The sequence below is a fragment of the Leptonychotes weddellii genome, chromosome 14 (genome assembly GCF_054177405.1).
Source record: "Leptonychotes weddellii isolate Sample4059 chromosome 14, ASM5417740v2, whole genome shotgun sequence".
Taxonomy (NCBI): domain Eukaryota; kingdom Metazoa; phylum Chordata; class Mammalia; order Carnivora; family Phocidae; genus Leptonychotes; species Leptonychotes weddellii.
The window spans coordinates 25,460,021-25,512,680 of NC_138382.1; the positions used below are offsets into that span (position 1 = coordinate 25,460,021).

At 41.9% G+C, this 52,660-nt stretch overlaps 1 protein-coding gene and 1 non-coding gene across 8 annotated transcripts; both read right to left on the bottom strand.

Moving 5' to 3' along the window:
• Positions 1-2,895: 2,895 nt before the first annotated feature.
• Positions 2,896-44,558, bottom strand: HSD17B3 (hydroxysteroid 17-beta dehydrogenase 3). Of its 7 annotated transcripts, XR_004073131.2 has the most exons (12): positions 44,332-44,558; positions 40,757-40,803; positions 18,275-18,350; positions 16,267-16,374; positions 15,066-15,133; positions 13,745-13,780; positions 10,670-10,704; positions 9,282-9,363; positions 8,561-8,626; positions 7,019-7,168; positions 4,034-4,173; positions 3,251-3,336 (listed from the first exon to the last, which is right to left on the bottom strand). XR_004073131.2 is itself a non-coding variant. In XM_006749703.3 (11 exons), exons 1-11 carry the CDS (start codon positions 44,483-44,485, stop codon positions 3,238-3,240), a joined length of 921 nt encoding a protein of 306 aa, XP_006749766.1. In that variant the 5' UTR covers positions 44,486-44,557; the 3' UTR covers positions 2,896-3,237. The 7 variants fall into 7 exon arrangements, 1 of the variants encoding a protein (XP_006749766.1); XM_006749703.3 differs by lacking the exon at positions 4,034-4,173 and having other exon boundaries at positions 2,896-3,336; positions 44,332-44,557; XR_014139972.1 differs by lacking the exons at positions 3,251-3,336; positions 4,034-4,173; positions 7,019-7,168; positions 9,282-9,363 and adding an exon at positions 8,721-9,224 and having other exon boundaries at positions 8,555-8,626.
• On the bottom strand, positions 19,444-19,549 carry LOC115937924 (U6 spliceosomal RNA). Its single transcript, XR_004073136.1, has one exon. It is a non-coding gene; the product is annotated as a U6 spliceosomal RNA (small nuclear RNA).
• Positions 44,559-52,660: the final 8,102 nt, after the last annotated feature.

Below are 52,660 nucleotides of genomic sequence, written 5' to 3' on the forward strand. Positions count from 1 at the left end.
AAAAGACGCAGCAGCAGCTAGCAGGAGGGGAAGAATGAAGGGGGGGAATCGGAGGGGGAGACGAACCATGAGAGACGATGGACTCTGAAAAACAAACTGAGGGTTCTAGAGGGGAGGGGGGCGGGAGGATGGGTTAGCCTGGTGATGGGTATTAAAGAGGGCACGTTCTGCATGGAGCACTGGGTGTTATGCACAAACAATGAATCATGGAACACTACATCAAAAACTAATGATGTAATGTGTGGTGATTAACATAACAATAAAAAATTAAAAAAAAAAAGAAAGTCCCTTCGACCCCTCCCCAGGTTCAATCATTTGCTGGAACGGCTCACAGAACCGAGGACAACAGTTTACTCACTAGATTACCAATTTATCATAAAGGAATACAACTCAAGAACAGCTAGATGTAAGGTGTGCATGGGGCAAGGTATAGGGGAAGAGGTGTGGAGCTTCCATGCCCTCTCCAGGCACACCACCTTCTTAGCATCTCCACATGTTCACCAATCTGGAAGCTCTCCAAACTCCATAGTTTATAGAGCCTTAATGACATAGGCATGATTGATCAAATTATTGGTCATTGGTGAATGAACTCAACCTCCATCCTCTCTACCCTCCGCAAAGGTTGAGGAATAAAGACTGAAAGTTCCAACCTTCTAATCACATGGTCAGTTCCCCTGGCATCCAGCTCCCATCCTTAGGGGCTTTCCAAAAGTCGCCTCATTAACATAAATTGTGGTTGAAAGGGTCTTGTTATGAATAACAAATGTCACACTTATTGTTCTTTTTTTTTTTAAAGATTTTATTTATTTGACAGAGAGAGAGACAGCGAGAGCAGGAACACAAGCAGGGGGTGTGGGAGAGGGAGAAGCAGGCTTCCTGCTGAGCAGGGAGCCCAATGTGCGACTCAATCCTGGGACCCTGGGATCATGACCTGAGCTGAAGGCAGACGCTTAACAACTGAGCCACCCAGGCACCCGTCACACTTATTGCTCTTATCACCTGGGAAGTTCCAAGGAATGGGGATGAAGATGACCTACATATTTCTTACTATAAATCACAATATCACAATTCCTCTCTCCCTATCTATGGTGTGGCCAAAGTCTGGCAGCATCTCTCAGCTAGAGGTCAAGCTCCTCTGCGGCAGTGTTCCTTACACTGTTCTTTCTCGGTCCCTCTTCTTCTTCCTCTCCCTCCCCCCAACCACCACCTCCCTTGCTCTGTCTCTCTCACTGGGTCTATAAATGCTCCCTTCCCAGCCCCTTAAGGTTTTGTGGTAACGAAAGCACCACTCTCCTAGCTCTGATGACTTCCCTACACCCTCCCCACATATTTGCAAATAATTCCCCCAATTGCTCAATCATGCCTTCTGTTTCCTCTGGAGACCCTGACTGATAAAGAGTTTCTGATTCTTCGTTGTCAAAAAAAAGTCCACCCATCCAGCCTAATCCCAGATCAGGCAAGATAATCAACTGAGCGCAGTCTCAGTCAGGACCAGTGACAAAAAGAGAAAGCACACTGAGCATTTCAAAGAGAAGGGATTTGGTAGAAGGAATTGGTGACACCACAGCAGAAGGCTGAAAGAGCAAAAAGAGGATACTTAGTAACTCAGTTATCAGTAACTGCAGGGCTGGTAGAACCAGCAGAGGAGGTGGTGTTTCTAGGAACCAGGTGTTCCAAGGGGGAGCCTCTGCATGGTTAATGCTCAATTCCCTAAAGGGGGCACTGTGGGACTGGTGCTAACATCCGGCTTCCTGGTTGGTGCGGAGTCTGGCTAATGCTGTCCCCTCCGCAGAGGGATGGTAACAAGAATGCAAACAGGAAGGAGTTTCCCTCAGGCCTCACCTTCTTTTACTCTGCCAAATTTGCCCCCCATGGGCAGAATCTAACACAAAGCCTGCTGGCATAAGCGTCTTAAGACCTGAGCCTGAAATTTCCCAGCCCAACCCATCAACAATCAGAGTATGAAATGTGGAGCTTAGGACAGAAGACAACAGGTAAATAACCAATACCTATGGGTACCATAAAAACATTCTGTACTGTAGTTATTATTGTTACCCATAACTGAGAAAATTTAAATAGATAGCCATGCCTCAGAATGAATTTTTCCCAGTTCTTTTCCCCAGAGCAGGTTTAATAAAAGCTATGATATTTCAGGCCATGATTTCCAAGTTTACCAAGGTTTTAAATGTTCTATCTACCCTGTGCTTCCCCCAAAACATCAAAATGCCCCATAAATTACAACCAGATCTCCCAGACTCCTTTTATAACTAGAGCAGCAGTACCTAAATTCTTTTCTCACACCATAAATGCCAATGACGGTCTCAGAAAAGATGAGTGCCACCAAGCCTCCGCAGTGCCTAGAGCATGGTGATGTCTTGGGGGAAGCACAGGGTAGATTGACCAAGGCCAGCCAAAACATGGTCACCAGCTGGTATGCTCACCCTCCGACTCCCTCAAGAGCTGACGGCCAGGAGTTCTCCCAACACTCCACCCCCTACGTGTTGACAAGTAAAGCCCTCGGCCCAGCATCCCCAAAGCTGGAGACCTATAAAAATCTCATTTCTGCAGGTATCAACTCCTACATTAGTGCAATGGTTTTTCAGCTATTTTTATCAATGTATGCCTTTCTGTTTTATTTCTACGAACACACTCTGACATAGAACCCCAAATATAAATAAAATAGATACAGCTGATTCTGCATTCGTTGAAATGGGAGGCCCCAGAAACAGGCCTGTTGTAGCTGTTGCCCCCACACCTTACCCTAGAGTTTCCTGGGTCTCTGAGGAGCCCCGTTTGAGTGCTCGAGAACCATAGCAGTCTTGGCAAAGTTTAGTAACGTTTGACATTCTTTAACGTAGCTATAAAAGTAGCTTATATGTATAAATGTTCTCAATATTCACAGTATCAGAGGCTTTATTCTCACCACATTTATACTATAATCTCACATAGAAATTCTTCCAGTTTCCCCTAAGACACTCTCATCTTGTCACACACAAAACCCTAAAACCCCACTGCACCACACATGTGTTGACATCACAGTTTTCCCAAAGATCTCCAGACTCAAGTAAAATGGCAAAAAAAAAAAAAAAAAAAAAATTTGTATTTGTGGACCGTATTTGTGACACAGCCTCTCCAGCTTCAGGGGAGTTCAGGGGCTGTTCTGCTCCTTAGTTTTCTGCAGCCAACAGGGAACATGGTGAAGAGAACAATGCTGGATGGCACGTCAGCCCACTTGGACTATATGGTGTTGGTATTCTGCTTGAGGTAGTCCATGTATTTCTTCTGGAATGTGCTGCTGTACAAAACCCATGATGGGATCAGGCTCAGGAAGCTCCGCTTAAATAGACAAAAACATGAGTATTTGGGGAAGAAAGAAGAGCAAGCAAGTTAGAAGGAAACAGCTCAGTGTATATTCATCATCTTTAAAAATATTTTTCTGACTGCTGAACTTAAGTCTCAAAATCTTTTAAGTGCATGCTAAAATTTAAAGGTCTTATGACCTTTCTCAGCAAACAAGGTTTTCTCAGAAACCAAAACAGTCACTTGTAGAATCAGCCCCAAGGAAGTTTAAATTAAGAGAACTGTGCCCCGAGTAACACCCTACCCCCCTTTCTCCTTCTCTTAGCAAGTACTTCGTCTTCCTACTGTTCAATCTCCCAGTGTCTTCATGTTCTTTTTACCAAGGTTCTACTAAAATGAGATTCCAGAGAACAACCAGAAATGCTTTTACCACCTGGCACAATGCCTGAGGCAGAGTAGGCACTAAGCAAATACACAAATGCATCAATGAGTTCATGAACAAAAGTCAGACACAGCAAAGTATAAATCACCAACATTGAACATTTGCTTGGAAAGGTGGAGGGGGGCATCGTGGGGGGCATGAATGCTTAGTTGGATGCACATCAGGCAGTAGGCACAGGCGTTGGAAGACCTTTTGCCCTCAAATCATACCCATGTCCTGTAAGGTCCAGGACCCAGAAGCAGTCATTCTGTCCACAGTGTAATCCTGTGCATCCAACATTCCTCAACCTACCTACTCCCCACTGAACAACAGGATTTCAACCAGAGGAAAATATGAGCTTTTCAGGGAGTGTTCCTATTCTTCAGACAGCTCAGATTCTCAAACTCTTGCACTCATTGAGATACTTCAAAGCAGGGGGCCAAAGATGGCTTCCGGGGAAACAAAATAGAACCCTTCATCCACTAGCCGAGTCAATTAGTGAATGCAAATTTTTCCTTAGGAACTTCATTTTTCTCCCCTTTAGACCTTTTTAATGTCACAGCAAAATCAAGCCCTTTCATTAGCTTTGCCTTAAACTAAATGTTTTGGCTTAGTGAAGTCAGCCAAATTAAAGTTCCAGGTCCCTAGAAAATGTTCTAAAAGTCCCTTCTTCTGCCTCCATTGTTGTCTACCTCCTCCCAACCTAGAAGGACGGTTTAGAAGAAACCAGGGAAAGCACGGCATTGGGCAAAGGTGGACTTAAACCCTAGCTTCACCATTACCAGCCAAGTGGACTTTGGCATCTGATCTAGCTCTGAATTTCAGTTTCCTCAACTGTAAAACAGGAATCAAATGATCTGTCTTACAAGATGATTAGGAGAATTAAGTGAAGTAACCCCCCGTACCACATGGACTCTACATTAGAGGCTCTATTCCAGCCCTAGTTCCTGCCCTAAAACTCCTTGGGAGTGAAGAGCATGCGGTCTTTGCCTTGCCTTTTTCTAACAGAAGGTTTGCTTATTTACCAGTCGATTCTACTTGATTGCTCAAACTTTAGAGTCAATGATTTTTCTAAATTCCAGCAAATGCCAAATTGGCCTTAAGCGCTTTAATGATTTGTATGTTCTCCTTTGTCTTCTCTTTTGCTTCAACAGGCACAAAGACTCTTTTGCCTAGTCTGTTCTTGGCATCTATTTGCCAGAAGAGATTTGATTTGTTACACAAGAAATCAAAAGAGAAAAGCCAAAAAAAATTTGTTTCAACTTTTGACACCTAGAATTGCACTGTGTAGCAAGATGATAACCTTGCAAGCCAGGCTATGGTCTCAAGACTGATGCTGATGGGTTCCATATAAGACATCAATATCCCAAAGGATGTGTGTCCTTCTATATGTGGACCTAGGCTGGGTGGAGGGCTGGGGGACCAGGGGATTCAGGTGAAGAATATGAACATGTGATAAATAAGTAAGGGGGGCACTGAGGGCAAAAGAGGAGATATTGCCCCCATCCTTCGGGAGTGCAACCATAGAACATTATCTCAGCATGGCAAGAGAGGTGCTGACATTTGGCTTTCCAGCATTGGTCAAGTCCATGTTGATGCTGATACAGAAGTGAGAGCCAAAGGGCCTTTATGAACCAAAGATCCAGATGAACCATAGGCCCATGGCTGCATGGGGGAAGTAGCAGAGATTCAGGGCTCTGCAGTCCTCAGTAGGTGGGAGTTTACCGGCCAAGCCGAAAGGGTCATTGCTCCCCAGAGCCATAAATCAGCAAGGTGCACAACCACCAGGTAGATATGGGACAAAGCCACACACACTTTAGGACCAGCAGGAGATCATGAAGATTCTTCTCCCTGATACCATCTTAGTGAAAGAGGCAGGAGAAAGAGATGGTCCCAGAAAGACTGAACACTTTAAATAATTAACAGAAAGCACATTTCCTAAATATCCAGTTTAGGTTACTAGATCAAACTAAATTTAAACTCATTGGACATTCCATTAATTTGTTCTCCTGCCATGCAGCAAGTAGTAATCTGGAGAAAGACCAGATTAGCAATAGACAAAATCAAGATCTTATATTCTTTCTGTATGTCCACTTTGTAGAGTGTGTTAAATTGGTGATTCTGCACATTGTTGAGGCTCTACAGTGAAAGTTGCAAGTGATCCTCTAAGACAATTCAGTATCTCTTCTAGAGTCTCCAGAAGTCCCAGTGGGTAACGGAATGCTTGGGAAGATACAGTGTATTCCTTCTAGCACCTGAGAGAAAAAGAGAGTAGGGAGAAACCTAATTCCCATGACAGAAAAGCACATGAGGCAGAGGAGAAATTTGACATATGAAGGGAAAGTAAAGATCTGTCTAGGGCGCCTGGGTGGCTCAGTCGTTAAGCGTCTGCCTTCGGCTCAGGTCATGATCCCAGGGTCCTGGGATCGAGTCCCACATCGGGCTCCCTGCTCCGCAGGAAGCCTGCTTCTCCCTCTCCCACTCCCCCTGCTTGTGTTCCTGTTCTCGCTGTCTCTCTCTGTCATATAAATAAATAAAATCTTTAAAAAAAAAAAAAGATCTGTCTAAAATTTTTGGTGACACTGGAAACAGAACCACCCTGGCACTCTGTGTTCAGTATCAGCGTGCAAGTTAACTCTACCTTTGTTTCACGTTTGTGGTTGCTTCTAAAAGCAGCCCAGGGATGGTAAGAACTCCTCATACTACATGCCACTGACTGAATCTTACTTCCGGATTCAACGGAGTCCATGTTGTGCTAGAACCAGCTTGAACTTGATCTCAAGAGCCAATTATACACGTTCCTAAATTCGGGGGCAGTGACAACACAATGGGAGCTTAAAATCAGCCGGGGGGGCGGCATTATTTAAACCATGGAAATCAGCAAACCCTACAAACCAAAGTGTTTGGGGTTTTTTCCTGGAGAGCCAGATATTAAAACATTTCTTAACACAGGGAGCCAGAGAAGAGAGCAGCACCCAGCCCCACCCAGGGATGGTCCCTGTGTCTTGGTCTGCCCTTCCCGAGAGCTCAGGAAGCCACCTTACTTTCTGAGGAAAGAGGTGAGGGTATTTGCCAATGTGGGGGTTATCTCTGGGCTGAGTCCCCAGGCCCCCAGCCTCCCCACTTTGCCACATATGCTCTTTCACATGGCTGTGTGACAGCTTAGCAGCATGGGCTCTGGCAACACGATCCTTGCCGTGAGAGGACAGGGTTGGTTGCTCCAATAGCAAAGAAGAACTCTGCTGGGACTGCCCGCACACCTGCCTCCAGAACTTTGAGAAAGAAGTTGTCAGTTACCAAGAGTTCGTGGGTGAGGCAACCACAGGTTTCATCTCCAATTGTGACGTAATTCAGTGATTCCTTAACAAAGTCATTGGCGGTCTTGGTTACCATGTTGGTGTGTAGATACTTCGTCATTGGGGTGGAAACAGCATATGGGGTCAGCACCTACAATGGGCAATAAAGGCCATAACACGGGAGCAATCTGCCCACCCCTGAGAAGTGAACCCCTATTCTAGCCCTCCCTTCGTTTGCCAACTCCGTTCTTCTGTAAGAAGCCTCAGGATCTCCCCTGATGATGGAGCACTGGAAAGGCATAGAGCCGGCACAGAACTGTGACTCAGAAAAACTGGTTTCTTGTTTAACTTTATCACTAACTCAAGCTGAGGCCTTAGCCACACAACGTCAGCTGGTTCAAATGTACACAAGGTGACTGAGGACATGAATTATCTCTTAGAACATGGTGGCCGGACCAACAATAAAAACACAGGACAGTTAAATTTCAAAGCCAGACAAACAAGGAAAAAAAATTTCAGTATAATATGTCCCAAGTATTGCATGGGGTATACTTATACTAAAAAAAATAAAAGTTATTATCTGAAATTCAAATTGAACTGGATGTCCTGTATTTTATGTGGCACCCTAATGCAAGAGGCTTATTTCTAACACATACAGCCAAAGTTGGAGCAATTGAAAGCTCTTTGGATTCCCACTTTCACACTTCAGTTACAAGCCAGGAGTGACACATGCCTGATCATCTTTCCTGTTGTGATAAGAAAAATAAACAACCACACACTGTGGCCCTCAAAGCCGACACCATCAGTATGTACAGCAATCATTTTAAAGATTTAACTGTGAGGGTGCCTTTTTCATTTCTAATAGTAGGTCATAAAACTTCTTCCCAAACAATAACAAAAATGTCTGCAAATTGTTTATTCCAGGTTCCAGAAAGCACTTAGCTCTAACTAACTATGTTGCTGAACCAAGCCCATGCCTGTCCCTGACACCTCAAGACTACAGATGGCTGTGACAACCCAGTTCTGTTGACAGCTGGGACAGGGTCATCTCCTCGATGGTTCTGCCATGGCCGGTGAAAGAGGAAGCCAAGGGCCTCTTCCTCAACTGCTCAAGAACCACAGCGTGGGGATCTTTGTGGCCCATCACAGATGAACAGCTCCCAAAGTACCCCCAGCCCCCTGCCTCATTCCAACGTGGATCGATTGCTCAGTTTTCTTTTGTTTCTTCTCCACAATTCCTCCCACCTAAGCCTGTCTCCTGTACCTGGGTCAGGGAGTCAAGGGTGGTTAGACCAGACCCTAGTTTCTGTCCTGATGCAGTGCTCACTCACGGCACCGCCTCCTACAGGGCATGTGTGAGGGAGCAGCAGGCCGAACCAGAGTGGCTCAGTTGCCACTGTGATGGTCACAGGAACTCCCATGGTGCCATGCAGACCCTCCCCCCTGGCTGTGCATGCACAGCCGGTCCTGCAGGGGGTAGTGGCCCCAGCTCCATGGGGTACCACAGTTCCTCATCCCAAGGACCCAGAGCTGTTGACCTCACCTGGATAATGATTCCTTTCCTTCTATATTCGGCTTGCAGTGCCTTGGAAAATGTGCACACAAAAGCCTGGAGCAAGAAGGAGAAAACACCTATGGGGAGAGCTTGCTTTGTCATCGGAGGCCACTTTTTCAGATTTCAAAGGGGACTGCAGGGAGCCTACCTGCTTGCCCTTAAAATGCAGTAGTGTGTCTGATGGGAGTTAGGACTTTGTTTCTTGGCCTGGAAGAAGCTCCCTCAATGAGCAAGAACATCCATTTTGGGATAAATACATGCCGAGGGCCACTGCACATAGAGGACCCTACCCAGGGAGAGCTCTCCCTTGTCTCCCTGCCTGGGAACACCCCCACCCCCAAGGGTTTGTTTTTAGGACTAGGGCATGGGGACACCTGGCCAGGCCCCCAGGACAGAAGAAAGTTCCAGTGCTGCTTGCTGGCAGCAAGAGAACAGGGCTCCAGGCAAGGAGGTGAGTGGGGCCCAGAGTCCCACGGGGGCTGCGCCTATCCCGCTGCAGGGCTCCATCAGCCCCAGGGCCATGGCTTTTTCTAATTTGTACCCAGACATCTGCTGGCAGGCCCTGTACATAGAAGCCCCCTGGACACTTGTCCTCCAGACCAATATGTCCATCAGCTTGCCAGATGATCTGAAGTCCAGAGGAAAATGCCAACTGGGAGAAACAAGAGGAAGAAGGAGAAGGAAGCTTGGGCTCCATGCTGTCACTCACCTTGGAGGCCGAATACATGGAGTAGAGAGGCCAGGGAAAGAGGGCCACCCCAGAAGAAATGTTCAAGATAAGGCCTTTCTGCCTAAAACACAAAGAAGTAGAGTTCTGAATAGTTTGCTGCCTGATGAGCCACACCCTGAGAGGAAAGAAAGCGAAGGGGCTCCTGTGACTTTCGCCAGGAAAGTCCATCCTCTCTAGACTTCCATGTGCACGGCGAGTTCTGCTCCCCAGAACCATGAGTGGTGCGTCCCCACGGCCTGGATCACGACACCAAACAGTGGTGCCACTCAGCAGTCAGTTGACATCAAGGGCTGGTGAGTGGAAACAGGGGTTCTGCTACAACAAAGATCCCCCAGCAAAATGCCGAGGACCAACTCAGCTCAGCCAGTCTTATTAAGGGGGAAGGAACCCTTCTTTCTCAAATGTGACCCCATGAGCTCAAGGTCCCTTTTAACACCTAAAGAGGACCCACACCAGGACAGATGTCAAATGCAGAATCCTGTCTTGAGTGGAATTTGACAGTCCGTCATCTGCTCACACAGGAACCCACACACGAGTCTCCAGGGTCCTTACTTAATCTTTTTGAAATTGGGTAATTTTAATCCTTCTCAAATAGATGGGTTCAATCCAGAAAAACCAAGGAACTGCAAATTAGACTACAAGGCCAAGCCCCTCTTCCTCTAGGGAAGATAAAACTATCAACCATTTGCATTTAATGAATACCATGTGAGAAAAGCCAGTTCTCTAAGGGCTGTTGTAATAGGATAATAAAACCATGGACTAAATAGAAACACCGAGAGGTGGTGATTTTTACCACTAAATTTGGGTAATAGCAAGAGATGGCCTTGATCTCAGGCCAACCTCTGAAGTTTCTTTTATGTTCAACATGAGTTAATATTTTTAATATAATGTGATGAAATAGCTGTTCTCTTCCTCCAGTAGATGCTACACTTGACTTTCAAATATGCTTATCTGTTGGCAAGGCTGGCCTGGTCCAGAATGTTACATTTTCTCCTGCAATCTCCATGTCCTTCATCACAGTTTTACCATTGGTTAAAGCTGCAGCCAGATGAACCCTATCTGCCCACCACCTTCACCCCGTCCCAAGTCCCCAGGTCAGCTAACTGCCAGGCCAGAGAGGCCATGCCGTACTGTGCTTTTTCAAAAAAAAAAAAAAAAGACCTTGGGGCGCCTGGATGGCTCAATCGTTAAGTGTCTGCCTTCGGCTCAGGTCATGATCCCGGGGTCCTGGGATCGAGCCCCGCATCGGGCTCCCTGCTTCTCCCTCTCCCACTCCCCCTGCTTGTGCTCCCTCTCTCACTGTGTCTGTCTCTGTCAAATAAATAAATAAATAAAATCTTTAAAAACAAAAACAAAAAAGACCTTACCTTGATTCCATCTGTTTCAGAATTAGCTGTGTCATCTATAAGAGAAGGGGTAGAGTTAAGCCCTCTTGACAAAGGAGCAGAGTACCGAGGGTGTGGGGGCTTAGGGAAGCAGGTGCTGGAAGAAGCCAGAAAATGAGCTTAATCTCTCAGGTGGCCTTGAAAATCTGCTGACACTTGTCGGAGGTAATTCTGGCAACACTAGAGTCTGACTAAGACCCACAGAAGGCAACCTAGACGAACAGCAAATGGTTAGAGGCCTCTGATTTCTTCCCCATAAAGCTAAAGTCTTCCTGGAAAATGCAGGCAGTGAAAAACTATGGAAATTGGCTTGTAGCCATGAGATCAACACTGAGGTTCCCCAGATACTCTTCATTCTGGCATAAGTAGGTTGGCCATCATAAACCTCACCCATGAGTTAGAAGTGGGGGGACCTCAGGAAACCTAACCAGTGTCCATGAACAATCCACATATGAGGCACAAGCTAGAGGACATCTCAATCCAACAGCAGCCCCATAAGCAGCTTGCAGGTGGTCTCTGAAATAGCTCCATAGATGGACCATGTCTGTCTGTCCACTGGAATTACAGCAGTGTTGAGAAGTCCTTTCCCTGTCCCAACTTGCTGGCCCTGGAAGAGGTCTTCCCGACTATTCTGGAACTTAAATAGCCCATTAAAAGAGTTTTCACTTCATAATTACGAGGCACCCCTTCTAAGAATTAAGGAAGAGGCAAACCCACAGGCTGAAATGTTCTCAAAAGTACAATTGCGTGGCATCAGGCCTTGTCTCGGGAGCAGGTTTGAGGAGAAAGGATCCAAACACATGGAGAAGGGCAGAGAAATAAAGGAGACTGAAGACCAGAAGACAAATTTTGCCTATTTTTCCCTGTTGTCAGGGGCCCTGCAGGAGCTTCTTAGTAGGCTCTGTCCCCACCATAGGGCAGGCCCTTGAGCCCAACCCTGGGGACGTCCAGATTATGTTTCCACTGTCCTGGGGCAGCGGTGGGGGGATGCAGTGGCATCGACTACCTCCAGAAATACTGGGTTTGGAGGGAGGTGGGAGAAGCACAAGGACTAGATCATGCCGTTAGCTTCCCCTTGGCTCTGCCCACCTCACGAAGGGCACCACGGGAGCGCTGCTGGACAGCACCAGCATTTCCTCAAAGCCTCCCCACTGAATCCCCTATTCTTACTGGTCGAATGATCCCAACAGAGAGACAACATTGGACTTTGTGGGTCTCTCTGTCTCAAAGCTCCCGAAATTTAGTCTCTTACCCGAACTTCCCTTTGCCCACAAACTCATTCCTGCATCTCTGCCCTTGACAGAGAACTCTACTATTTCCAGATGGCTCCTTTGGGGTAACTAAGTGATGCTAGTCATGCTTCCAACCAGTGTGGCCAACTGAGGCATGGTGTACTTAGAAAGCTAACCTTCAATTCGTTTTCTTCCCTATTTAAGCAATTAATGTCTATCAATATACATAAAAAAATTTTTTTTAGCAAACCAAAGCAATTCTCTGCTAAAGGAGTCAGAGGGTTGTCAAATACATTCAGGAAACCCTGTGACCAAATGGACCAAGCCTGAAAGATCAATGTGTAAAATAACATGAAAGATTTTAGTGGTAAGGCAGCAGACAACAGTTGGACATATAAAACTTACAATTACATCAGCTGGGGTTTGAAAAAACTATTGATTGCTCAGCATAAAAAGAATGTATGTACCAATAAAAACTGAGCAGGAAACTATAAAATACCAGTATGCTTACAGAAGAACGACTGACGATCAACTCAGCTTATCCACCTAAAAATAATTTTACATGGTTTGTTCAGCATCCATCTCCCTCCTTATGTTAATAGCATCCTGTTTTCCTTTGGGAAACCAGCCCTCCTCTGCCAGGCCATGCTGTAAAGATGAGACCTGCTGCTCCCTAACTGGGATCCCTCCTCCATGAAACTACGGATCATACCTGATTCACTGCTGTGAATCAGAGTGGTCACAAGGACTGCCATGCACAGTTGTGAATTTTGTATACTGAGCAAGGTGTCCAGCTGTGGGGGTGACTGTAAGCCAAAAGCCCAGGGTTCACTCACAGGCAGTTAGAACGGCTCTCCCCATTCAAAGGAAAGGGAAACATTGCGTTCACCCAAAAGCATCATCTATCCACTCTTAAGCAGCACCTTTTTCCAAATTGTCTGCCCAGAGGGGGTGCCATTTTCTTATTCATTCAAAGGCACAATATAGGACCACTTTGTGATAATCATGCCTATAAATGCTGATACAGTTGACTCTAATCAAAGAACCTGAGTGCCAAATGGCACCTGACACATCCCTTAATCCAACACTCTTTCAATAGCAGATGAAGAATCTGAAGGTCAAGGGAGTTAAACAACAACACTGCCCAACTAACTAGTACTTGAGATGAGATCAGAACACATACAAACTTGAGTTTCACTTCAACAAATATTTATTGAACATCAAAAGTCCAGAAAATCCAAGCCAGGCCTTCTGTCATTTTTCCAAACCGACTGAACTTTCCACCATTAACAAAAACTAAAACTAGAGGAAGGTATTATTTTTTTTAAGTCACCCTAGAATCCTGAATAAGTTTCCATGTCATCAGACCTAATATGTTCTGACATGTGACAAAACTGGATGCAAAAATAAGATTCAGATACTCTGGAGAACACATTCATCACTGTATTTTCTTGATGAAAACAGAATAAGACAATTAAAAGACCACTACATGGCTTCTCAATCAAGTGCAGTTCAATGTCAAAGACTTCAGCAGGGAAGAAAGCAATTCTCCCGAATTGCCAGATTTCAACAGCTACTACATTTTTTTTTTAAGATTTTATTTATTTATTTGACAGAGAGAGAATGAGAGAGAGAGCACATGAGAGGGGGGAGGGTCAGAGGGAGAAGCAGGCTCCCCGCCGAGCAGGGAGCCCGATGCGGGACTCGATCCCGGGACTCCAGGATCATGACCTGAGCCGAAGGCAGTCACTTAACCAACTGAGCCACCCAGGCGCCCAACAGTTACTACATTTTAACGCATTTAGCACATATATTGACTACATACCTTCACTACTGAGGTGATGTTACAGTGGATGAGACTCTGTAATAAATAATCACAACCACAAATTAGCTGGAGGATTTGAGACATTCTCTTGAGAAGTAGTCAGTGCTAGAGAACCATAAAGTGGGCAACATTGTGGTCTGAGCGGTGCTCCTCGTTTGCACAGCCTGGAAATTAGGCTCCTAATTGATGGCCACCAAGCATGCACTGCAACTGGTAAACGTCTGAGAGCCGCGATGATTCTATAAGAATGTGATCTTGAATGGAAGCTAATTAAGAATTTCCTTCAAAATTTAGGGATTTTCCTTCACAACACGGTATTTCAAAGGGAGATGGTTAATTTCCATCTGGAGGAAGCGAGGTTGGCATATGTGGGCCTAGAGACAATAACATAGAGAATAGAAAGGTGAATGGTAATATTAGGTAGAGGTTCTGGGCTACAAGATGCCAGACAGAGAAACTACTGGAACCACCCAAGACAGAAAGGAAAAGAGGGACAAATAGAAGCAAGCACTAATGCAGACATAAATAGGGAAAGAAAAACAAGAACAGAGCCTGCTTAATGGAGAGACACAGACTTGTGCCAGAACCAGGGAGTTAGATGGGGCTAGAGGTGTGGCGAGGAGGGGGATTTTGCAAGGTCGTGCATCAGTGCCCAAGTCGGGCGGCATTATTTGCCTATGCAGTCGACTTGGGGCTTAAATAGGACCACGGGAACAGCAGGACAGCCTGTTTAGAATGGGAATAACTCCATGATTTTGTAAGTCAGGGCCTGAAGAAGAGTCAGCCAACAGTGCTTTCAAGGACTGTTAAATGCATAACAACTGCACTCATGCCCCACCGTGGCATCCACGGGTCCATCGAGCTCACTGTGCTTGCAACACCCCCTCACACAGAGTTTCTATCACAGACATTCCTCACGCTGAAAGCTGAAGGAAATCTCATGACTTGGGAAGACAGAGAGAGCCAAAGAACTGGCCTTCTCCCACTTATAACCACAGATGTAAATTTGTGAGCTGACACAAAGCCCCAAAAGATTAAAGCAGAACGCGGAACCCCAAACGAATGGGACAGCGGACATGTAAGTTCTGATGTGCAGAGAAGAAGGAAGATGTCTCTATCCCAGAGATGGTCATGAAAAGTGGTGCCCTCGCCTGTCTATCAAGTACTAAGGTAAAGAGAGAGGCCACACACATCCATGCGGAATACAGAATTTCAGCCTGACCGTCTCCCAGGTACCCCTTCCCAGGCCCTAGTGACTACCCAGCCAGGGGGCCCAGTCCGCAGTGAGAGGAGATCATCCACAGAAAGAGCCCAGACCTACCTGGATTTCATCTGGTGTATCAAGGAAGTGGCTCGGGAGAAGGTTTGGAAGCATTCCGACATTGTTGACTGACAGAAGCAAAATAAAAAGATGTCAGAAGAGCCGGTAGCAAATCTTTATTAAAAGCCTAAACATGTTTATATTCAACCCCAGAAGTTCCTTTTCTTGGGAAGTTTTCCTAAGGAAACACGTACAGAAAAAATTTATAGACAAGGCTGTTCTTCGCAACATGATTTGGTAACAGTGAGGAAATTGGAAGGGAAAACAGTCGTCCTATCATAGGGAGCACATCAGGTGGACCGCGGGGCAGCCATACGGTGGAATGCGGCACACTTGCTCAACGCTCTTGCCGCTTAGCGTTTAAAGACGCCGGGAGACATTTGGGTGTACCGTCTTTTTAAAAAATGTTACAAAACAGTATGTAAATTTCATCCCAGTTTTGAACATTTGTGTGTATGTGTCTGGAAGGATATACACCAAAATGTTATCTGAGGCTGTTGGGATTTTAAGAAATTTGTAAATGTTTTATGTGCTCATGTATTCTTTTTGGTTTTTCTGCAACAATGTGGTTTACATCTTTATTAGTAAAAAATACAATTATTTTTAAAATTCAACAGGAAGTTTAGAAATCAAATCTTCCTTCCAAGTACAATACAGATGCTGTGCTCTGTATGAGGTTATAAAATATCTTATCACAGAAAAAATATTAAATATTATTATTATTATCTTGTTTCCTGAATACCAGAGTCAATTCTCAAAGAACCATGCTGACTCACTATTTCATGAATCACTCACAGCAATGTTTGTTTGCTAAACTAACTCATTAGGATGGTGTTTCTGAGACTCCTCCTGTCTAATGTCAGTATCAGTAGGAAAAAATCCATTTTCACATTATAAATATGGTTGGGAAGGTTGAAATATCTTAGTTTCATGCATTCCAAAGCCATAAATAAATTTGAGACATGTGACATGTGAAATGTGACAAAACTGGATGCAAAAATAAGATTCAGATACTCTGGAGAATACATTCATGTATTCAATATGCCTCTTGAAGAACTGAGCTGTAATATTCTGCTGAATGCTACAGCTTAAAAGACAGTCCAGACTTAAGTTCAAGTTTACCACAGAAAAATCACGTGTCACTAAGATAATTACTTCACTGATGTCTTACAATCAGCTTTGCATTTTGCAATTTACTTACCTAAAATTCCAATTTCTAAGCCTTTAAGTCTTTCTCTAATATACTCATAGATGTTGTCTTTGGTAAAATCTGCTTGTATAATCTTCACATTACTCCCCGTAGTGCGCTCTGCATCGGAGACAACAGTTACTCTTGAATGAACAGGAATCCAAATCCCTCCCTTGCTCATGGACTTCTCCAATGCTCCTGTAATGTGCTAAAAGATTTGTGAGTGATGGTTTCTGGTGTTTCTAAGAGTTACGATGGTGACAAGTGTATGCACCAAAATAAATTTAATGCAGTGGTTCTCCAAGTGGGGTCCACAGACCACAGCATCAGCATCACTGGGAACTTGTTAGAAACACAAATTCTCAGGCTCCACCCCAGACCTACTGAGCCAGAAACCCTGAGACTAGGGCCCAGCAATCTGTTATTGCACACACTCCCAGTGACCCTGCTCCATGCTCAAGTCTGAGACCCCCGGTCTACAGGCTGTAAGAGCATAATGTGATGTTGCCTCTGCTCAGTGTCAGGTCCCCTGGGCTTACACAGAGCAATCCTTTGTGTTTGTCTAACACTGTAGCAATCACAAAGCATTTACATACACAATATCTTATTTTAATCCTCTCTACAACCTTGTAAAGTAGATATTACACCCATTTTCAAGAGGAGAAAACTGAGGCTCAGAGAGGCTAACTTGCCCAGACACCCACACTCTGTTCCCTCCACATCCATGCCGCTCCGCTGTTCCATGTGGACTTGGCCTTGTGCAGGAGGTTTCGGCAGATATAAAAGCAACAACTAGATTTCACCAACTGCTGCCTGCTCAGATAAGGGGTTAAACCCAATATTTCTGGGACAAGTGATCTTGAGGCTTAGTTTGGGGAGTGGGAGTTGCTTTCAGTCCAAAGAGACTTCTTGCTTTTCAAGAGGACAATAAAAAGCACATCTTAACATTATGAGGGAAACACTGAAGAATGTTCTAGTCCTTGTCAGAGTACTTTTGATATCCAGACACGGAACAAAAGCAGAATTCATTAGTTGAAGGGCACTGAGCCTCCACTGGGCCTCCAGCCCCACACCTCCTACATCCGTCTCCTATCCCAAATCTCCCCTAGGGACACAGCACCATTCCCTGGCAGCCTGTCCCAGTCCTCACAAGTCTTCATAACTGAAGACTCATTCCTTTGAGTTAAGGAGATGACAAATTACTAAATTAAAAATTAATTATTAAAATAAATTGGGGCGCCTGGGTGGCTCAGTCGTTAAGTGTCTATCTTCGGCTCAGGTCATGATCCTGGGGTCCTGGGATGGAGCCCCACATCGGGCTCTCTGCTCAGCAGGGGAGCTTGCTTCTCTCTCCCACTCCCCCTGCTTGTGTTCCCTCTCTCACTGTGTCTCTCTCTGTCAAATAAATAAATAAAATCTTTAAAAAAAAATTATTAAAATAAATTACCCAGAAAGGGATATGATTATTATTAACTAAGAACACTTCACAGTGAGTCATAATACTAAAACATTGTAATATAAATGGTGCCTCATAGAATTGTATGGTGTACAACCTTCACAACCATACGTGGCAGGCCTGGATCAAATCTTTTTTTAAAAAAAATCTGACAACCACCAGTAAGCATCATCCCTCAGCTTCCTGCAAGGAACAGGGCGTAGGGAAACGAAGTCCTAAACAGATCCTATTTTTGAAGGGAGTAGCAGAAGCAACAAGGCAGCTGGGCCCTCTGGGTGAGCAGAGCTAATTCTGGAGATGAAGACACTGGGCCAAATGAGATAGTGGACCTATGTGTACATGAGTCTGTTCCTACTTCACCTAGCCCAAGGAATCCCTGCCGAACTAAAGCTGCTTATGGCCTGCACTTAACTTTGTCCAGTGAGCACCCCACAGAAGGGCCAGCGCCCCAGGCTCCAAGGACAGCCAGCCTTAGGCATGGTGATGGAGCCTCTGCACGCGGGACAGAGCGCACTTGGTCGGTGGGCTCCACAAACATCTCCCTGATCTCTCGGGGTCACTCACCAATCTCTGCGGCAGCGGCCTGTAGTTTTTTAAGTGTCCGGCTGATAAGCACAACATTGAGTCCTTGTCTTGCTAGCTGGGAGCCAGGGTGGGAAAACCAAAAAAGAGAAAGATGATAAGCAGACCGGGAAGGCTCATTTTAAAGGTGAATTGGAGCATCACCCACTTGGTCACAGTGCGGTGTGCATGCTTCTCCTGGCTTTAAATGCGACAAAGGTTCTGGATTATGAGCGAAACAGCCACACTGGGCGAGGCTACAGGTGACACGACAGTGGTGCTGACTTTCGTGCTCATCGTGTGCTGAGAACTATTCTAAGCGGCTTTTGTCTACAGGCCCACGATCCGAATGCCCTCTCATCAGAAATGTCGGGGGTCAAATGGTGTTGGAATTCAACATTTGGAGGGTTTTACAGCACAGTTTAGATGGCAAGTCTAGGGCAGCTCCCCCTGGTACAAAGAGGTATTTCTGCAGGAACGTTTGAGCTGCTTCCTACAAGGACCCTCTTGTCCTTGCTTGTCATGGCTCCCTCCCCTCGGGCATGGTCATGAGCCTGCGTCCTCTCTGTTCTCTGGCTCCCAGCGGGACAAAAAGTAGAATAGGGAGGGCGCCTGGGTGGCTCAGTCGGTTAAGCGACTGCCTTCGGCTCAGGTCATGATCCTGGAGTCCCGGGATCGAGTCCCGCATCGGGCTCCCTGCTCAGCAGGGGGGCTGCTTCTCCCTCTGCCCTCTTCCCTCTCGTGCTCTCTGTCTCTCATTCTCGCTCTCAAATAAATAAATAAAATCTTTAAAAAAAAAAATAGAATAAGGAACCGGGGGGTAAACCGAGGCTTCCCTGAGACCAGGAAGGAGCTCTTCTTCAGAGTGGGTTGTGCCTCGAAGCGGGGGGCTGAGCAGCAGTGTGCGCATTAACATGGCACAGACGACAGGTAAACTCGCTGTGCCCAAGACTCCTCACACCGAAAACTGCCACCAGGAGAAAAGCTAGAGCTTTCCCTGAAGACAGAAGGAAAAACCAGCATTCGTTTAAACAGAGACTGATGACATTTGAGTTAGTGACCAAGGGGCCCGTTAAGTGAAATCTTTCTCTGTGGTTTTAATTCAGTGATTTATACTTGTATTTTTTTTAATTGTGATAAAATACATAGAGCATAAAATCTGCCATCTTAACAAATATATGGACTGTTTCATGACTCTAGATGTCATCCTTGTGCAGAGCCCTGCTAATCTTCTCTGTATCATTCCAGATTTAGCATATGGGCTGCAGAAGCAAGCACTGTGCCATTATTTTAATACGGAATTATATATTACAGAAAACACATAAAGAGCTGAATCAAAGACCACAATATGTGATCTCCAATAGCCAACAACTCAGTCTTCAAGCCAGTGGTTTCCAAATCACCCAGGGAGATGTCAAATTCCCACCCAAACCATTCAAATAAAAATGTCTGGGTTTGAAGCATCAGCATTTACATCTTTTTCTATTTTAATTTATTAAACGATATTATGAAATATGCAAGTAACGCCCATTGTAAAAGATGTCCCGGAGGCCCCCCAGGCCTACTTCCCTTCCCGCCCCCAGGCTCCTGCGGCCTTCAGTTCGGTGTTGACCCTTTTGCCTTTTTCTCTGCATCTACGTGCATACAGAAGTACATACAGAAATAAACATTCGTTTTGTGGGGTTTCTTTTTCCTTTCACACTTCATAAATGGCATTGTAAATACTGTGTTTTTACCTTAATGGTGTGTCTTATCTCTAAATATCATATCTATCTCTGAATCAGTACGGCTTGAGCCACTTGATCCTTTTTTATTGCCTCATAGTGTCCCGTAGCTCACTTTTGGGTGGGCACTTAAGTTATTTTCAAGTTTTCCTATTACCAATATTGCTACAATAAACCCCTTTCTGTATAGCTCTTTGTGTATACAAGCAAATTAATTGCTAGAGTAGATAGGCAAGAAGTGGAGTTGTTGTATCAAAGGGTGCCTGTTTTTTAAATTTTAACAGTGTTGCCAAAATGCCCTCCCTTAAAAAGTACCACCAAAAATACAACCATAGTTATTTCTTCACACTCTGGCCAGTAGTTTTTATTAGCAACCTTTTCAACTTTTCCCAACCTAGTGGTCAAGAAATTATATCCCTATATTGTTTTAACTTGTATTTCTCCAATTATCAGTGGGCCTGAGCACTTTTTTGTATGTTTCTGTGAGTTACCAGTGTACACACTTTGCCCTTTCTTCTACTGGCTTGTCATTTTCTTATAAATTTGTAGGTGTCTTGTGGTTTTTTTAATATATTCTGGGTATTCATTAGTTGCCTATTATATATTTAGCAAGTGTTTTCTCTCTTATTTTTGGCACCTTGACCCTACATTATATATTAATTTTCATGTTATCAAGTTTGTAGATATTTACTATGGCTTCTTAAAAATTTCGTTTATGAACTTCCCTAACTCTAAGGATATAAATATATAAATATATTTTCCTATAACCCTTTACAGCGTTTTTATCTTTTTTAGAATAATGTGAGCGTGAAATCACCCAGCATTATTTTTTTCAAAATGGGTGGCAATTTTCTTGACAACATTTTTCTATTTTTCCATTCCTTCTTGATTTAAAATGGTAACTTAGTCATATGCCACATTCTTTTTTTTTTTTTTAATGAGAAACAGAGAGCACTAGAGGGAAGAGGGTCAGAGGGAGAAGCAGACCCCTCGCCGAGCAGGAAGCCCGATGCGGGACTCGATCCCGGGACCCCAGGATCATGACCTGAGCAGAAGGCAGTCGCTTAACCAACTGAGCCACCCAGGCGCCCCATATGCCACATTCTTATATGTACGTGGGTCTGTTTCTGATCTACCTGGTCTGTTTCACTGACTTACTAGCCAATTTCTGTGCGAGTGCCACTTGTGATTTAATCACAATCTTATAAGAGGCTTTGATATTTGATATGTGGAACTGGAAGTTCCTACCAGTTATTACTCTCTTTCAAAATGTGTTTATCTTCTGAGTTTAACTTTCCAAATAAATGATAAAATTGTCTAGTCAAGTAGTATAGAGAAATTAGAGATATGTAAGGGAAATAATATTTTACAATCTTATGATTTTTGCAGTAATCAGTTGTCTCATCCATAAATTTGGTATCCATTTATCCCAATCTCATGTGTTCTTCTAAAAACTTTTAGAAGCTTCTTCATATAAATCTTGGACATTTCTTGTTAGTTTACATTAGTTAGCATAACATTAGTTCACATCGCAAAGAAGTCCAAAACTTCAGTGGTTTCACACAATGAATTTGTAAACTCTATTTCACATAGTCATTCAGGTCCCATGGCTGAGAAAGTCTTTGTCATCTTCAACACTGGGTTTCTAAAACTGTTTTAGGTGTTCACAGCCAGCCAGTGCAAAGATTAAAAGAGGGTACATCCCCTCCTTTAACCACCTTGACCAAGAAGTGACACACACCATTTCTGCTTGATTTCATCGGCCAGTGTAGTCACATGGCCCCACATAGCTGGAAAGGAGTCTGGGAAATGCCCCAGCTGGCCACCACTTCCAGCTACAACTCTCCACCGTGGAAAAAAGAGTAGGGATCTGGGAGGACATTTAGCTGTTCCTGCCACCAGTACCGTACATTTATTTGTTGTCATCATGAATTAAGTAATTATGGAAAGCAGAAGAAACTCTAGGATGAAATAACTAGGTTCAATTCCTGTTTCCATCACTTAAACCTGTATGCACAAGTTACTCAAACCAGATGTTCCTCGTTGGCAAATTGAGGACACCAATAGACATACTTCATTAAATTGTTCTGAGAATCAAATGAAAAAACGCACTAGAAGTGCATGGTGCAGAGCCTGTCACACAGCAAGCACCCAAGAGTGTCAGTTATTTGTTCTATATATCCTACTCCATTACTCTTCGTGATTGTTCTATATATCCTACTCCGTTACTCTTCGTGACTGTTCTATATATCCTACTCCGTTACTCTTCGTGACTGTCCTATATATCCTACTCCATTACTCTTTGTGACTGTTTTATATATCCTACTCCGTTACTCTTTGTGATTAGGAACTCTGCCGAGCCACCAAGGCAAACGAATTCTTTTATTCATTGTAATAGTTTCTTCCTCAATGCTTGGCTTTCCATCTTAGACAATGATATTCTCTACAAGGTACAGTTTTGTCCCTTCCTCTCCAATATTTGCATACTTTTGGCCTCTTTATCTTGGCTAATATCTCCTGCACTCTGTTAAGCTAATATATGGTCTGTTCTCTACCATACTGAGAACACTTAGAATGTTTCTCAATACAAAGTATGAGGTTTCCTGTTATTTCTGGAAATTATTTTTTCATCAACTTGAGAACATTTTCATCTATTCCTTTTTGCCAAATCACTTCTTTTTTAAATGGCTGTATGCTAATACTTAACTTGGATCCCAATTCTCTTATGCTACCTTTGTCCCATTTTGATATCAGAATCATGCTAATCTGTCTACAGAATTCCTGAAACATGTAGGGTCACCTACTTGTCCCAGCATTTTCCCAGTTTTAAAACTCAAAGTTCCACATCCCAGGATCTGCCCCAGTCCCAGGCAAATCAAACTGGTTGGTCATCCTAGAAATGTTTTGGGTTTTTTTTTTTTTCTTACTCCTTGAAGATTTAATAATATTTACTTGTAAAAAATATCTGGGTTTCTTATTTAGGTATAGCTATTCATAACTGCCTCTTCCATCTCAGGCATGACTTGAGCCAACTTTGATCATTTTTGTTTCCATAGAAAATCATGTCTTTCATCTAGATTTTTAATTAACACAAAGATTTAAATAGTCTTTCTTTTTTCTTCTTCCTCTACTTTTTTTTTTTAATCTCCTTGTCTGTAGCTAGGATCCTAATGTTCCTTTTCTTTCTTTTTTTCTTTTTCTTGAGTTTTTGAAAGATTTCATCCCTTTTCTATTATTTTTTTTAACAGTTTTGAATGATCAGTTCATTTCTGTGTTGCCTCTGTCACCCACTTTTGTTCTTCTCTTTATTAATTTCCTCCTTCTGTCTCTTTTGGATTTATTTTGTTGTTCCCTTTCTCAGATTTCTTGAAAACTAAGACTACTTAGAGTCTTCCTTATTTTCTAAAAGAGTCATTTAAAGCCAAAAATCTTCATCGGCATAGCACGTAGACCATAAATCAGAGGAGTGTTCATTTTTATTTTTTCTTTAATATTGGAGCAACACCGAAGTATAACTTTTTAATATAGATGAGAGGGTGGATATCATTTTCTAAGATCACTTTTAATTTTATTGCAAAGTAGTCAGTAAACACATGGTATGTTTTTTTGCTATTTGTAACTTATCACAGTTTTTTTTTTAGCCCAATAAGTGGACTTTTATGAACGTTCCATGTGTATCCTTAAGGAATGTGTATTTGCTCTTTGTTGGCTAGGTTTTATATATTTTTGTCTCTTAAATTAAAGTTGAGGTTTACCAAATAGCTTACCAAGTACTGGTTAATCCGGTATGAGAGGGTATTCAAATTCCTTAGAACCTTGATTATTTTTATTTATGTAATAAGATGTTAAATTACAAGTTTCAACAGAAATACAAAGACCCAATAGAAATCAGATCACAAAGTGATTTCAGAGAGAGAACCAAGAAAAAAATATGCAAAATAAACCTAAAAACCGATGATGTGGTCCTTGAGCCCATCCCCAGGGCACCCCACACTCATATAAAAAAAAATATGACAAGATAAAGAGCGTGACAATTAAGAGAGTTTCATGAAGAGGATTTCTTTGGTTCTGTCTGCTGTCAAGCTGTGACTCCTGTCCCCAAGGTCAGGGTGAGAGAGGAGCATTACCTACCTCTTGCCTCAAGTCAAGGGAGTGGGATACCATCCATCTCATTTCATATTTTATATGCATTGTACCTTCTTGTTTATCACTCCCCACCTTTGTTTTTGCCTGAATCAGTTAATCAGCAATGCTGTGGTCACAAGTTAACCCCGAAATCTCAGCAGTTTAACATAACAAAGGTTTATCTCTTACTCATTATGCTCAAACTGTAGACCCATTTGACCAATGCTCCCCCAAATCTATAGAGCAAGAACCACGGCTTCTCAGTGCTCTGTCTGGCATTGGAGCTTTCTGCTGCCGTGGGCTAGGCCACCATTCAGACTCGGTTGAGTTTTTTTCCTGGACCAGATATGGGAGAGAACCTGTGTGCGGTGAGATTCTATGCAAAATGTCCACCGCAAGGCAAACAGACCTCAGCAAAAGCAGAGGTGGGGAGGAATTCAGGGCTGGGAGGTCAGAGTGCAAGATGAGAGCCCATTCACGAGAGCCATGTGAGAAGAGCTCGCTGTGCTGGAGAACCCAGGAATGTGCCCCATAGGGAGCGTGAGCGTCAAACTGTTACCAGGCCCAGACAGCCAGTCTCCCTCTCATAATGATACCAGGCATTTCCTTCCTTCCCTCTGCTCACCCTCTCTAAACTCCTGCTCCCTGCCCCTGGCAGGCTCAGATACCTCAGTGCGCAACCAGGAAAGAGAAACAGCCCATAGCACTCTGTCACGTCCCATGAGCATGGTCTCCAAAGCAGGTCCCAGCTGCAGGAAGGGAGAAGATTTAACTGTAGTTCATGTTTAGCATCTTGATTATTGCCGGTGATTGGACACTGGGACTGTGGAATCGAAATCTGTTCACATCTGGAAGTGACCAGAAGACTTTGTTTTACCTAAGAGGGATCAGTGAAGTAACAGGACCAGAGGCAGAGAAAGAACCAGAGCTGTGGGACAGGTTCAAAGAGACAAAGGGAAACTGTGACCATGAGTGTGCCCTGTGAGTCCTGCCAAGACCACTTATCTAAAAAACTGGTCACACTGTATTATTTCTGTTTCTGAAAAAGTCATGGAAATCTCCCACAGTGGTTGCAAATTCATCAAATCCTTCTATTTCAATCAGTTTCTACTTTCAGTATTTCAAAGTTGTATCATCAGAAATAGAATAGGCTCAATATGAATAATAGGAAGTTTATCAATATGAACATTTTTCTTTTATTATCTTGAATTTTATTTTGTCTAATACTGATATTGCTCCCACTCTTTTCCCTTCTTTTTGCATTTTCCTAGGATGTATTTTTCAATCCCTTTACCTTCAACCTTCCCGTATGTAACATTGGATTTTATTTTTTAGCTCCTTCTGAATATTTGTTATTTATTAGGAAATATAACCAAGTCACATTTATTGAGATTGCAAATTTACTACAATGGCTCTGGCTATCTTGTTTTAGTTTTTCTATTCACTGTGTTTCCTTTGTTATTGTTCTCACTGTGTAGTAAGCAAGACAGGATAGGCAAAGCTGGAGTGACAAAATAGCCCCAAATCTCAGTGGCATAATACAAGAGAGGTTTGTTTATCCTCACACCATGTCTTCAGCAGAGAACCCGACAGTCCAGGCCACCCCCCATCATGTGATCACTCAGGGATCTAGGTTTTTTCCCAGGGCTCAAACTGAGATGAGGGAAGCAAAGGACCTAGGTGCAAAATTTAAGGAGGGCCTCACTCTCAGGTACATGGTCACCACCCATGCCTCACCTCAGCCCCAGCCGTAACTTTTCTATCCATTGGCTCCACTGTCTCAACACCAGGCCTCCACGGCTTTGCCTAATATTGGGCAGTTGAGAACTGAACTTGGTTATACTATAGCAAAGACAAATTCGTATCTTTTTGGAAAATAAGTTACAAAAACAAGAAAGCCTTTTTTTTTCCAAACTAAATACAGAAAGACCAATTCTATATCTGGATTAGTAAAACATTTCCATAAATGAAAAAATATTCACAAAACAGTAAACATTTCATAAAAGTACTTACAAGCAAAAGAATATACACCAAACATATTAGCAAGGTTGCATGTGGGAGGAAGAGAAATGGGAAATGGGAATGAAAGAAAAGAAATTGAGAGAGGGACCTTGTATGGATTGATGATAGCAATTCAATCTCCTGTGTCTCAGACTAACAAACAAGAAAGAGGGTATTTCTGGGTTTTGTTTGTTTGTTTTGTTATTTAGATTCCACATATAAGTAAAATCATATGGCATCTAGGTTTTTTTTCTGTCTGGCTTATTTCACTTAGCATAAAACCCTCTAGGTCCATCCATGTTGTTGAGAATGGCAAGATTTCATTCTTTTTTATGACTGAGTAACATTCCATTGTGTATACATACCATGCCTTCTTTATCCATTCATCCCTCAGTGGACACTTACATCGTTTCCATATCTTAGCTACCATAAGTAATGCATAGGAGATGGGTGAAACAGGTGAAGGAGATTAAGAGGTATACACACTTCCAGTTATAAAATAAGTAAGTCACAGGGATGGAAAGTACAGCATAGAGAATATGGTCAATAATATTGTAATAACTTCTTATGGTGACAGAGGGCAACAATACTTATTGTGGTGAGCACTGGGTAATGTATAAAATTGTCTAATCATTGCGTCATATACTAACATAATGTTTATGTCAACTACATGTCAATTAAAAATGTATATATATATATTAAATTATACTGGAAAAAAAATAAGAAAGAGAAGGAAGAAGAATAAAAAGAGAGTGAGGTGAGGAACAGGGAAGGAAGGAAAATAGAAAACACTAGGGCACACCTGCCTGGGTAGACCTATATTTTCATGGAAATAAGTGTGGTGTAGATGTGTCATCTCCCTACCATCTGTTCCTTATTAATTATACCAATTCTAAGTTTTACAATAACCATGCTACCAAAGTTAATTTTCTTGTTTGTAAAAGCTTATTTTACAGCTGCCTTTAGCCATTCTAGTTTATTTTTTAGCTAAGTTTACCCCTAACCTTATCAATGAATAAGCCCATTTGCATACTTTCTGACAAAGAATTTTATATTTCCATGTTAAATTGTGAAAGAAAACTTCATCCCAAACTTAAATACAGGCAAAATGATGATTGCTTGATTTTTTTTTTTTTAAGATCACCCTAGAATGTTTTCTAAGAAGCCTTGACCTCAACTGAGACTTTGGGTCATGTAACTGTGCTGTTAACAGAATTTTAACAGTCCTTAGCCAAAGAAAGAACAGACAGCTCACAGCCAGCAAAGTTAGGGACAGAGGACTTGTCAGGACTTCATAGTCTGGCAGAAAAACTAACCCAGAGGTGGCATAGTTATTACCCTGTAGAAAGTTGGCCCATCTAGTACCTAACTTGGCAATATTATTGCGCATTCCTTTCCAACTGACTATTTAAATCCTTATTTCTCAAACACTCTGAAGTCAGCAGTTTGGGTTCCTACTGGATCCTTCCTTACTAAGTTGAATAAAACTTTAACAAGTGCTACCACATATCTTTGTTTGAGAATTGTGTTTGTACAACACTGAAGATAAAATATTGGTCAATCCTTTAAGTTATTTGGCTAAAGGGCCACAACAGTTAGACTATAACCCTAATATCTACAAGATTTCAGAAATGACTGGACTACCATGTTCTAGTAAAGACAAGGAATATCAGAGCGGAGTTTTTAAATCTCACTTTATGATATTTTCAAGAAATACACCTAAAACGTAAGGTCACAGAAAGGTTGAAACTAAAAGGAGAAAACAATTTTATACATAAGGTGAATACCAACCAAAAAGAAAAAAGGCATAGCTTTATTAATGTCAATCAAAACGGCTACTAAAGCATGTAAGTGTTACTAGAAATAAAGACTAGTAAAAAGTTCAGGTCATCAAAAAGATATAGAAATTCTAATCCTGGATCACCTAATAGAATAACCTAAGGAAAGTTGAAAAATACACCATCAGAACAGGAGATTTTAATTTCCCTTTTTGGTAGTTGTTGGGTGATACACACAAACATTTGGTAAGGATACAGGGTATTGAATTCACATAAATAATACACTTGATCTAATAGGCATGTATATACACTAAACAACTGCAGGTAACATTCTTTCAAAAGTTGAGTCTTTCCAAAAAAATGGATGAAACTGGCAAATCTCCAGGAAAATTAATCAAAAAGAGAGAAGGCACAAGTAAACCGTAAGCAATATTAGGAATGAAAAGGTGGGCATAATTAGAGATCCAGCTGAGATTTAAAATACAGAAAGGGGGTTAAGAGAGGGAACTGAACACAATAGTTAATTTTGCTACCTCCTGAAATCCCATTAAATGGGAAACAACTTCTTTCAAGAAAAACATAAATCCACAGGGAGTAAAAAGAGACAAGAGCAACCCCAAATTTTTGGTTCCTAGAAAGTAGACTGACAGAATCCCAAATCTTACAACAGAAATGGGAAAATTGATACCACTAATATCCTCAAAAGTCCCAGGCACTGCCGGCACCAAAGCTGGGGCAAAGGGGGAGCTAAATGGGGGGGGGGGAATTGGGTAAGAGCTGTTGGAGAAGCCATTAGAGCCCTAGATGCCCACCTCCGTGCCACATGTTGAACACAGGGGTCCTCTCTGAGAGCAAGGGGATGCCCAAACTATGCCCCTACCAGTTCCAACTCCAGAAAGATGGCAGCCAGGGCTTTGCTATTCAGGCAGGAGGTTAGCTCTTCTTTGGGGAATCTCACCCACATCAAGACACTGGCTGGGGGCTCCCCAGCACGCAGCATGAGCCACTCACACTCAGCTCCGAGCCTCCCCTGCGCCCCCCTGCGCGCTCAGACAGTCCAGCCAGAGTTCTCATCCCCCTCAGCCAGCTCTCAAACCCGGACAGACCAAGGGTTATCTATGGAAAGCTGCTAACGTGAAAGATAGAGAGCCAAACAGGGAAAAAAAAAAAGGCAACTTGGAAGGAGAAAAACAGTTTTTTGAAAGCAGAAAAAAAAAAAGAAAAAATATATATATATCTATCCCAGAGGGATAAGAGAAGCTGTTACTCTCTTCAAAGAACAGGCTGCTCCACAAAGGCGCAAACAAAACACAAATGAGCTCTCAGAAATGGAAACAATTTCTCATTTCTTAAAAAATTTTCATTCTTAAATTTTTAGAAATTTGAAATTTCAAAAGCAAATGGCAAAAAGTGAAAAGTTCAATAAAACAGGATAAAATGAATGCAATCCTTTTGCAGAAAGGAAAGCAGAGACAAAATGGAAATTGTGAGGGGAAAAAAGAGACAAGTAGAGGATGATTTCAGGATCTGAATAATAGGAGTTCCAGGAAAAAAAAAAAAAAACGGCATCTGAGTAATTGGAATTCCGGAAAGTAGAGAGAAAGCGGGGAGAGTGTAGTGGGGAGAGAGTAAACGCCCTGGTGCAACTTGCTTTATGGGGTGACCCGGCTGTGTCCCCCACTGCCTAACCTCTCGATACTTCTGCTCACTTTCTGAACATTCTCAGGTATTTTGTGAACCAAATGACAACCTTGGACTAAATTCCTTTCCTGCTTTCACTTTTTGAACATAGGAAGAGAATGCTACAAAAAAATTATGCCAATAAATTTTAAAACTTAGGTGAAATAAATATATTTTGAGAAAAACATAAATTTCCAAAACTTATACAAGAAAAAATTAAAAATTCAAATAGTTCTATAACCACTAAAAATAACAATAATAATAAGGTGATACTGACAATGGTATAAATGAGTAGTTTAAATTGTCCCACAAAGAAAACTCCACTGACAGATGGTTTTACAGATAAGTTCTATCAAATATCCAAAAAAAAAAAAAAGGATCATGCCTAAATTGTGCAATCTTTTTCAACTATGAAAAAAAGGTAAAATTTCCCCATTCAGTTTATGAGGTCAATATAACTTTGACACCAAAACTTTGGAAGCTAGTTGGCATTATCTGGATATGTTGACAATGCATAACCTACAGGCCAGCAATTCTGCCCCGGGGCATGTTCTCAACTCTTGCACAAGACCTTCAGGAGGCATGGACAAAGTGTTTGTACCAGCAAAAATGTCTATCAACAAAACAAAGTATAATAAATTGGGATATATGTATGTCACAGAATATTATACAATACTGAAAATGAATGAACTGTGTTCTACACACATCCATATGGATGAACCTCAAAAGCATAATAATGACCAATAAGAAACAGATTACAGAAGACAAATGAATCAATTCACATTAGGTTCAAAACAAACACTGCAACCAATATGTTGTTTAGGGATACGTGCATGTGTAATATAACTTTTATTTTTAAGTCAGAAAATTGTTAACATGATGTTCATGATCATGCTTCTATTTGTGGGGGTAACAGAGGGGGGACACAAAGACATGACATATGTGACCGGACGGCAGGCTTCAAGGATGCTGGGGATGTTCTCATTCTTAAGCTGAGTGATAAGGGACACATTTCTCATTTTATGACTTTTTGTAATCACGTCTATGGATTATATACACTCCTGTCTGATCCATCTCTGTCTCTCTCTCTGTCTCGCACACATGCACACTCCAGTAACATGGGATAGTCAAAGCCTGGGTCAGAAATTATAGGGTTGAGGTCAAGCCGCTCAGTAACAAGGCAATGAGTCCAGGGGAACATAAAACTAATTAAAAGCTGCTATTTTCACTTAAGGCAAGAGAATATTCTCTTAAGGAAAGAGAATAATGTGAGAGCGCAACAGGAGTACTTTAGAGGAGAGGCATTTAGACATTAGGAAGAAGAATTTCCTTGCCGAAAAGACCATAATTGCCAAATAAATGTGTGAGGACACTCAAAAATAGAGCAAAGCAGCTCTTTTTCTTGGGTTGGTCTGAGGCAGAGCTGGCCAAGTGATTTTAATCCAAGGGCCAGCTCCATGCCAGTACCTTGGCTGCCGGGAACACGGACGGCAGAAGCACTATGCCCCTGTCGGCCACACTGGGGCTGGGAGCCCCGCCTGCAGTGGCAGCCGTCCCAGATGTTGGGGAGCACCACTGGAACTGCCCAGAGGTGGAGGAATGAAACCACATAATTTTTAGTCATGCGTTTTGCTTCCAGTATTCTCTGGGCAGTAATAAAGAACACATACATCAGAGAAACAAAAAGTAGATGACAACCTTTGCTGTTTTCTTCTTTACATCTCTTTAAATTAAAAAAAAAAAATGTATGTAAACATCATTAGCCATCGGAGAAAGGCAAATTAAAACCACAATGAGACATCAGTACCCAGCTCTCAGAACGGCAATCATAAAAAATAGGGACAACACCAAATGCTGGAGAGCATGTGAAGAAAATGGATTACTCATCCGTTGCTGGTGGGTAGGGTATGGTCACTCTGGGAAATAATTAGGCAAAACTTAAAACTTAAAAAAAAAGACTAACCAACTAATCACGCAACTATCCCACCACCCAGCAATTGCACTCCTGAGCATTTATCCCAGAAAAATAGAACCTTCTCTTCACACAAAAATTTATATACAAATGTTTATAGCAGCTTCATTCGTGTTGCCAAAAATTGGAAACAACCTAACCCAGATGCCCTTTAGTGGACGACTAGTTAGACTGGCACATTCATACCATGGAATACTACTCAGCCATAAAATGGAACAGACTATTGATACAAGAATCCACCCAGATCTCTAGAGAACTGTGCTGGGTGGAAAAAAAAAAAAAAAAGTCAATCCAAAAAGGTCTCATAGCGTATGATTCCATTTATATAACATTCTTGAAGTAACAAAATTATAGAAATGGGGACCAGATTAGTGGTGGCCCAGGGTTAAGGAGGGAGAAGGACATGTGTGGGGAGTGGGTGGGTGCTGTGTGGAGCTCAGCTGGGAAGCCAGAGGGGCTGGCCCTGTTTAGGGTTAGTTGGTTGGCTTTTTGCACCAGCCAGAGCAGCTATATCTGCTCCCTTAGGGAGCCCTGCCTGTGACCGGGCAGCACGCACTGGGAACCCTGAATGGCTGGAACCCTGGGAGGCAGTAAATTCGATGTCTTTGACCTAAGCCTACTTGGGTGTTTGTAGTTATTGGGATTTTCTTGTAGCCTCCAGTAATCAGAGGTAGATTAAGACTACAGCTCTCCTCCCCCACAACCCAGCCAGCAGATGGTGTGTTACAAAATGCAAGCAAGGCTCCAACCAAACCCTGCCACCCAGAAACATTTATTAGTAGGCCGGCATCAAAACAGTCATGAACCTGGTCTTAGAGGTTTGTGGAGTCCCAGCTCTCCGTCCCTTATGCACTCTGTGAGTGCCTTGCATACAGCTCATCCCAGGTAAATATGATAATGCTCGCCTGCTGGAGACAGGATATGGTCAACCCTCTAGTGGAGTCAGGAATCCTCCACAAAGCAACTAAAGAGACTAAATCAGCTCAAGGCCAAGGGCCTACTCTGCTGCACTCACAGATCTGACATATTTGTTCCTACAAGGGTGGAAGTGACTGTACAAGATTTCTAGCCAATCCGCATATCTTGAACTGCATTTCTTCAGGAAATTATTTATAACATCTGTTAGGCTAAGGGAAGACCGTCTAATGAAAGTCCAGTTAACTGAAGCATAAAGGTTGATGAACTCTAATTTAGCATCTTTAAAAATTAACTGAACACTGGATTTAGTCAGGGTCCTGGCTAGAAACAGATAGCACAGCCTAGTTGGGTAACTTGAGGAGAGTTTAATAAAAGGATGTTTTTACAATGTATGGGTACGGTGTAAGGAAACGACAATACTCTGGGGCTAATAACAGCACAGCCTCTGTCACCTGTGTGCCCCAAAGGGCTGGGGAATGAACAGTGGCCAGAACTGGAGAAGGCTGCTATGTGCAAAGGGCCGCCTAACAGAGTTATACCTGCAGCAGAAGGACACAGCCAGGACCCTAGACCCGCAGGGAGACAACTGGAAAAGAACCCCGCTCTCCTCCCGCCTCATCTGTTGCCAGAGTCTCCCACTGGTCAAACCCAGCTGAAACCAGAGTCCAGCTGAGCCCGTTGGGGCAGGTCAGCCTCCTGGGGCACAGAGCAGGGTGAGGAAGGACAGAGAGTAGATCTGGACGGGCAAGAAGAAACCCAACACACACCACCTCTGGGCGTTAGCTTTAACTGATAACCAACCACTGCAGAAATGTGGACTAAGACTCACGTAACTTAAACAGAAATTTACCATACGAGCCAGCAATTCCACTCCTAGGTAATCTACCCAAGAAAAAGGGAAGTGTATATTCACACCAAAACTTGCATATGAATGCTCACAGCAGCATTATTATACAGATGGTCCCCGACTTATGATGATTTGATTTCGGATTTACCAACCTCACAATGGCGCGAAAGTGATACACATTCAGTAGAAACCATACTCTGAATTTTGATCTTTTCCAGGGCTAGTGATATGCGGTATGATCCTCATTCATGACGCTAGGCGGCAGCCACCACAGCTCCCATCAGCCAGCGATCATGAGGGTGAGGGGCCCGTAACACTGACAACCATTCTGCACCCACACAACCATTCCGTTTTTCACTTTCAGTACAGCATTCCATAAATTACTTGACGTAGTCAATACTTTATTATAAAATAGGCTTTGCGTTAGGTGATTTTGCCCAACTATAAGCTAATATAAGTGTTCTGAGCACAGTTAAGGCAGGCTAGGCTAAGCCATGATGTTCAGTAGTTTAGGGACGTTAAGTGCATTTTCTACTTGCGATATTTTCAACTTACAATGGGTTTATAGGGATGTAACCCCATTATAAGTTGAGAAAGATCGATATAGCCAAAAAATGGGAACAAACTAAGCATTCATCAACTGGGAAGTAAATAAATTGGGTATATCCATACAATGGAATATTATTCTGCAATAAAAAGGGAAACATGGCCAACACATACTACAACACTGATGAACCTCAAAAACATGCTAAATGAAAGAAACCAGTCAAAAAGGACTACATATTGTGTGGTAGCATTTGTACAAAATGTTCAAAAAGATCAATGGCAGCCCAGGGCTGGGATAGGAATAGGGAATTAATTGTAACCAGGCATGAGGGATCTTACTGGAATCTTATTAGGGTGATGGAAATGTTCTACAACTGGATGGTGATGAAGATGAACACTTGGTTACTAAAAATCCTTTAATTATATACTTAAAACAGGTAGATTTTATGGATTGTGAGTTAAATCTCAAGAAGCTGTGTAAAATAGAAAACTGACCCACATGCTATCATTATCATTTCAGCTGAAGTATTTTAAAATAAATTTACATTCACTCTAACTGGTGATCTTCAGCCATAAAAGATCATCACAAGCCCAACCTCTGGCCTAGAATCTCTACAGTGAGGTTTCACTTTATAAAAAATAGTCAATCAATATCCAGATATACAAAAAAGATAATTAAGGGTGATCCTCTACATCTGTTGTTCCCTTCCAATAGTCAATATCCTACGACATTTAAACATGACATACAAAAAAAGTGTATTTACTGATAGTTCGGCTGGAACACAGCTATTATTTAAAAGGTCCTAAAAACCACAGAAAATCTCTCAAAGACTATGATGTCGATTTTGAGTGACTCTAGATAAAGCTAAATTCTGGCCAGACTGAGCAAAGGAGGGAAAGTGGAAGAAGGTTCTCTAAAACAAAAACATCTTCAGCTGTGCATGTCTTGTGCTTTCCTCTAAAAAAACCACCACCACAGAAAAATCAAGCCAAGAAGAGTGAACCCTGAAGTAAACTATGGGCTCTGGGTGGTAATGAAGTGTGAGTGGAGGTTCATCCATCCTAACAAAGGTCACTCTAGTGGGGGATGTCAATAGTGTGTGGCTACACATGTTTGGGGATAGAGGGGATATGGGAACTCTCTGTACCTTCCACTCAATTTTGTGGTCAACCTTAAACTGTTCTAAAAAAATTAAGTCCACTTAAATTTTTAAAAATAAATGGAAGGTTAAAAGATTAAAAAATAAAAAACCAGGACTGTCCCATTTCAAGACTGACCCTGGGGCACCTGGGTGGCTCAGGCATTAAGCGTCTGCCTTTAGCTCAGGTCATGATCCCAGGGTCCTGGGATCGAGCCCCACATCGGGCTCCCCGCTCCACGCGAAGCCTGCTTCTCCCGCTCCCGCTCCCCCTGCTTGTGTTCCCTCTCTCCCTGTGTCTATCAAAATAAATAAATAAAATGTTAAAAAAAAAAAATGACTGACCCTGCGAATGATATCGCAGAGTTTTCTCTCTCTCTCCGTATGGAAAACACTCCCACACGCACCTCCAAACCCTCATTTTGAGCCTTGGAATCCATCAACATGGCGGCCAAAGAATTAAGCACCTTTGTCTCACAATTCACTTCATCAGCCTCCTGAAGAGAAGATTGTCCATTAAATGGAAAGCAATTTGCATTTTCAGCACGAAGGATGTTTGCTTCCTGGTGGGCTTCCAGCCTCTCCTGAGTCGTGCCATTCCTCTCAAGAGCCGCAGACATTTTAAAGTTTCTATGTGAAGCGGTCTGGGCCACGAGGGGGGCGCGGAAAACAGTTGTCTGGGCTAGGATTGTTCCCTATGTCCACTTAAGCAAGACTCAATTTTATTTCTAGAATGTCCCAGCTGACAGGCTCCATACACAGGTTTTGCCTCTTTTCCTTCAGGGAGTTGAGGGGCAGAAGCCCTCCCTTTCCCAGAATGCACTGTGGCACCGTCCTACAGAAGGGCTGCGGCAGAGATGAATGTGCACTGTTCCCTTCTTTATGTTAGGGCCTGCCTCAGGGAAAGTGCTTGTTGCTGCTAATCTGTAACAGGTGGTAGGAACGCCAGGGAAAACAAGACCTCCTCTGTATGGCAGTGAATAAAAGAAATTCAGGTGCTAAAGGAGCAAAACTGGTGTGAAAGGAGCGGCCTCAGAGGGAGGGAATAGTGGACCCGTCTCGCTCTTCCTCCCCCAGCCCGTCCCTCACCACAATTGTTTTCCACCTTCTTCCAGTACTACTTGAAATTCCCTTAGCAGGAGGCAAAGCCTCTCTTGCCACACTAAATATAAATACAGATTAAGCTAAAATGCAATATAGAATAGGCTCCCAGAAAGATGGAGAAGTACTTTTCCCCATTCCTACCATGATATGCAACTTAATTGTGCAACCTGGACATAATACATAAAGATCAAATGACTCTAAAAGATAGGGAGAAGATGAGCAAGGGGCCTCAAGACCCAAGAAACAGCACAGTGGTGAGTTCCTGGGTTTTCTTTTTGTCTCATATATCCCAGACTTATTGGTGGAAAAGCTGGCAATTCAGAAACACCACAGGTACAGACCTAAGAAGTCCCAACAAAAGCCTGCTCTCTCTAACCAAAGGACAAGAAAAGAGACAGCCTAGCAAGGCAGCAAACTTCAGAAAAGAACTGCTTTACTCCAGGTAAACAGCTCAAAAACAAACAAACACACACCCCATGGTCCCACCCCACCCCCACCCCCAAAGGCTGAGTCAGGAGCTGAGACTTCCACACTGGTGAGACCCCCCCCCGGCCAGGTTGGCATCAGGGAAGGCTGAGTGGGGAGGTAGAACATCCATCCCAGCCACCCCCTCCCATGTCAGCACACCTGAACTCCTACTTCCACCTGGCAGTGTCAAGGCAACCTTTCCCTTCCCTCTCTTCACCCTACCCCTGCAATGATAAAGGAGGAAGCCTAGCGGAGAGTCAGGACTTTCACTACCACCCAAGTGGTGGTGAGGCCACCTCCTCCAAATACCACTGGCAGCCTCCTGGGGAGCAGTAAGGAAGCACTCTTGCCTCTCCCACCCTGAATGGCCCAGTAGGGAGCGAGCACTCCCACCCCCACTCAGCAGTAACAAGGAGGCAGCATCCCCCCCCCACCCCTGTAACGGAGGCCAAGTAGAAAGCCTGGGCTTCTACCTTACCTGGTAGGAACAAGCTGGCACCCCCTCCTCCCTCCGCTGAAGCAGTGTTGGTACAGACCCAAAAGAGATTTAAATAAGATCCAGAGTCTCATAACAGAAAACTAAAAATGACTACAATTCAAAAGTCACTCATTGTACCAAGAACCAGGAAGATCTCAATTTGAGTGAGATAAAAACATTCAATAGATGGCCACATTAAGATGACACAGATGTTAGGCTTCTTGGACTAGGATTTTATTTTTTATTATTTTTTTAAGATTTTATTTATTTCTTTGGCAGAGGGAGAAGCAGGCTCCCCACTGAGCAAGGAGCCCGATGCGGGACTCAATCCCAGAACTCTGGGATCATGACCTGAGCCGAAGGCAGACACTTAACTGACCGAGCCACCCAGGCGTCCCTTGGACTAGGATTCTAAAACAGCCATCCTAAGAATGCTTTGACAAGCAATTACAAACATTTTTAAAACAAATGCAAAAAGAGAAAGTTTCAGTAAAGAAATAGAAGATATAAAGAAGAACCAAATGGAAACTTTAGGGCTGAAAATAAAATAAATGAATTAAAAACTCAATGGATGGGCTCAGCAGAATGGAGGGGACCAAGGAAAGAATCAGTGGATTTAAAGATAAAAAAATAGAAATTACCCACTCTAAACAACAGAAAAAAATACAATGAAGAAAATGAACAGCATTTCAGAAACCCATTAGACTCTAAGAAAGATCTAACATCCATGTGATTGGAGTCCCAGAAAAAGAAAAGAAGGCTGGGCAGAAAAAGTATTCAAAGAATAATGAAAGAATTCAAGAGGCTGAGCAAACCTCAAACAAGATAAACCTAAAGAAATCCACTCCAAGAAACATCATAACTAAGAAAACTAAAGTCAAGGGCGCCTGGGTGGCTCAGTCGTTAAGCGTCTGCCTTCGGCTCAGGTCATGATCCCAGGGTCCTGGGATCGAGTCCAACATCGGGCTCCCTGCTCGGCAAGAAGCCTGCTTCTCCCTCTCCCATTCCCCCTGCTTGTGTTCCTGCTCTCGCTATCTCTCTCTCTGTCAAATAAATAAATAAAATCTTTAAAAAAAAAAAAGAAAGAAAGAAAGAAAGCTAAAGTCAAGGGGAAAAGTCCTGAAAGCAGTGAGAGAGAAAACCACACAACATTTTGCAAGTGCTGAAAGCAAAGGACTGTCAGTGCTAAATCCTATACCCAGCAAAATTATCCTTCAGGAATGAAGGGGAAATCGAGACATTCTCTGATGAAGGAAAACAAAGAGACCTACTCTAAAAAATAGCTAGAGGTAGTTCTCTAAACAGAAAGGATATGACAAAAGAACAAAACTTGGAATATCAGGGGGAAAGAAAGAATAAAGGGAAGAGTACAAATATGGGTAAGTACAATACATTGTCCCTCTCAAAAAACACGGTATCTGGGAAAGGAAGAACAGTTTAAACATCCAGTAATAATAGGCTAACCTTGGAGAGCTTACTCTAGGCAAAGCATTTTGCCCACTTCATCCCATTAAACCTTTACAAAAGCTGCAGTGGGATTACCAGGGCCTCCAGTTTATTGATGTGGGAATTCTGCAGTAAGCATATGAAGCAGGGTTTGAACACACAGATGTCTGATTGATTCCCAACCTTGGGCTCTTAACCCTTAGGTTGGTCGATCTGCAGCATCTCACTCTGAACTGCTTTTCTTGGAGAAGCAGTTAGCAAGCAGACCAGAACAGGCTCTCTGGAAGGCGAAGAGCCTGAATGAAGGAGAAGTAAGGAACCCAGAAAACTGTTTAACACAGACTTAGAAAAGAACAACAGGAAATGAAGAAAAAGATTCTACAAGAAAGAGCAAAGCAAGAATTAGTTAGAACAGAAACAACTTAGAAGTTGAGGAGGTACCTTTTGCCCTGATAAAGACACAAAAGCCCAGAGAGGATGGGCAACTTGTCCAAAATCTCCAGACAGTTAGTGCTAGAGCGAGGACAGGAACCCACAGTTCCTGACCCCCAGGCCATTGCTTTTGGAAACAGTGAAGAAATGAATGGCTAAGTTTTCACATGGTCTCCTCTAAGTAGAAAGAAAAGTGTCCCGAGTCTTAAACCACCAAGGGGGACCATTAGTAGGTCAGGTCAGCATGACTTTGAAGAAAGAATCTGGAAAATCATGAAGAAAGAACCTGGATTTCAAGGCAATCCAGAGAACTAAGAAAGAGGTAAGGCCATGGATCTTTTGGATGAGGGGTTAGGCCCTCTCCAGAAACCTGGTCTAAGGTGGAAAAGAGTTATATAAAAGGTGATATAGTTCTAATGCAAATAGCTGGAAAAGCTTTCCTTCTGATTTTTGGGTGAGGAAGACACAAGGCTTTGGAAAGTGGTTGCTGAGTGGTCTCCCTAACCTCCACACTCAAATATGACCACCTGTCTTCTGAGTGTTGGGCACTAGCAGTCATCAGAGAGTTGCTATATACAAATTAGGGTAAGAGCAAAGAACTCTTTAGCCCAAAAAAGAGTTGAAGCAGAATGTCCATACCAAAGAAAGTATCCTTGGAAGTTGGGGGACAGACCTGAAACAGTGCCGCTGATATACCTTGCACTGTCCACTTCACACAAGATGTTTTGGTGTCTATCATGACTCAGGCCTTTGGGGACAAGAGGATGCATGGGTCCTGCCTGTCGTTGAATGCAGTTTTTGTAACTGAAGTGCTTCTCATTATATTTTTAAGCATTATTGATTTTTTCCTCCTTTTGTAATTTCAAGGATTCTATTTCTTTTGTTGTCTTTTACGTGATTCTAGAGGTCAGTGTAATAGGGCAGGATGAAGAAATAAAATAATAGGAATTCCAGGACACAATATTTCATGAATGAAAATGCGGAATTTGTAAGAATAATCATCATAACAGCAATGGCAACATACAAAACTACATATACTATAAGGGCATTTTTAAAAACTATAACTACCCATATATCTATCTATCTGCAGATAAACACAAAGCCTGGAAGGAAATACTCAGAGACACTAATCGAATTCCAGTGACTCTCAGCCCTATCATATCCTCTCTTTATGTAATATTTTTTTAAAGATTTTATTTATTTATTTATTTGACAGAGAGAGACACAGCAAGAGAGGGAACACAAGCAGGGGGAGTGGGAGAGGGAGAAGCAGGCTTCCCGCAGAGCAGGGAGCCCAATGCGGGGCTCAATCCCAGGACCCTGGGATCATGACCTGAGCCGAAGGCAGATGCTTAACAACTGAGCCACCCAGGCACCCCTTTACATAATATTTTATAATGCCCATTAATCTTCTTGAAATGATGATCATAGGTAATATGTCCCGCCTACACAAATAATTTTTTAAAAATCAATATATACCCTACCTATAATGTAAGAATAAATAAAAAGTGTTTTATAGTTTTAATTGTATTTAAACATATGAACTTTTATGGTACAATTACACTAGAAAATAACAATGTCCCCTAAATTCCTAAAACAACTCCTATGGGATGATCCTGGCACCTCTGAATATCACTGTGTTTTTTTAAAAGATATCCAGAGAGTGAGATTATAATTTTTAAGTTTTCTTTTTTATAGAAAATATTTGCCTTCATAAATTCATGTCTGTGGCTTTCATAACCAGAAGCATAGTGTTGGGGGTGCCTGTCATGTGATCACGGTGTGTTCAATACAAGGGGGGAGAAATTCTCAAAGAACGAAACTTACCTCAAATGAATATGCTTTTCCAATCCCATCTCCTGCTCCAGTGATCACTGCAAAAAGCAGAGATGGTTTTAAAGGACAGACTTAATCTTTAAAGTGCTCTTTCACACCAGCTACATTTTTTTGCAGGCTTACTGCCTAAGACACAGTATTTCAAAGCAGTGCCCTTCTGCTCTACAGCCCTACTCCACTCAACTCTGGAGCTTCCAGCCCTGACTCCCCTCATTACATGTTCCACATGAAGCTTTCGGTTTTGGTGGGGTTTTTTTGTTTTTTATTTTGGAGGGGTTGGTAAGGTTGTGGAAGATAGCCTCCAAAAGGAAACAAAGAACCTCAGCCAGGGAACATTTCATTCAGACCCCAAACGGTGTACCCTATTATCTCTCTACCTACACACTCAACTCTCACGGTAAGGACATTTCAAGATTCTTCCTAAAAGTCAAGTGTTTCCCTCTTCCCATGCCACCCCACAGGACAGCAGCACTCAAAGTCCATGGGAGATAAGGAACTTAACAAAGAGGAAAACACAGAAATGCCAAAAAGTGATATAATGAAATAAAGGGACCTGAAGAATCTGCAGTCAGGGTATCTATTGATTAACCTGTAATGATCAGATTGACTGAGTCCTTTTATATCCAACATTAACACACATATTTTATGACTGAGTTCTAGGGTAAACTTCATTCGAGTGAATGTCACAATTTGAAATTATATTACAGTTAAGTATTTATGTATCTGCAATTTACCTTTGAACAACAATCAGAGGGTATACTTTCCAAGTGTGAATAAAACATACATTTAGCTTATTAGAGAATAAGAGCCAAGCTGTACAAGCTTCCAGAAACACATTGGCAGAGTGTTCTCATTTTCTTTTTTTTTTTTTTTAAGATTTTATTTATTTATTTGAGAGAGAGAAAGAGTGTGAGTGGGGGGTTGGTGGGGAGGAGCAGGAGAGGGACAAGCAGCCTCCACGCTGAGCACGGAATCCAACTTGCTGCTTGATCTCATGACCCTGAGATCATGACCTGAGCTGAAATCAAGAGTCAGACACTTAACCTACTGAGCCACCTAAGTGCCCCAGAGCACTCTCATTTTCATAATGGCTGATAGTTTTATTTGTTCACTTGGGGCCTTCTAGGTGAATCCAGGCATATTATCTGTTCCTCTTGGTACAGGTGCTATGCTCAGGGTTATCTTCTGCCTCACCTTCCCCTCCCTTATGGGAATCTTCCAAATCACCCAGTATAGGGTCTGTACTATAGTTAAGATAATAACATCAATAAATGGCTGGTTTTTATTGAGTGCTTACTTTCTGCCATGTACTGTTTCAGGTGTTTTAGATGCATCATCTCATTTAATATTCAAAGCAAGTTTATAATGCAGGGACCATTGTTTTCCTTAGTTTATAGAGGAGGAAGCTGAGGGAGAGAAAGTTAGTAACTCAGTCAAGGTCACATTGCTAAAAAGGATGAGAACAACAGGGTTTGAAACCCAGCTATCTGATTTTGGGGCTACAATTCTATAAAGATACACCAGTGACATAATTTCCTAATCAACCACAGAGTTCTGAGGAGTTAAACAATTTCATCTTTAGTAATTGGATTTTCTTCTGGCTCTCCACCAGAAATATATGCTCTCCCAGAGATCTGCCTATGCTCAAAGACGTTTTAATCTTGCTAGTGATAATTCTACTCAATATTGACTCAAATAATAGGTTAAGATTATGTTTTTTTAATGTGAGTCAACAAATACTCTTGTCTCTGGCCCCATGTGAACTTCTTTTGGAGTGTGTGTTTTCAGAAGGGCTTTGCCTTACACTGATGAGCAGCCCTTGTACAGACTTTTAAGAACCACCCCACCCCCTGCCAAGTGTGTGGGCATTTGGATCTGTGTGGAGCAGGGTATTTGGATCCAGAGCACTCAAGTTCAAGCTATTTGGCAAGTTTTCTGGAGATACTTCCCCAAGAGTGAAGGAGTGTTCACAGACACACACACACACTTCAAACATAACATGCAACAGTTAAAAACACATTTTTCTTTTTTTTTAATATTGTATTGTTATGTTAATCACCATACATTACATCATTCGTTTTTGATGTAGTGTTCCATGATTCATTGTTTGTGCATAACACGCAGTGCTCCATGCAGAACGTGCCCTCTTTAATACCCATCACCAGATTAACCCATCCCCCCACCCCCTCCCCTCTAGAACCCTCAGTTTGTTTTTCAGAGTCCATCGTCTCTCATGGTTCATCTCCCCCTCTGATTTTCCCCCCTTCATTCTTCCCCTCCTGCTATCTTCTTCTTCTTCTTCTTTTTTTAACATATAATGTATTATTTCTTTCAGAGGTACAGATCTGTGATTCAACAGTCTTGCACAATTCATCGCGCTCACCATAGCACATACCCTCCCCAGTGTCTATCACCCAGGCACCCCATCCCTCCTACTTGCAACGAAGTGGATGGAACTGGAGGGTGTTATGCTGAGCAAAATAAGTCAATCAGAGAAAGACATGTATCATATGACCTCACTGATAGGAGGAATTCTTAATCTCAAAAAACACATTTTTCATTCCAAGCAACTTCCATATGGCAATTGTTTTATATCTGCTACTAAGGTTGTACAGTTACCAGCTTTAGCAAGTAAAGATACAGCATGCCCAGCTCAATTTGAGTTTCAAGTAAACAGCAAATAATTTTTTAGTATAAGTATGTCCTGCATAATATTTGGGATGTCATACACTAAAAAATTATTCCTTATTTATCCAAAATTCAAATTTAACTCAGTATCCTATATCTTACCTGGAAGCCCTATAAGGTTGTTTATAATCTCTCCTATTTAGCCGCATATGGTACCTTTAAAGCTGTTTAAATTCTTTGGGTTGTTTTTTTAAGTCACTGGATTCCTTGGATTTCTTCATGTAACCTCATCACTTCATTCAAAGAGATGCTGAAACCATAGCCTCATGTTTTTCACCTTAAACCCAGTCATCAGGCTGAAATTCTGCGTGGTAGTTCCAGAAGATAAATCCCATTCTTTTGTAGGCAGTGATTAATCTACTTGGGACACAAACCAGACTACCATCTCGAACATGTCTTCCTATAGGGACCTTTGTTACCTTGATTTTGTAATACCCTCACTTCATGAAAGGGCTCAGAGAAATTTTTTTAAATAAAGTGAAGTAAAATTATTTGTATTTCTGAATTTTGAAACACCCTTCCACAAAATGGCAGTACCCTGTGCCTTCAAAAATCTGGAGAAAAGGTTGCAGAAATTTCTGCAGTACTTATTATTTGTGTCACCAGAAACTCCAAAAAGGAGAAAACCCAACTAATAAGGATGAGGGAACAAGCACAGAGGCAAGAATTGGGTGGCATTCTTCCACTTAATTCTTCTCATGCCCCACATCTTCTGTTTTAGACAATTCCAGTTTCACTCATGCTTTCTAGACACCCAAATAAAAGTCACCCAAAAGAATTACATCTTTGCTCTCACAAGGAAAAAATGCAATTTATATTTTGAGATATACATGATAATAAGACATAACAAGAAACAAGAGATGGAAAGCTGTCTTTACCTGCCCATTGTCCCATTGACTTCAAGAAAGACTTTGGCAAAACTTTCCGGAAGTGCCAGAAAATATATCTGGAGAATCTCACACACTTCACCAGGTACACCAGGCACACCAGCAGCCCTACAAAGATGAAGAACTGTTCCAGAGCCACCTCCATGACTGCACTCAACCAGTTCCAGACCTGGCCTGGCCCCTCCACAGACCTCCGAGGGCGTGGCTGCTCCAGAGGCGGGTCAGTCCCCTTTGGAGTCACCAGCTGCATTCCACTGTGTAGAGACGTTTAGATTAGAGTAACTTCTTTACACAATCCTCTCATTCATAGGCTTCAGAATAAAGTATTCTTTCTAATATTTTTACAGCACCGTTGGGCTTTTGTGACCATGGGGGAGCTGGTGAAGAAGTAAAAGGACATGAAGAAAGATGAAGCCTGGACAAAGAAAAAATGGCTGTGCAGGCTTCTCTCCTTAAATTTGGAAGCTAAAAATGATGTTAAGAAGGATGCAAAATCCTGTAAGTCATGCATTTATTTATTCAACAAATATTTATTGACTGTCTACCAGGTAGCATTGCTGTTCAAGGTTTTGGGAATACACAATAGTAAACAAGACCATGTCACTGCCATGGGGAGCTGAGATTCTAGTACGGGAGACAGACAATGTGCCAATAAATAAGATAATGTCATATATCAGTGCCATGAAAAAGTGCTATTGAGTGACCTGTTCAAGTGGCTAGTGGACAATTACTTTAAAGAGTGTGCTCAGGAAAGGAATTCTATGAAGAAGTGGCATTTCGAGCTGAAATTTGAATTAAGAGAAGGAGCAAAGAAGCCCTGCAAAGATGAGGTTCCCCATCCAGGCTGAAGGAACAGCTAGCACAAATGCCCTGAGAAAGATCCATGTATTTGAGGAATAAATAGCACTACATAGCAGAAGGAACTGTCTGTAGAGAACAGGGAAAGAAAGAGTCAAGGAAGGTAGAGGCAAGGGGAGGAGCCAGATCTTCTTGGTGAGGAGTTTGGACTTTAGTCTACAAGCAACAGGAAGCCACTGAAGAGGCTCGGACAGTAGAGTCATATAACCTGAATCATGCTTTTAGAAGATCACTCTGGATGGTAAGAGAAGATGACCTTTTTGGGATGGGAATGGAGGGTGGGAATGACCACCAAAGCAGGTGGAGTGAGGAGATAATGGCAGTCATCCAAGAAGACTATCCCAAAGCTCAGTCCTTTGCCCTCTTCTCTTTCCTATCCACACTCACTCATTTGGTGGCATTACCCAATCCCTTGATTGTAAGGACTCCGAATGCTGAGGACCTGCAAACATATAATTTCAACCATAACCCAGGCAGGGTCATCCAGACTTGTGTATCCAACTGCCTACTTGACACCTCCATTTGAATGCCTAACATGCATCTCAAACTTAATATGTATAAAACTGGCTTCTGATATTATCTCCAATGTCAAAACCTGCTCCTCTTGCAGACTTTCCAATCTCAGGGAATGGCAGCTCTCATCTTCCAGTTGTTCAGTTTAGAAATCTTGGCAATATCCTTGACTCCTCTCTTTCTTTCACATACTGCAGCTAGTCTGTCTCCTATTGACAGATTATTGGATTTATTTTCAGTTTTAGATTATGCTGAACAACACTGCTGTGAATATTCTTGTATTTCTACTTTATCATACATGTGCAAGTTCCCCTCTCTCTCTCTCTGCCTCTGTCTGTCTGTATCTCTCTCTCTCTCTCTCTCTCTCTCTCACACACACACACACACACACACACACCACAATTGTTGGGTCCTACATTTTATATAACTTCAGTTCTACTAGTGTTTCAGTCAGGTCCACTCAGAAGACAACAAACCACACAGCATTTTGGATTATTGTTAAATACAAAAAATTATTAACTATTTATAGGGAATTAGCTACCAAAAGTCCATAAAAAAGAACTCAAAAGACCCTAGGGCTGAAGGAGAGTATCTAAGGGACAAGCAAATGTGGACCCAAGGCTGGATTTCAAACCTCACTGGAGAGTGTGGGATTGCAGGCACCTGGATGGTGAAGAAGTTCTCTGGGTTGCCTGAGACAGAGCTCTTCCAGTTTAGAGGATAAGACTAATTAGCAGGGAATTGCTACCTGGGACAGGAAACCCCCACTGGGATGCTGACAAACCTGAGGTGAGCCCTACTGGGACTCAATTTGGGGAGAACTGACAGTTTTGCAATATTGAGTCTTTCAACTATAAACATAGTCTACCTCTTCTTTTTGGTCTTCTTAATGTCTTTCTTAATGTCGCTCAATACATTTTTATAATTTCTCCTAAAATGTTGGTACTTGTAAAAGTTTATATTAAGAAAAATATCAAAAACATATAAAAGTAGACTAGGTTAATGAACTCCCATTTACCCATATGTTATAGGTAACTATAATATTATATAAGTAACTATAGCCTACTAAATAAATGCCCTTTATTTAGTGTGATTTGTGTACCAGAAATTAGCTGTCCTTTCGCTGGCCATTGTTACTTTGCATATACCCACTTTTCTTACCCTCCCCACCCCATGACAGCGAGGACTCTTTAAAAGAATAACATAAAAACAGTGCTGTTATTACAACTGAACCATTAACAGTAATTCTCTAATACTATCAAAATTCAGTCAGTACTAAACATCTCTGATTGTTCATACATATATTTAAACTTTTTTTTTTTTTTAAGAGAGAGAGTGTGTGAGCAGAGGCGGGGCAGAGGGAGAGGAGAGAAAGAATCTTAAGCAGGCACAAGCATGGAGCCTTACAAAGGGCTCGATCTCACAACCCTGAGATCATGACCTGAGCTGAAATCAAGAGCTGGACACTTAACTGACTGAGCCAGCCAGATGCCCTGTTCATACATATTTTTAAGTTGACTTTTGAATCAGGATTTTTCTTAAAGGCCTACACATTGCATTAAGTTGATGTGTCTCTTAAAGTTTCCCTCTCTCACTCTTTTAAAAAAAATTCTTTTACTAGCATTTATTTGTTAAAGAAATTAAGTTGTTTGTCTTATAGAGTTTTCCACATTTTGAATTTTGCTGATTACATCTCCATGTTGTTACTCAAACATGTTCCTCTGTCTCTTATATTTCTTCTAAACTTAGAATTAGAGCAAGGACAGAAAACTTTTTCCTTAAGGGGCCAGATAATGAAGATTTTAGGCTTAGTGGGCCCTATGGTCTCTGTTGCAAAGACCCTGGCCATTGTAATGCAAAAGCAGTCACAGGTACTTAGTCATAAATACAATATGAATGGATGGACCTCAAGGGCATTATGCTAAATGAAATAAGTTAGACAAAGGAAGACAAAAACTGTAAGATCTCTCTTATATGTGGAATGTAAATATATATATTTATAACCCCCCAGAAGTGGCGGTTGAGGGATGGAAGAAATGGGTAAAATGTTTTTGTTTTTGTTTAGTTTAAATAAATTAAATCTTTTTTAAAAGAAAGTAAGAAAGGGGTTGAGGAGAGAGATGTGCAAGAGTATCAGGAATTATGTGTGATTAAAATGTTCCCATCTTCTACAACGTAGTGATCCGAAGGGGCGCCTGCACCCCAATGTTCATAGCAGCAATGTCCACATAGTCAAACTGTGGAAGGAGCCAAGATGCCCATCGACAGAGGAATGGATAAAGAAGATGTGGTCCATATATACAATGGAATACTACTCAGCCATCAGAAAGGATGAATCTTACCATTTACATTGACACAGGTGGAACTGGAGGGGATTATGCTGAGCGAAATACATTGGCTTAATTGAATTTAAATTTTAAAAAAAGTCCCCATCTTCTCCAGTCTTCAGAAGTTATTAATGCCCAAATAATAGTAGTCTAAGTCTCTATTCTACTGCCATCAAGGAGTCCAGTATTTCATTAGGTTTTCCCCCTCAAGTAATTCTTGGGAACCCCTAAAAAATGGTTCCCCAAGTTCTCCCCATCTAGCCAGGCAATTTTATATTCTCTGGCTCTGGAACAATACTCCTCTTCTGCTGGTCATGCCTTGCCATCTTGTTGCTTCTCTAGGCTGTCATCTCTCTGCTCCTTTCCAAAGGCAAATAAAAACATTTAGTTATAAAACAGCTTAGATCTACATTTGGGGGGGAAATTAATGTTGCAGGTCGATAATTTGCTACTTACATTCAATTTTTATTCCAAAACAGAATATTTAACATCTCAGTCTGAAACATTTGCATATATACATATATATATGAATAAAATGGGAATCAGGGAGTGGTAGATGCATTAACATTACCACAAGGTTCATCAAAATGTTGCTTCCAGAATTAAAGGACAATCTTTACCCTAAAAATACAACCTTCAAAATGACAGTTCATTGTAACCCTCCAAATGACAGTTTTCCAATGCAAAAAAATTTAAGATCTTGTGTCCACCAGCTCTAGAGGTGGCAATGTAAACTTTGTGAATCAAAGAGAAATTCTGTAACAAGTGATGTGATCTCTGGATTTTGCTTACATATACAGAAACAGTTATAATCAGCATGGCCAATCGAGAGCCAAATATATACTGAAAGAGCAGTCTAAGAGGTCCTTGGTAGAGAAACTCTGGGATAATCTGATGATTGAAACTTCCTATATTGACTTAAAATGTCCACACTACCCAAAGCAATCTATAGATTCAATGTAATCCCTATCAAAATACCAACAGCATTTTTCGCAGAACTAGAACAAATAAAACTAAAATTTGTATGGAACTACAAAAGACCCTGAGTAGCCAAAGCAATCTTGAAAGAGAAGAACAAAGCTGAAAGTATCACAATTCCAGATTTCAAACTATACTACAAAGCTGTAGTAATCAAAATAATATGGTACTGGCACAAAAATAGACACATGGATCAATAGAAGAGAATAGACAGCCCAGAACTAAACCCACACTTATATGGTCAATTAGTCTATGACAAAGGAGGCAAGAATATACAGGGGGGAAAAGGCAGCCTCTTCAGCAAATGGTGTCAGTAAAACTGAACAGCTACATGCAAAAGAATGCAACTGGACCCCTTTCTTACACCACATACAAAAATACACTCCAAATGAATTAAAGACCTAAATGTGAGACCTGAAACCATAAAACTCCTAGAAGAAAACATAGGTAGTAATCTCTTGGATGGTGGCCTTAGCAACATTTTTCTGGATATGTCTCCTCTGTCAGGGAAACAAAAGTAAAAATAAACTATTTGGATGACACCAAAATAAAAAGGCTTTGCACAGTAAAAGAAACCATCAACAAAACAAAAAGGCAGCCTACTGAATGAGAGAAGATATTTGCAAATGATACATCCAAAAGAGGTTAATATCCAAAATATATAAAGAACTTACACAAATCAACACCAAAAAACCCCAAATAATCCAATTTAAAAATGGGCAGAGGATCCAAATAAACATTTTTTCAAAGAAGACATACAGATGGCCAACAGACAATGAAAAGATGCTCAACCTCACTAATCATCGGGGAAATGCAAATCAAAGCCACAATGAGATGTGAGCTCACAAATGTCAGAATGTCTAAAATCAAAAAGACAAGAACTAACAAGTGTTGGTGAGGATGTGGAGAAAAAGGAACCCTCATGCTCTGTTGGTGGGAATATAAATTGGTGCAGCTTCTGTGGAAGACAGTATGAAAGACTCTCAAAAAATTAAATATTGAATTACCATATGATCCAATAATTTCACAACTGGGTATTTACCTCAAAAAAACCCACAAAAACACTAATTCAAAAAGATACATGCACCCCTATATTTATTGCAGCATTATTTACAATAGCCAGAATATGGAAGCAACCTGTGTCCATCAATAGATGAATGGATAAGGAGGATGTGAGATACACACACACACACACACACACACACACACACACACTAGAATGAGGGACCTAGAGGTTATGTTAAGTGAAATAAGTCAGACAAAGAAAGACAAATACTGTATTATTTCATTTATATGTGGAATTTAAAAAAACAAAACAAATAAACAAACAAAAAGCAGAAACAGACCCATAAATACAGACAACAAACTGATGTTTGCCAGGGGGGAAGGAATGGGGAGATGGGCAAAATGGGTGAAGGAGAGTAGGAGATACAGCCTTCCAGTTATGGAATGAATAAGTCACAAGGATAAAAAGCACAACATAGGGAATATAGTCAATGGTACTGTAATAGTGTTGCAGGGTGATAGATGGTAGCTACACTTGTGATCATAGCATACAGTATAGAGTTGTTGAATCACTGTGTTGTACACTTGAAACTAGTGTAACACTGTATGTCAACTATACTCAAAATGAAGAAAGAAAGAAAGAGAGAGAGAGAGAAAGAAAGAAGAAAGAAAGCGGAAGGAAGGAAGGAAGGGAGGGAGGGAGGGAGGGAGGAAGAAAGAAAGAAAAGAAAGAAGAAGAAAGAAAGAAAGGAAGGAAGGAAGAAAGGAAGAAAGAAAGAAATTTCCTAACTTGAAGGAGCCATGAAGAAGAGAAGAGACTATGGATAATTTCATATATATATGAATAAATATGTAATTTATATATATAAATACTGAAAGTAGAATCTGAAAGGAAAGACCAGCACATAAATAGCAGGACTGTCTTAGCCTGAGATTTTCTTGATATGAAGGCCTCGTGAAGATAATTATATTGGAAAGTGATTCCAGTGAGCAGGACTTAGGTTGGGACCAGGAGATTGAACAGGGAAAGAGGGAAAGACACAGATGTGTCGTTGGGCTGGTCACTGCTGAGGCTCCATCCTGGGGACAGCTCTGAGAAACTGTAGAATGCACTGCTACCTCTTCTCCCTTAAGTACAGAAGTAAAGTGTGTTTATGCACTGGCCCTGTGCCCATTGATCAAGGTTGCGCCATGGACTCTTACCTCCCTCAGTTCCAGATTTGCCTGTATGTCAGATGACTAGCGAGATCCTGTGGGTGAAGAGGAGCCCCAGGGAGGAAAGTGAGACATACCAGCCACTGTTAAGTTCAGCCTACATTCCTCTCTAAACTGTGCCATTTGTTGATCATATCACTTTCAGCTAAGATCTTTATCGGGAGCAGCTTCTCAGTTCAAGGGTCAATTGCTCATAAAGCTATGAGCTGCCTAAAGAAAGCACAAATAATATGGAGAGTAAGCTAAAATTAGAGCAAATGAGATGGCCTTTGCTGATAGCAGCTCCCCGTTCCTTCCCTTTTTTTCAGGCCACCCTATATTTAGTATGCTCTGTGTATCAGATGCTGCGTTATGTAGTTTACGAGGATTATATATCTTGTCTAATCCTCATGAGATGAGCATTATTGCTCTTCCCATTGAAGGGGTGGTTGGCGGAAGTAGGTATTGTTGATCAGCGATCTCAATGCATCTACATCTGCTGCCAAAAGTAAAAGGCTTAGATGTTTGATAAATATGAAGACAACAAGTAACTATTTTTGCTAAGGTTTGGTAAAAAGCCAAGCCACCCTTCCCCATCACTCTTTTCCATGACTCTGGTTCATTTTTCTTCTGAGTATATTATTTACTGTTTTATCTATTTGCTTCTTGCTGGTCTCCTGCCACTAGAACGTCAGCTCCATTGGATAGAGACTTTATTTGTTTTGTGAGAACAGTGTCTGGAAATAGTAGGTAGTCAATAAATATTTACCACTGAATGAAAAAGAGAAAAATGAGCTTTCACTGGGTTGGGTGCCATGAAGTTTATTGTGTTTAAGAACTTCCTGATGAAGAGATGATATATACCTGTACAGGTAAGGTGCAGATTGCAAAGTCTCAGGGAGGAGGTATAGATCTCAACTGGAAGCCCATGAAATGAGGAAATGCAAAAATGAGAATGAAAAGGAAAAGATTGAATGGGATTCATTCACAATCACCCCGTTATCAAATGTTTGTTTAGGTGTTTTATCTATTCCAATACATAATAGAGAACACAACAGTTGCATACAGTGTGATAAAAATATATAGGAGCGAGCAAAGGGGAATCAGAAGCTGGAGAAATTTAGAAGAAGAAACAGGCCTGAAGAAGGATCTCTGTAGGATATTTGTAAGGGCCTGGACTTCTCTCCAAAGCTTCCATGTGAGTGATCTGTGGTATATGTTAGGAAGAAGGATTATAGGAAATTTTACACTAGAAAGACCTGAAGGGAATTTGACTTTGTGGCCAAATTTTAAGAGTCAAAGATGGCAAAGCTAAGGTTTTCTGTGGATGTAGTTCATCCAGAAATGGAGAACAAGCTTTCCTAAAGAAAAAACACAACAAACAATTATGTAAAAATTAGCTTCCTGAGGGTGAATTTCCTGAAAGTGGTAAGGTCTAGAAAATC

Excerpts from the sequence above, each read along its gene's own strand:
- HSD17B3 (XM_006749703.3), bottom strand. The coding sequence starts at position 44,485 with ATGGAGGTGGCTCTGGAACAGTTCTTCATCTTTGTAGGGCTGCTGGTG. Across the intron at positions 13,781-15,065 it reads ATACACCAGATGAAATCCAG|AGTCTCATCCACTGTAACAT; the intron begins GTAGGTCTGGGC and ends TATTTATTACAG. Across the intron at positions 8,627-9,281 it reads CCATGTATTCGGCCTCCAAG|GCTTTTGTGTGCACATTTTC; the intron begins GTGAGTGACAGC and ends TTCTTGCTCCAG.